This window comes from Haliotis rubra, unplaced genomic scaffold, assembly GCF_003918875.1.
Source record: "Haliotis rubra isolate DU_JTF1 unplaced genomic scaffold, ASM391887v1 Scf1060, whole genome shotgun sequence".
NCBI classification, from domain to species: domain Eukaryota; kingdom Metazoa; phylum Mollusca; class Gastropoda; order Lepetellida; family Haliotidae; genus Haliotis; species Haliotis rubra.
Genome location: NW_025764960.1, coordinates 59,178 through 131,266, shown reverse-complemented (window position 1 = coordinate 131,266; position 72,089 = coordinate 59,178). Strand labels below are relative to the sequence as shown.

General features: G+C 40.0%; 2 protein-coding genes across 3 annotated transcripts in view; both read left to right on the top strand.

Moving 5' to 3' along the window:
- Window positions 1–22,660, top strand: part of LOC124278237 (cell death abnormality protein 1-like) — a 23,876-nt gene extending 1,216 nt beyond the window's left edge. The window contains exons 2-4 of one of the 2 annotated variants that reach the window (XM_046713965.1): window positions 1–272; window positions 19,861–19,975; window positions 21,594–22,660. The exon at window positions 1–272 is cut by the window's left edge and continues 712 nt beyond it. In XM_046713965.1, the coding sequence (XP_046569921.1) occupies window positions 1–272; window positions 19,861–19,975; window positions 21,594–21,732 (526 nt within the window). In that variant the 3' untranslated portion in view covers window positions 21,733–22,660. Of the gene's footprint in view, window positions 273–2,340; window positions 2,450–2,936; window positions 4,223–19,860; window positions 19,976–21,593 lie in introns of those variants that run through there. The other variant, XM_046713963.1, reaches the window with a different exon arrangement.
- Window positions 22,661–33,921: 11,261 nt separating this feature from the next.
- LOC124278255 lies at window positions 33,922–63,080 on the top strand. Its single transcript, XM_046713974.1, has 8 exons — window positions 33,922–34,074; window positions 36,075–36,141; window positions 37,937–38,218; window positions 45,428–45,575; window positions 47,532–47,545; window positions 49,780–49,836; window positions 50,201–50,572; window positions 63,070–63,080. Exons 1-7 carry the CDS (start codon window positions 33,937–33,939, stop codon window positions 50,260–50,262), a joined length of 768 nt encoding a protein of 255 aa, XP_046569930.1. The 5' UTR covers window positions 33,922–33,936; the 3' UTR covers window positions 50,263–50,572; window positions 63,070–63,080.
- The last annotated feature ends 9,009 nt before the right edge of the window (window positions 63,081–72,089 follow it).

Sequence of the window (72,089 nt, the reverse complement as noted above, 5' to 3'; positions counted from 1 at the left end):
AGCGGGTCATTTTGGAAAGGACTGCAAACCATGTTCTTACATCTGCGCTAGTTACACTTGCAAATCAAACAACGGGTCTTGTTTACACAACTGCAGCAGTGAGGTGTATGGACAATTTTGTAATCTCACCAGTAAGACATGCATTGATGATGTGTGTGCTCAGATTACTGACAATTGTATCAAGGAATGCACCATCACTGAGGAAAGATGTAAGCGTAATTGTTCAGAAGACATTCCAACAACCGAGTGCAGCGACGAATCTTGTGTCACAGGTAAATCATTTTAAAAGAAATCATTTTTGGTTTGTAATGCTTCCTGGGATAAACGACAATCCAAAATAGGTGGACGTTTGATTTCAAATATATAGGGGTTAAAATCAAAGCATTTCATTTTGAAAAATCACGTTTAAATCCTTAAAAGTGTATATACTGACAACATTGAGGATATCTATGGAACACTAACATTACCTGAATATAAAATCGCGGTACTTTGTCTAAAAAAAACTGCATGGTACATTATGAGCCATTTCAGTAAATTATTATCCAACAATCAGACAGAATAAAAAAATACTTAATTTGACATTAGGTACAAATGTTTTGGTTGGAACACAAAAGATTGCAAATCCCGAGTAGCAGACATCAGCATCAATGAGTGAGATGTTAACGACGACAAAAACGTAAATAATTTAATTTAATTTTGATTAGTGCTATAGAACGTTGTAATATTCTTAAGAGATACGTGTACAATACAATCACAAAAACATATGACCGAAAGGCTCTTGAAACATTCAAGGTTTAAGATCAAAGCAATTCAACGTATATTTTAGTAAAGAACATTGCAATACTCCTGACGGTTATGCGCACACGACAATGACAAGATGAAACTACAAAATATAGTTTTCCTTGTATGTAAACTAGGTTTACCGAGAGTTATAACATGGTGTTTTTTACATAGATTGAGTTATATACGTTCTATGACGATTAACAGTATATATTGTACATACAGTACAACCAGAAACTATTGAGAATTTAAAGATTGTAAATTTTTATATTTTTTTCACTCATTATTCATGTATTAAATGTGAATATTATCAGAACATAACTCCAGATTCAAAGACAGGTGAACAGTTAGCATTTTGTCAAGTCACCATGGGCAGCAATGCAGGCTTCAATGAGGCTTCAATACTACTGATCCAAGAAGTTAGAAAGTCGTCGTCCATGCTGTCCCAATATCGGACCACCTCTTCTTTCATTTCAGCAATATTTGTCAGAAATTTCTTATTGACACTTTCCCCAAGTCCCCAAACATTTTCTATTGCATTTAGGTCAGGGCTATAGCTTGGCCAATCTAATAATGTCATATTTTGGGTCCGAAACCAAAGGTTTTTCAGTTTGTTTGGTCCAGAATTTCAGTGTATTAGGAAACAGCCACACAGAACTTTCATCTGAGAAAATCACATTGACCCAGTTAAAATTTCTAGGCTGTAAGCACCAGTTCAACCTTCGATCCTTTTGTTCAGGTTTCATGATCGGTGATGGAATTCCTCGACTTTTCTGCAACCCATTGCATGCAGCTCAGTTCGAATTGTCTCCTTACAAACAGCCACAGTTCCTCTATCAATCATACCCAACCTTAAGTTTTCTACACTCCTTTGGTTGTTTTTAGAAACAAGAATACCAAGTCGCCTCCTGTCACTGACACTCAATTTTCCGGGCCTACCTGCGCCTCCCTGGTGCTCAATGCCATATCAATTTGCAATATTTTTCAACACACGATAAACAGTGGACAAAGGGATTCCTGTTCTACTTGAAATCACTTTAGCTGATCTGATGACCTTGTTATAATACTCTAAAATCAACTTACTCTTCTCTTAATCATCCATACTGATGATCACTGAAAATGTCGTCTACTAGCAAGTAAACAAAGGGGGATAACTCTTCACAAACTATTAAAGGATTAACGGAGTTGTCTCTCTTGAATGAAACCAAGCACTTGATGGCTGGTCAAGGTTGTATACTAGAAATCCAATTAAACATTTTCCAAAAATTCTCAATAATGTCTGGTTATACAATACATGCTAAATCATTGAAAATTCATTATGCTATTTAACAGAACTCCACGGTAAAATTGTGAAGATTATATTTCTTATACTATCTTTTCAATTGCCTCTCAAGACTACATGTATGCAGTCCTTAATCACACTTCCTCGTTATTCACTCCTAACATTATACAGGGATGACATTATAAAACACGACCAGATTGTTTGATACTTAGGAATGTTTTCTAGATATAATTTGCATTGACATTTTTTTTTCAGCTGACATTATCCATCTCTTTCAGGTAAATCGGCGAGTGGCATAAACCTGTATGCAGTATCACTGATAGCAGCACTGTTTGTGGCAGTGGCAGGATGTTGCATCTGTTACCGCAGGGGTCTCACTACGACGAGGTCAGTGTGTACATGTGGCATGTGTACTAAGTAAATATACCAGTTGCTTAAAACAGATTATTCAGCACTGAACGTATATGACTGACGCTTTTTACTATACTTCAAGATTAAATAGAAACTCGTCTACAAATGTAACATTGTATCCAAGCATACTCACAGTTTGCCATTGTAAATGAGTGTTGTTGAATGAGTGAGTGAGTTAAGATTTTAAGTCACATTGGCAATATTTCAGCCATATCGTGACTAAAACAAGGTATAGATTTATAATGATTAAAAATTCAATTATAAACACCTGTCAACGAAGGGCAGTAAAACAACTAGATTATCACAGATATATATTTAAAACTAGCAAGTAAATCTAAAACAGTTTAACTATAGAGGACGATACAACTGAGTGTTACTGGAACCTATCAACTGGGGAATCTGAAATCCAAAAATTGCGTTGGTGCATTTCTTTACCTGATGACTATATCGTTCTACTATTCAGGAATAATCAGCAGGGTGAGAGTGAACATGGAGCAGAAACACCACAAGAAGAAAGAGGAGAGTACGAGGCCTTACATCGGTATTGGAAAATTAGAGAAACAGACATGGACATGGAGTCTGAGACATCAAACAGCCAAGAAATCGGGCAAGATATGGCCGCCGCCTTTCCTGTTTTAGCGGGTTGTTCTTTCCAAACAAGAGGCACTGGTGTTGCTGACGGAGATGCAAACACAACAGGAACTTCTTCTGGAGCAACAGAAACGCACACAGCTATAGATGCACGATATATATCGCCAGTTGCTGATGATTAGATTTTAACCTGATTGTAGTGAATCGGTGAGTTAGTATAGTCGTACGCTGATCTTAGCAATATCTAAGAAATATCAGGCGGGGACACTAGTAATGGGTTTCAAAATTTTACACAAGTGGGGAATCGACCCACCGTGACGAGTGGGCGCTTTAACCATTAGTTTACACCGACCGCCCCTAACCTTATTGTAAGCAGTAATAAGATCAATAGAATGTATGATATTGGACCCTTATTCGTCCCTGAATTTACATGTCAATTGTTAAAGGTGTTTGTATCATTTTGATCAGGACCATATAGCTTCGTTCGTGAGGATTGCCAGACTTGAAATCTAACTACATTTAGGACGTTGTTATTCCTTTGTAATCGTTTTAATGTTTATACATTTGTCCATATAGCATCATGCTGTCAAAGTTATATCATCATCAATAAATATTTGTAAATGAGCACATTTGGAACATCACACGGTGCTTTGGGGGAACTGCAGGGGTCACGTTTGGAGAATATCACCGGGTAACAAAAAAGGCCCTTCATCATCTTGTGGTCGTAGGACCATCCATGTTCATCGCTGACCGCCAGTTAGCACAGCTCGGCATCGTGACAATCAGTTGGGCATAGAGATATTGCTGTCCATAGATTTTATTCTCGAACTGTTTCATCGCATGATATTATGCATTGTCATCAATTGGGTTATCTGGCATGGGCAGGCAACGTTATTCATGCATTGAAGATGATTTACAAAGTCTGGTTTCTACGCAGTTGAGAGGGTATGTAGTACAATGCAGATATTGTCTTGCATTTGTGGTCATTTTTGCCTCCATAAGAATTGTACATATCTTATTTGTACATTGATTATTGGTAAACTCTGTCAAAAAAGAAACGCAACCCCTGCCATCAGATATTAAAAATTCGTTTGAATAAAGTTATTGCTTCCAAACTAAATCTTATTCAAATGTATTGAAATTATACACGTATTTTATGAAGATTACCATCCAAACAACTGCATTTTAACGCATAAGTGTATTTTATTGCTTATTCCGTCACAACGCATGAAATGACCCTGGTGACTTCGCACAAAAAAACAAATGCACATGCAAATCATGAAAATAGCAGTTAATGTAGGGGTGTATAAAAGCCCATGTGCTTTCGTATTTTATTCATTCATTTGTCGCCGAAAAGCAGTGTTAAAATGCCACGATTGTGTTCTGCCGACCGAAATATCGCCATTAGTCGTGTTCAAGCCGGAGAAAGTTTTGGAACTGTTGCACGGCACCTAAATATTCACAAAACAACGATATCCCGACTTTGGAGCCGCTACAACAACTTCAATTCGACCGACGATCGCCCGAGAAGTGGAAGGCCAAGAATCACGACCCCCTTCAAGATCGGTACATCCGGGTCCATCACCTGAGTAATCGGCATGCCCTACCAACCGTAACTGCCACACAAATACCAGGTTTGAGGAGAGTGTCAGCTCAAACGATTAGGAACCGTCTGAAAGAACGTGCCTGTAGACCAGTTGTTGGACCTGTACTACGCCCCCTACATCGACGCCGACGACTCAGGTGGTGCAACAACGGAAGGATATGGACTTTACAAAACTGGAAGCGCATCTGGTTTTCTGATGAATCACGTTTTCTTTTGCAACGTCACGACGGAAGACAGCGTCTGTATAGGAGACGTCATGAACGTTTTGCGCCTATCTGCGTCCGACAGGTGGACAGATTTGGCGGTGAAAGCGTTATGGTTTGGGGAGCCATCTCATACAACCAGAAATCAGACTTGGTGACCGTTCCAGGGAACCTGACAGCCCAACGTTACATCAACCACGGGTTACAGCCTCACCTTCTCCCGATTATTGACCAACAGACACAGATTTTTCAACAGGACAACTGCACGTGCAACAATGAACTTTCTGCAGAATTCCAACGTCAATGCCTTGGCATGGCCCTCTAAATCACCAGACATCAACCCTATTGAACACCTGTGAGATACTCTGGATCGACGGGTGCGTCAACGTCAGCCGCCGCCACAGACGCTGCAACAGCTCGCCGTTGCACTGCAGGAGGAGTGGAGAGCCATTCCCCAGGAGAGCATCCGGCGTCTTATTCGTTCTTGTCCAAGGAGATGCCGTGCAGTGATTCCAGCTCGTGGTGTTCATACGAGATACTGAGAAAGACGCCCCCCTGGTGACAAACCGGTGTCTGTGAGATGACTTTTGAAATGACAATTTTAAACATGACCATCTTGGTTATTATTCTGCCAAATTCCAGACTTCTGTCTTAAATAATAAAAATGCCGTGTCGTCCTAAAACTTAAGATTAAAATCTCTAAAGTACAGGGGTTGCGTTTCTTTTTTGACAGAGTGTATCATTGTGAAGTTCATGCCCAAACCTTTATTTTGTAAATCTTACTTATTGCTGTTATCGTTAGTTGGCAACTCATGTTTTTTTCTGATTTTAAAGAATTTAATTCTTCGCTCATCAACTTGTACATTTGCTTTAGTTATATATCGCTGCTAATAATAAAACCGTGAACATTTACCGCGTTTTAAGTTATTACCATATTTCTATTTAATGACAGCCAAATCTTAGGAGCATGTTTAAATGTGAATATTTCTACATTTCAATGTTCTTTTCGAAAGTTATGTTACAAAAATCGGATCACCTATCACTGCCTTTACAAACGGTAATGGTCCAATGACGATGGATGTTGCACATTAGTTTAGGCATCACCTTGAACTGCAATGTTCATTGTGGAGTTTGCGATACAGAAATTGAATGAGATAAGTGAAGCACATAAAAATGTATGTGTTCTAACTCATACTTATCTATATCGTATATCAATTGATGTTCCTTAAAAATCCCAGGTAAAATATAACCCTGGGTCTGGTTAAAGAGGAAAGGAAGCTGTTTGAACCATGAAGGTAAGCCATATGCCTAACGAACGTTTCAGAATCTTGTGCTGCACAATATCCATTTTGAATCAGCGTTTACCCGTAGGATTCGAAAAGCAACAGGTAACAAAACACATATAAACACAGAACGTCCAACCCGTCATTTACAGACAGTAGGTAAGGTCCAGTGGAGCTAGCAACATTTCAGCTAATGGTCACGTGGCATGAAATTATGGTTTTACATGTGATTTACGGGTGGACATTAAGTGTTTTATGAAAATTCTAAACAGATTTGATAATATCAGCATAGAATTAAATATATTGTACATCGTTTGTGGGGCATCATCAGAGCAATTTTTTTTAATACTTCGCTCTGCAGGCAGAGAAGGCCTCACAAACTGATAATAAGTGGTGTTCGTCTTCAGTTCTACCAGAAGAACAATAAGAACATGATAAATCTTCCAATGTATTATTATCTTTTCTAAAATGTATTTTAAGGCATGTGCAGAGATTTTACATTTACAACTTCTTTTTCTCCCGATATGGCTGAGATATTGCCGATGTGATGTTAAATATTAACTCACTCACTCACTCTAATTCTCGACTTGCCTTGAAAACTTTGGTCATTATGCAATTACACTTATAGAAAAAAGCTTTGTGAGGTGCAAGCCTCTTTGAAAGTTCAAACCAAAACAATGAATTATGGTCTGCACGTGCCACAAGCAAACGACGATGACTACATACTCGTAACGCGATTCCTTGAAATCGAACTCAAAATCGAAATGCTGGTCACGTGCCAGTTTTGCAGAGTCACGGTTCATTTTGCACATTAATTTTATGAAAGGGACGTGGTGTCTGAGGACGTTGAAGTGAATATCAAGCTAATGACAAACCAAGACCCCATGACAGATTTAGCGGTGGGTCGGTCATAGGTAGGGTGTCATCACTTGAACTCTGAAAGGCCCAATCCATATCGTTGCAACAGAGGTTAACTGGCCCCTCGCTGTTGAGTGTGGATCGACGTGTTGTCCTTCATGACGTGCTCACCATGGACAAATCGACAATGTTGACTACGACCATATCATCCACAGCGCAATGAACCCAGAGCGTATTAAATTCGATTTCCACTAACGGCAACAATATATTGATAAAATTCATTCGAAATCTTGTCATTGAAGTAATTTGTAATAGTAATTCATACCAAATTTTCTAGGAAAGCAATGGCCGATTCTGCTGCTATCGCGCAGCACTCACCAAATATGCGATACAACTCATATATTACATTCATTGCTGTAATATCAGATATCTAATCGAGAGAAACGGGACTTACAGGTACATACTGGACAGAAATATGTAAATTTTGAAATTATGAATAGTGATCTATTTATTCATTTACACTCTGATAAAATATCAATCATTAAAATACCAATATCCCTTACGTATTTTGTCAAGTATATTAAAAGGTCACACGTAATTATACACGTAATTAAACCAACTATTGGTTACAACTTCGTGTGTTTCAGTCCTTATTTCTAATTTTCACCTATGATGGATCGTGTTAATACTATCCTCATAACACTATTCTCATATAACGTTGTTGTTTCTTTAAAGGGGATTGAAATAATTGATACATTTTGAAGTACAAAGTATTTTATTTTGTATAATGGAGGAATACGATGATGAAGTAAGATTGATAATGGTTGTTGTCCTCGTTGGGGGTGAGGATATGTGAGCCTACGCCATTACACAAAATGTTTACTGAACCGCAAAAGAAACGCGAAACGATAGAGGTTTCTTAAACCACACACTATAATTTGCTCTAATTATCAATCAAAACGGAGATTGCGTTTAAACTTGACAATTATGGGTAACACATGTTCGGGAATCACATGTAGAGTTCACACTAACAAATTCACCGAAAATGGTACCACTAAGATACCTCAAATCAGTATCGGGTTGGCCTCCATGGGTATAGATGACGGCGGTGCGTGGTCTGTACATGGAATGAATAAGCCGGTTGTTGAAGGCCATAGGCACTTGAGTCCGTACTCTGGTAAATGCCTGATCGAGTCTAGCCGGAGTTGTCGGCCTCGGTTGAAGGTCATTGAGTCTTCTTTAAATTTTTGTCCCAAAGGTGTTGTATTGGACTGAGTGCAGGCCATTGAAGGGATCGGATGCCATGTTGTTTTAGGAAGTCCAGTGTTGCTCTGGCAGTGTTGGCACGAGCGTTGCCTTTCTGGAAGATGTGATTTCTGCGCCGTTCAAAATGTGGTACAACGTGGGGTCTTATGACTTAATCAGCATAGCGAGCAGCTGTCACGCTATTTCTTCGTCCTGGACAGTGATTCTGGAACACCAAGGAGCCAACTCTCAGATCGATTGCACCCCACACCATGATGCTTGGACCACCCCACGAGTCTCTTTCAACAATGCACGCATTGGAAAACCGTTCCCAATGCCTTCGCCATACTCTCACTCTGCCATCAGCTGTCGAAACACAATATCGGCTTTCATCAGAAAACAGGGCAGTTCTTCATTCTCGATAACGTCAATTTCAAAGTTGCCCATTGGAATCGGTTTTGGTGGTAACGAGCGGTGAGGACAGGCCCACGACATGGTCTGTGACAGCAGAGGTTTCTTTCGCGCAAACGTCGACCCACTGTATCGGCACTAATGGGTCTCTTTTGAGTTCCGGTGGTCTGGCGAGCTGTCTCCATGGCTCTGGGCACAATATGTCGGGTTTGACGTTGTGATGTTACTGCAAGTCGTCCACTGCGTGGAGGGTCTGGGATGGTGTTAGTGGCCTAATACCTGCAGTCGGTAGATTGTCCTAACATGAACATTAAAATGATTGGCTACCCTCCGTGCAGCCATGCAAGTTTGCAATCGTCCCAAGGCTTGGTTCCTCTCTTCTCTCGTACGTCGTGGTATGGCGATTGTGCCAACACAAGAATGATTTCAGGCGAGTTTGGGACTCGCTTTCATTGGTAGGGTTGTCACGCTCTGAAAGTGAATGTTCATTTTCACGAATGTCATGCAGAACCTTTTACCACGTCTATCTTTTTAGGTACGTTTGGTCTATATGCTTTTTCAGCAGAAAACACACTGATGTTGGTAATAACTGTCAAGTTAGATTGAAAAACATGTTAACAAAACGGTACAATGACAACAAAAAACACCACCTTGTAAGAACAAAATTCTGCATTTGGTTTTGAAAAGTCTTTTGCAGTTCAGTATATATTTAACACCGTTGTCAATCGTAGCATATTTGTATAGTGGCTATATGTCCGTACAGTCGGTGGCAGCTGAAGGAATGGTATAAGTCCTACTGGGGAACCGTGCAGGACGAGAACTGTCCCTGTCCCTGGTATGGTGGCCCAACTATGGTCGCTAACGAACCCTGACGCCTTTTTTATTTTGGGCTGTTAGTTGACTGGGTGTATTCATTTATATACTCTCACATATTTTAGTCTAAGTCTAATATGGGATGATCTAGTGAGTACGCCCGTAAATGGTTAATCAACACATTTATGCTAAAAACAATATAAACAATGCCTGTTTCAGTCCACTTGTTGTTTATTTTTGGTGCAAAAGTACTAGAATTTGTACTTTGCTAAGAAAGTGTAATTCCAAATATAGCATATGTTACATTTGACCACTTTCTAAATGGCATTGTACAATCATATCATAAGTTGTTTCACATCTACATCCTACTATATACTTCTATGTGATTACATCAGTTACATACGTGAATTTGACAAGCACGCTATCGCCACTGTGAACGAGTGTATTAACCTAGTCAGGCATGATCGCCACGCTGAATCTGCAACAAACTGACACGTTGTCACCTCTCATGATTGTGGTTACTTATCTGAAAAGGCACACATTGAAGTGTATAAAGAAAGATTAAACCTAAAAAAACTAACATCTTACAGGGAATATTTTGATTCAGTAGATCAAGTCCGACAGACGTCTAGAATACGCTTTCACTCACTCACTTATTCACTCACTCACGCAATGTGCTACTGATATTTTCCTGTTTTACCACTGACTTCTGTGATGACAAATTTCGAAACCTTCAGGTATCAATATTGATGATTTGTTTCTGCACAGTGTACTGGCTTACTCCATATATGATTGATATGTGCTATTTGATGTTCTCCTTTAAGGACAATATTTGAAATCTTCAGTTTTCAATGTAAATGATATATTTTATATCCTACATGAGAATTTTCCATGTATGAATAAATATGCTAAAGGGCAACTGATTCTCTTCTGTATTTCAGCTGACCACTGTCATAAAAGCCAATATCTTCTCGATTACCAAGCTCTATTTTCACAGCAGAAGCTAACATCATATTAACAGCTCTTAAATTCATCAATAAACACCATAAATATACACAATACATAATCTTTTCCGATTCTCTTTCCTGCCTTCAGGCTATTAACAATCTTTCTTGTAAACATTCACTTTTAATATAAATTATTGAATTGTATAATTATCTTGCTACTGGCCAATGCGACATCATCATTTATTGGTTGCCCAGCCATGTTGGCATTTCTGGGAACACAATGGCCGATCTTGCTGTCAAGGCAGCACTAAACAAATCTGTGACACCACTTCTTACCCCATACTCTGATTACAAAGCTAGCATTAGAACCTACATCCGTGATCTGATGCAGAAGAAGTGGGACACCCAAGTAGATATCAATAAATTATATGAAATAAAACCTTATATTGGTTACACCTACTTGGGTTGTCAGTCCAGATTTGAAGAGGTCATTATGCGACGATGTACTAGATATAACCACGCATATTTATTGAAAGGCGAAAATCTTCCGTTTTGCATCCCTTGTGATGAAAGAATCACGGTCAAGCATGTCTTGCTTGACTGTGTTGAATATTCCATCACAAGGGATAACTATTTCAAATCACGAACTATGAAATATCTTTTTAATAATATAAGTTCTCATTTAATTATTGCTTTTTTAAAAGAATTAGATTTGTTAAATGATTTGTAAATAGATAAATATTTTATTATTGGTCGTTTAGATTAGTAACTGAAATTGTTAGTGGCTGTACCCTCAAAGGGGGGTTGAAGTATTGTAAAATTATTGTTCATCTGAGAGGGTACGTAAGTCCCGAAACATTCAAAGGAAATGTAAATTTGCCAGCAGCTTTAAACGTAGTATTTTTGTAATTTTAATTTTGGCTAAATTTGACCACAACAGCCAGCGGCTGAAGAGTTGATATAAATCCAGCTAGTGTCCATGCAGGCAGCAAAAGTACTGTAAGTCCCCATGGTCCCTAGTATGGTGATCTACCTTTAGTTGTTGGCGATTTATAGCCAGTTTTCATATTGTATTGTCCAAATAGTGCTATTAGTTTTAACTTTCCACACTAGTTTTAGTTGTAATTGTGATACTCTAGTTGTTTTACTGTCCTTTGACGACAGATTTTTATAATATACAGATATTCCATTTCAATGTCAAATACGTCATCGTCACGATATGGCTGAAATATTGCCGATATGAAGTTAAATTTTAACTCACTCACTCACTCTGAGATGACCCCTCCTACCTGTTTGTTTACTACCAAATACACCTTCCCACTAGTTCTATGATATACCCTGTCTGAGGAGCGGCTCCCCCTGTATCCCCCCACCCCCTAAACAAATGATTGTAGACATTAGCAATCTGCTGATGATTGCACACAACACAGTGTGAAATACAGTGATAGTGAGACTCCGTGGTAGCTACATCCTTAATAGTTACAGTAATTTTCACGTCAGCCATCGTTTATAATGCAGTTAAGGCTAATTTCAAAATGGAAATTTTAGAAAATGTCCTTTGTAATACAATATCCTTGCTCACTAATTTGCATAAAACCATGGTCTGTTCCATTGGAAAAAAAAACACCCGCATTGCTCATTTCTGCACTAATCTCTCCTCAGTAAAATCCCTTTTTATGTTACCTGTCACTTTTCCACAGAGACTGTGGTTAGGCCGAACTTTGTTTAATTAACAGATATTTCTCCCTTTCACATATTAACTACATAAATTATAGACATAAATGAGAAAAATCATTTTTTCTTCTATTTCCAACAGTACTTTTAGTATTACTAATGACAATTTCAAATATCCAAAGGAAATATGAAACGCATCAGTTACAGTATGATTTGGCTAACACGTGTTCTTTGAGAGCCGAGATCATAGTTTCGATTTCCATGTATCTCAGGAAATATATTCCACTCCCAATCATGTACGCTGTCATTTGTGCATAACATGTAAAACACACTGGCGAGGCTTCACATGTGTGGTATGCTTACATATTTTGTTATTAGTTTCGAAGGATCTGATCAATTACGTCAAAAATACATTTTAGTTGAAGGCATTTCCTTTGCCCTCTTTGAAGCTGATAATTCTTTGCATTATATTAATGCGTAACCAGCAACGTGTTTACGGCCATTGTAAGTTATTACTTCTATCATGGCAAATGGAACGCATTTTGTTGAGTGACTCTTGTAACGTCTTGCTATTACTCTGTTGACAATTCTTTCGTATTATGTTTCAGAAAGAATCCATTTTGGTGAGTAACGTTTGCCAATTGTGAGGCTTCTTCCTAACCCAATGTTCTATTCTGAAGAGCAGTGTATGGTATAGGATGGAAACATTACAAACGAGTGTACACCAGAGTGCCAACGTAAGAGTGGTCAGTGCATTCATGGATGTGTGGCTGGATAGTATGGCCCAACGTGTGAATTTCTGTGTAACTTCAACTGTATTAAAAAACGATGTGACAACACCGGTGCATGCGACGAAAGGTGTACAGGTGGCCATTTTGAAAGGACTGCAAACCATGTTCTGACATATCTGCGCTAATTACACTTGCAAACCAAACAACGGGCCCTGTTTACGCAAATGCAGTAGCGAGGTGTTTGGACAATTCTGTAATCTCACCAGTAAGACATGCATTGATGATGTGTGTGCTCAGATTACTAACAAATGTATCAAGGAATGCACCATCACTGAGGAAGGATGTATGCGTAATTGTTCAGCAGACATTCCAACAACCGAGTGCAGCGACGAATCTTGTGTCAGAGGTAAATAATTTTAAAGGCAACCATTTTTGGTGTCGTTTCACAACATTGTCAGACTTCCTCGAGTAAACGACTATCCCATGATGAAAATCAAAGGTTAAAATAAAAGTGTTTTTTTCGAGAATGGATGATTGCAGTGTTGATATTTACGGAATATTAATACTACATGAATATATTCATGGTTATTTACCTGAAACAGTCCGCAACGGGAAATTGAAAGCCATTTCAGTATTTGTAATGGAACCTTTAGACAATGAAAAGCAAACTTAATTTGAGAGATAAATTGCGTCATTAGAATATTGGGGAGAATCTATCGTGTCGTGGTATCTAATTTGCATGATACAATGATCTTCTTGAAATTAGGATTGATATAGTGTGTTGGTTGGTTTGGATACACAAGATTGCAAGTCATATGTCAAAATGCTTGCAGACCTCAGGGGCAGTGAGGTAGCCTAGTGGTTAATGCGTTCGATCGTCACGCTGAAGGCCTGGTGGACACAATGTGTGAAGCCCCATTTCTGGTGTCCCCCGCCGTGATATTGCTGGAATATTGCTAAAAGCGGCGTAAAACCATGCTTACTCACTCTCTTCAGCAGACCTCAGCATTAATTACTGAGATTTTAACGTCACTAAAGTACACATTGCCTCCATATGGATGGCGAAAGTGTACTTTTGTGTTTCACTTGTCATTCTAAGTCTTACAATGACATCTAAAAATATAGATCATGAAATTACACCATATTTCACCAAGTTACACCATTTGCAGTGCCCAGGCTACTGCAAATGGTGCTTGCCGATAACAATACATTGTAAATTAATACCTGTAAATTTACAAATATCACATATTGTCCGTAATCACCAAAAAATAACGAGAGAGGCGTTTTGTATAATCCGTTTGAACTTACATGCTCTTTTGACGCAGAAACATGTATCGGTATGCCACAGGGAAATTCATCGATGTTGTGTATTACAAGTATGGTTGAATGTAAAGTGTTATCATCTATGTAGCTCTGGTATGCATGCTGATTAGTTTGTTATCACTGTGAAAAAAAGTGCCGCATGAGTGCAAATGAGGTTGCGAAATATATCATATCTTTTCCTGAATATGATAATATTTACCCAACTGCGTGACGCATAATATTTAATACATATAACTAAAAGGAAGTCACATATCTTTCATAAATCATTCCAAATGAAACTACCTCTACGCTTGCGTAAAGGTGATACATTTGTCAGTGCTTAATTATTTCATCTGTTTACAGCTTTCAATAATATTATTTTAAGTTATAATTTTGTATTGAGTAGTTTTGCACAAAGGTTATTGTGGCCCAAGCATCTTACAAATGTCAGCATGCAGCAGATAATCCACTCCCAATTCACTAAAACGATTTTTCAACACATGCCAAGACAAGATGTTTGTCGACCTCCATGTAAGTGCAGTATGGCTCTATCATGAGGTTACTAAGAACCAAGAGCATCCTAGCAGACTGTTCTTTCCGTGCTCCGGATACCACCGATATATCAATGATGGCTCTAAAGGTGTATCTGCTGTGTAAAGCTGAGGTAGATACAAGCACTACTTTTTCATAAGGCTTGCGTAAGTGTGCAGGAGTCATGCATCAAAAAGACGATAGGTGTTTCAGTAAACGAGACATGGCCTTCGACTAAACTAATGTCCAAAAGAAACTTGGCAAACAGATTTAAATTTAATTGTTGAAAGACAGATACTTTCACCTAAACTTAACCAAGCCAAACCAAATCCTCAAACCCCGCAGAATACGAATCCATGTAATGACTTCAATTTTTTCATGGGTGCCCTTTTTACAAAAGGCACATGCACAAACGGTATAAAATGTGTTCAGTTCCACTTTTAGAGATGCAGTATTAAGAAACACCAAATAAAATGCCCAGGTCAACATAACCTGAGAGACAAAGGAATGCTGCAAATGGGGGCACCGCAAACCTTTGTTGCAAGAACACTGAACTGCTCCCGTAATACTGTAGGCATCATGGTCCAGCGATTCGGAATTGCAGATTGGCCAACAGACAGGCTAGGAACAGGCAGACCAAGGTTGGCCACGCACCAACGCACCTTGCACCTGCATAATACATTCTGGCCTGCGACGTCATCGGCGTCTAAAGCGTTGGGTATTGTGGTCAGCAGACATACAGACCTTACGGACGCCCGCTGTTGACCAAACATCCCAGCAGCAGAACAGTGACGTTGCCTGACACAATTGTTGTGTTCAAGAGGTCGTACCCATTGGGGGTAGAAGTGCCATTGGGATGGAGAAGAGAGGACTCCATTGGTCATCACTGATGGTAACTTGAATGCCGTAAGCTACAGAGATGAGGTCCTACTCCGTTTCGCGTTTCCATTCCTTCGTGAACAGCCACAGGGTATGTTCTAACATGAAAATGCCTAATACTGCTGACGTCGTTCAAAACGTCGTTAACGCCAGCAACATTGTATGTGATACCCTTAATCCCATAGAGCACCTTTGAGATATCATGGACAGAATATTCTACGGTGACAACAACCTCACAACACCCGGGATGAATTCATTGCGGCCGCCAATGAAGAACGGCGACTCATACCCGCGTAACGTCATCAGGCGACTGACGAATTTAGTGCGTAGGAGGCAATGGGTGTCACACCCGCTGCATGGAAGACACACAACATGACCTATCACATATGGTCATGTTGTGCCGAGCTGACCATATGGACATGTATTGAAAAGCTGTTTTGTGTACCCCACATAGCCATACAAGCCATATTTAATTCATTGTTCATTGTTTTGTTATGCATGTTTGCAGAAGGGTTTAGCACATATTGATATTTACAATATCGTTTATGTTGACCATTTTTTTGTGTGGGTATTTTCGCTAATTGGCTGCTCAGTTTCTTTCGGAATTAAGTCTATTTGGCGGATGTAACCGTCATTATACCATCGGAATAAGGCTGTAGGCTGCTGGTCTAAATACGCTTTGTTTATTCAAACATCCCTAACGTCTGGACCGGTGCAGTCTTCGAAAGAAAATGCAACTTAGATGACAAGGCGACGGCTACGGTGGTCTGATGTAACTCGTTATCTTAAACACGTTACTTACAACGTTGTTGCGTATGGAATCGTTCGAGGCACATCACTAGGAGATGATCCAAGCAGCTCAACCCTTTTATGGGATCTCCATAATGGTTGTGTTTCCCGTCATTGCACGTTAGATCTCATTTCAGTACCTGGGAAACTCAATAGTCAATGTTATCATAAAGAAGCACTGGATGCAGACGTCTTGTCACATTTGGATAGCCACACTTGCCAGTCGTCCAATATTCATGGATGACACATTTTTGTTCGCCATTTTAAGGCTATCATCGGTATTTGCAGAGTAACGTGATTGAAACATTACCATCAACCGCAAGGAGATAAGATAGCACAACAACGTCTTTGGGACTTTTTTGGATGCCACGAAATATTCTTTTCCAATAGTGGGGCAGGCACTCCATGAGGAATTACATATCATTACGAACGCAGTTGGTATACTGGAGACTGGAATGGCCCAAAAGGAAGTGGCCAGACATTTTGGTGTCCATCGAAACACGAAGTCATCTCAATGGAGACGTTTTGAACATAATGGGAACACGAAAGATTTGCCTCGGACCGGCCCTCCACGTGTGGAGTCATGTTAGCAAAACCTGATTCGGCTGACCCATTTAAGGAATCGATTCAAGACGGCAACATTTTTACCTTACGTCCAATCAGTTCCAGAACTGTACGGAACCAACTGAGGGAGCACGACATCCGGCCTCGATGACCTGCAATACGTCTTGCCGTTTTGCTCCAAGGTCACTGTACTGTTTTTGATGACCGGTGGGTTATTAGGGCACTTGATTTCAATAAATCAAAATGTGCATTGTAATTCACATGCTTTTATTAGCTACTCGAGTTGTAACACTACATCCCTCTTCTCCTTGGATGAAAGATTAGCTTTAAAAGCCAAATAAGCATCAACATCAAAAATCCTTAATTTAACTTTAGATTCCATGTGCTTTGCAATATTGAACTTTCTGCACTCCTAAAGATAATGGTTTAAAGTCTCTTGTAAAACACTATATATAGGAAAAAATAGTCTGAACACATTATTATGCAAAAGTCCTCTTTGCTTCCTTTTTTCACATAACAGTCATTGAATCGAGATGTAAGTCTCCTTTCTCGGGTTGGATATCTTTGTTCTTGGATTTGTTCGTCCAAGTCCATTTCTGGAACCTATTCTACAGGAACAGTGTCTGGCATGTCAATGTCAAGTGTGTCCTTTGTCTCCTGAAGTTGAGTATCTGTAGGTTGGCAAAGAGCAGGTTTGAAGAAACTACTGTTTCTAGTGACTCGTCGGTCTCCACATTTAGCACTTATCATGGAACCCTTAGTTGGGGTTACAGTGTAAGGAATGGGTTCATGGGGCGTTTTTGTTTTATGAATTTACTTGTCTTTCAGCAGCGCTGCATCTCCTTTCTGATAATTTGATGGTTTTACGTACACTTTTCAGTCTGCATATGTTTTTATCATTTGCTTTGCTCGGGCATCTGTCGCTCTCATGTGAGCATCAGTCTCACTGATCTGATTGTCTACCCTCCGCAATCGGTTTCTGAGGTTGCGTTGAAATAATGCAGTTGTAGGAGGAACACCAGTGAATGAGTGTGGTGTAGTTTTGTAAGATAACAAGAACTTGTACATCTTCTGTTTCCAACTGGAATGACAGTGTACCAAACAACCTTTAATGTTTTTTTTATGGTACGCATGAAACGTTCAGTATCCGCGTTTGCGCGAGGTCACAAAGGAGTTATTTTCCGATGTTTGAATCCAGTGTTTTTTGCATAAACTTTGAACTCGTGGTTATTAAATGAAGGGCCATTGTCAGTCTTGAGCACATGTGGTATTCCAAATTCAGATAACACCTTATCCAATCTTGGAATCACACTTCTAGCAGAGCCACTTGACATGATTTCCACAACCACGTATCTCGAATATTTGTCTTGGATAACTAGCAAATAATCTCCAGTTTCGATTTGTCCAAAATCTGCACGCCACGGTCCATCAGGTAGTTTTGACATTCGTAACAGTTCTCTCGATGGTGTTTCTGTTACACTATGTGCCTCTTCTCCTTGGATGATTTGACAAGGTAGACCGTTTTTCACAGTGCTTTCAACCATGTGATGCGTTTTGGATAGGCATTTAGCAGTATGTCTCCCCCTGACTGACTGAGTTTAGTTTTACGCCGCTTTTAGCAATATTCCAGCAATATCACGGCGGGGGACACCAGAAATGGGCTTAACACATTGTGCCCATGTGGGGAATCGAACCCGGGTCTTCGGCGTGACGAGCCAACGCTTTAACCACTAGGCTACCCCACCGCCCTAGCAGTATGTAGGGTAATACAACACACTTGATATGGATGTGCATCTTCGTCAGTACCGATGGATAACTGAAGACAAACCATCAACCCTCACCAGAAGGGTCGTTCGTGGTATCATATCTGCATAAGTTGGTCTGATTTTGAAAAATTCTTGAAGCTATGGCAAGAGTCGTCCAGCCAAGGGGTAATCAAGGATGAATGTTGTAGCAGATTTTGTAAGACAGAACCAGATGCTGGTAAAGGGAATTCGGAAAATATAGTAAAAAGAGAGGGAAAGCGTCGTCTTGAACATACACTTGATAAAATGTGATGGTCAATGACAAAAACTTAAAGAAGACAGTTGAAGACTTAAAGAAATACAAATGACTTAGTGGATGATACAGACTTGTCTTCGGTCTCTCATAATGAGCCGTGATGGACGTTTGTACTTGTTCAGTGACCAGTGTAAACTAATGGGCAAAAGAAAGTTGTTCAAGTTAGTCAAATCCTTTTAGGCCGAAACTGCCGGGTGAGACGACGATCACGGCCCCCAGCTCTCGGGAACGAGTGGAATAGGATTCCGAATGACGTCATTCGGCAGCTGACGACCTCAAAGAGACGGCGATTCTGGGCGTGTATTGCTGCTAGAGGTGGTCACACTCGTTACTAAGGATGTGTATGCGTGACCAGAGACTTGACATGACAGAGACATGTCATTATTGACTCTTGTTGTATCTGTGAACTGTGCTATTCCTACCCTTCTGTCCATTACATGACAAGTGCTCTTTATCTGTGAGGAGTTTATCATAAACACTGCGGGTGCATTGTCCCAAATGCTGGCTTCATTAAATGTTCTACAACTTAAAAACATCGTATGTTTTGCTTTGATTTTATCGATCATTAATAATTGTGTTCACTTTCTTTTGCCCACTATTTTAATTCCCGTTAGCCCCCACACCATTATGTGTTTACCACTAATAATTTGATGACTTGTTTTCTACAAACTGTGCTACTTAAACATTACTGTGTTCTGTAAAACAAATATTATTGTGTACGTTTACATATAGCTAAAATAATCTGATATTAATGTGTCAAATGAATTGTTTACGTGTTCTCCACCTACGTTCCTTGCATACCTGAAAGGTCTATGCATTATCGATGACGCGTCACTTGCATGATCCCTACAATGTGTGAAATGATTTTTTTTGCAACTGACATTTTCCGTTTCTTTTAGATGATGACTCGAAGAACAGTGTAGTCATTCTGTACGCTGTATCACTGGCAACATTATTGGTTGTAGCAGTAGCTGGGTGTTACATTTGTTACAACAAGGGTCTGTCCACCTCAAGGTCAGTGTAAAAAGTTGGTTTTCACTTTTGGTTTCTTGCAGAAACAATCATGATCGCTGAGTAACAAATGAGCCTAGACAATTGGGTGTGGTTATCTTTTATTGGATATTTTCAGTAAATGTTCTGAATTTTGTTACTTAAGAGTCAATATGTGCTCAAATCTGAGCTGACGCAATTGGCTTTTGACCCAGTTCTAAATGAAGACAAACGTGACCTGTACATGATAATACCTGATATGACCGCTTCAAATGATAAAGCGCCTGGCCGTGTAGTAGAAAGGCCGATTGTAAAATCTCCGTCGTACCACACCAAGTTAAAAGTTCAAACATGATTTCACGCTCTGTCTATGGCTCTTGAATAATAGGATAAGAGAGGTCGGCTCGGGTCAGTGTAACGTGTCTGAGTAGTGTATCCGTGTAAAACTCTGGCGTAGTATCTGAAAAGATTAGCACTATAAAACTGGCATCAGACAGGAATTGTACATGTTGACTGACGGTACGTTTTAAAACCAAAATTCTACGCCTCAAGGTACTTCTATTTCGTAGCCCTCTACCACAGTCGTGATCCGGTATAGAATCTTTCTGCTATTATTTGGTCGTCAGGCATGTTTAAAGACATTTGGTTTTCAGTCTCACTGGCATGGTTGATAGAGATCATTGCAGTCCAGTTCCGTTCACCAATTATCATGATAACAGTCACTTGACTGCCTCATCCAATGTGCAGTATAAGCCGATTACTGCCATGCAGATGGGTCATGTTGGAGTGCATGATTCAGCAATGAATTAATAAATCCCCATTCGACAGTAGTGGCCACAAATTTACAAATTCGATTGAGAGATAGCACTTGTGGTCAGCACCACAGGAGCGGTTTTACGTATAAATTTCTATTAAAAATAATGAAGAAAGTTGACATTCCAAAACACACAAGATATGAAGCCTTTGGAGCCCTAAAGTTAGGACTGAAACAGCACAATTAATACCATGTGGATTCTCAAAACCTCGAAGGATTTGCTTACATTTTTACAATCTCAGAAACGAACCGAGTTCCGTTTTGTCAAAATGTTTTATTTTTCAACATTGTATACCTATGCTGCATGACAAGCGATGATTTGTTATCGTTCAATAACCATTAAATAGCCAATTGCCAATAACCGTTGAATTAAGGAAACAAGCGAGACCGCCTAAACCGCATTAGACCTATGTAGTTCCCCGTTTTGACGTATGCCATACGTTCCGAATTATTTCAGGTGAACAATTGACTAAACTTGATATGCTTATGCTGGGTGCCACCGATGGGGCAGAATACGCTCACCTTTTGAGAACACCTGGTATCACCACTATTTCATAGAGAGTCAAAAACACATGCTCTGTCATCGTATCACCACGTGACAATCACTGGATTGTCCAGATTCGATCTGTATACAAATACTGTTGAAACAAATATATGCACATGATATAGTCACCATTTTACAGTCGATTTATATTTCTTATGAATGTGGAAAGGGTTTTGTTGCTTCTGTTTGCTATCAATCCAATACTAGCACATAACTAATAGATTGCAGTTGTGTTAAAGCAACGTTTTGGGACTACTCAAAACAAATTGGATGTTTCATTATAGATCCTTCAACCACCAAGAAGCAATTTGTTCTCTGGATAAGGCTGAAGAAGAAAATCAGGAGAAGGAACACTTGCGAAAGCAACGAAACTCAGAATATATATCTACCATGATATCGATACAAATGAAACGGGACCAGTGATTGTGTTTCTCTAGACTTTGGCCAGCTGGTGTGGATTTGTAGTGAATGGGTGTAATTTGACACAACACTATCAAATAAGAGCGCAGAACTGTTTCTCTAAGTTATAATCGATTGATCGATTTTGCGAAAACTCTTTTGAATTTTTGAAATTTCCCCCAATCGGCGAAGATTTTTGAAAGGCGAGAATCTTGGAATCCACAATCTGTAAAAGAAATTGAAACGTAGAACGCTGCTCTGCCATAGTGTTTATTAGATCAAATTAGACCTACTGTACTGTGTTCAGCATACATTTATGTCTCTATGTCAATTGCTAGACATTTAAGTCAGGGAAAGTTGCAAAATGTTTCTGTAATGGTACCTGACTGCATTTAATGTAGAAGATATATGAGTTTTAATCTCTCAAGGTTTATTTGTTCTCGTATGTTTATGCCTCGGTATGCCGTAGACGTGTGTGTGGGTGTACTGCAGAATTACTCAGAATCTGGGCTAAAACCACATCATCCGATCTTTTGAAATTCCTGCATTGTGCCTTTTCTGCCAGGTGTTGTAAAAGTTTTTCTGGGGCAGTTTTCACTTTTTCGCTGTTTGTTTAGATCAGCTTTGAACCTTTCGCTCCGAAGTGGTCATTGCTTCTATGTCAGCTGCAACAGCGGTTCATTTGTTTACTTCAAATAAACACATTGTTGTGTGAACCTATATTCTATTAATCGATAACATTAAGATCTTGATACTGATTCATTGTATGAAATCACATGTAAAGCTGTTCCTGAATGGAAACATTTTCCCACACATGCTGCTAGATTCACATCCCCTTATGTATACATTGTACATATCTTCAAATGTCTTTGTAGTGTATATCTTTCATACAGTTGTACCTTGTAGAATGTAATATCTGCTAAATCATGCATATGTATCTTCAATTTTGGAAGAAATAGCAGTGGAAGACAACAAAGTGTCTACATACTGTCTTTTCAAACCTTTAATCCATTTATATATATATATATATATATATATATATGTGTGTGTATGCGTGTATGTATATATATATATATATATTGATAGAGAGACAGACAGAGAGAGATACTAACACTCACATACATACATACATGGTACATACTTCGTACATGCATACATACATACATACATACATACATACATACATACATACATACATACATACATACATACATACATACATACATACATACATACATGGTACATACTTCGTACATGCATACATACATGCATGCATACATACATACATACATACATACATACATACATACATACATACATACATACATACATACATACATACATACATACATACATACATACACTCACGTTTAGTTCCTACTTATAAGTATATTTTTCGTGTCTCTTTAGAAGAAAGAGAAAGTTTTCCGATTCATACCTCAAAGAACCAAAAACTACACAGTCAACCCTTGTGTAAAATTTTGGTATGTTTGGGATGACACTTCCTCAGTAAATTCTACATAGTTTACTAGGTCGGGTCCCATCCGGGATTCCAACCCACAAACTCAGAGTCAGACACGTGACCGCCAAAAAGTCAGCCATTCAAACCACTCCCCAATCGCGGCTTCCACAACAAAAGTCCGACGAATGGTAGTCTAGATCTACATTGTGCACGCCTCTTACATGTAAACACGACGGTACTTTGTATTTGTCGCATAACAACTAGGAACGTGATACTGACAGGTGTGGTGATAAAGAGCTGTCATTGAAAATGGACTATGCTCATGTAGGATACTTCAGCGCAGTTGTGACATTGAAGGTATTTTAAACGCCAACGCCGACTTGAGTTCTCATACCATATGATAGTACGTTGTAAGTATGTATATCAAGTGCTAACGTGCTATGTTTGTACTTTACCATGACATGTGCAATTATGTCTATTCTTCGCAAGAAGAATGTATTCACCGGGTATCCGTGTGTTATCAGAAGCCGGTCAAGGACGCACGATCCGTGCTGTGTTTATTATGAATTTATAACTTTTGATGTCACGATATGGCCGAAATATTGCCAGTGTCACCATAAATTCTAACTCACACACTCACTCATAGAAAGTTCTATGTTAAAGACCGTGTGAGATTTTAGAACCTGGCATATGTTATATATGTCATGTGCTTACAATTACGAAAACGGTGTCCCATCCAATTCACCGGTTTGGGACTTAATTATAGGATATTTATATATCGCACATATCCAGGCAACTAGTGCATGCTCAAGGCGCTGGTATTTTTTTCCCTCGATCATTGGATGTCAATCTCAAAGGCACATCGTATTATCAATCTCAACTCCCTGGGGAGAACACAACTCTTGCAGCCACTATGCGCACCGATTTATTGTGGCTTTCTCACCCTAACGAGGTACCCAATCACAGCTGGGTGGACAGGGACACATACTCACAGTACTTTGTCCAAGCTCACTGCACGTTGCTGTACCCGCAACTAGATGTTTGCACGTATTCATGTGACCACCATCTGGTCATATACCAACGGATTCGTTGGTTCTTTGAAGTGCACATGGTTGTGTACTGTGCACTAGGGGTTGTGACAACGCTGAAAGAGTCTGCACACAAAGTTGACTCCAAGGTTTTTACACCCGGTCACAGGTGGGCTCGATCCCGACACCTCAACCTCGCTGGATCACTAGCCTGGCGCCTTAGTCAGCTCGCCCACCGCGCCCCGTAAGATGAGCTAAGTGACATCGTGGATATGTTTTCGGGTACACAATGAGTTGTTTTGTATCACGCCAGTGGGGCAGGATGACCTGGACTTTTCTCGAGCAGCTGTGTGATCATTGTATGTTTGTGACTCATTCTTGAGTGCTTGATTGTGATTTTGGAACACATATTGTCGCTTGTGTTAACTGCTGAACATTTGAGATACAGTCATTTAAATAATAGTCATGTGAGACCAAATTCAGGTCAGTTTTTCATTGCCTTATCATGACTTAACCATGTCAAGCCTTTGATATTGCCGAACAGTTGAGTCACGCTGTATGGTTATTTTTAGGTTTGCACTACATCTGGTACAGAAACCTTTGATTACGAGAGTGACGGAAGGCACAAACTAGTGAGGTTAAGATCATTTTAGATAAAACGATTACAGCTTTTACCCAGACTATTGTCGCGATCCTTATCATTACGTTTTAGCCTCATGACTAGAAAAAATATTCTTTATTTTATGCAGCTGGCTTTCAGTCAGGCACTCTGTGAAATTGAAATTAATGAAAGCTGCGTCTGTTTCCTCGTTTCGACAGTTCATATTCAGCGTCCATAGCGTTTCCCCCTCAGCGTTTACTATAATCCTAGACAGTGGTTGCGTCAATAAGGTCACATTGACCTTTTTCAAGCAGACGTCATTAGACGCACGGGATTATAATCACATGAACTTCAGAACCAGACCGTTAAAAGAGAGCCGTTTGGTTTTTGGTGATAATACTTTCATTACGTAACAATGGAACGCCATGTACACCATAAAAGGGGGTTAACAGTCAGCTCATTTAACATCACATAGGCAATATTTCAGCCATATCGTGACGAAAACAATTTCTCTGAGATGAATTGATATTTTGTGAAAAGTATCAAAATATTTCAAACTGAAGAAATCTAGACATTACAGAGTAGACGTGCTTGAGACTTATTTCTTTAATCAAAAGAAAAATCATTGACGATACTTGATACTCTTTATAAGCGAACTGTATTATGATATTTCCAATGCAGGTAAACATGGTGTGCAAATGTTTCCAGATATGATTGAAATTTTTATCCTCCTTTTTGCCGATGATGTAATTTTAGTGTCAGACACTATCGTCGGTCTACAAAACCAACTGAATATTTTGGAACGTTATACAAATGAATGGAAATTATTTGTTAATTTTGAAAAAACAAACATAGTTATCTTTAGAAGAGGTGGGCCTGTCGCCTCTAAAGAAAAATGGTTCTTGAGTGGCAAAAATGTATCTATTGTTAATCAGTACACCTACCTCGGGCTATTGTTTTCCCATACCATGAACTTTAAAAAGAGTGTTATAGACCTGAAATCACGTGCTAAGAAGGCTCTTATTAATGTTATGTCCGTTTCCCAGAATTTTGGAATTTTAACCCCGAAAATATATTTTAAATTGTTTGATGCACAAATCCAACCGATTATGCTTTATGGGTCTGAAATTTGGGGATTTCAACGTCATGAATGTCTAGAGAAACTACACCTTTTAGCATGTAAAAGGTTTTTAAATGTAGCGCAAGCAGCACCAACTTGTATGGTTTATGGAGAATGTGGTAGATATCCGATATATATAAATTCACAAATCAGATGTTTAAAATATTGGTTAAAGATCCTTGGAATGCACGAACAAAGAATCCCCAAACTAGCTTATAACATGCTTGTACATTTAGATGATAGGGGGTAAGACAACATGGGCGTCTCATATTAGAACTCTTTTATTTTCTCATGGCTTTGGATTTGTGTGGCTAAATCAAACAGTTGGTAATATCAATCTATTTCTTAAGCAATTTCGAGAACAATCTGTTAGCATGTATTATCAAGAATGGCATTCCTGTCTAGACAATAGTTCAAGATACCAGTTGTACAGATCACATAAGAGCTTAATTCAACCGGAACTATATCTATCTGTATTGACATCTAGAAATATCAGACGCACACTTGTCAATTTTCGATTGGGCTTGTTAGACTTATCAGTAAATAAGGGCAGACGATTTTCAATAGAGAGACGTTTAAGGATATGTCCATTATGTAACTCGGCTATAGAAGATGAAATTCACTTCGCTTTTGTATGCCCACATTATGCTGATTAACGAAAAAAATATATCCCAAATAATTACCTGTTAAAATATCCTAAATCTGCCTTTGCTTCCATTCTATCTTCCAAAAATGAAAATGTAATACGTAATCTTGCGCTTTATGTAAAACATGCTGTTTTCCTTAGAAGCAATATCTTATCTGAACTGTAATTTCTTTGTAAAATGTGTGTTACATGTGCTGTATATGTACTTGTATTACTTGTATATGGGCCGGAGGCCTTAAGTACAATAAATATCTTTGACTTTGACTTGATAAGGTTTGTGTCAAATACCAATATGTCACTCTGTTACCTGCAGCTGCCTGATTGCATGCCACTGTAGCACCGTAGTCGCTCATAACATAACCCACTGGAATCACCACAGATCGATTATCAGCGTTGCTAGGGAGGAGACTCTGAGTATGGGTTTTTGCAGGGAGAAGATTTAGTGACAAGATTATTATTATCGTGAGTCCACAATGTGCTTGGTAGATTGTATGTTGTCAAGCCAAATAGTGTTCGTGTTCACTGACTATGGCATCACAATCATACATTTATTTGTATTAATATGTACGCTTGAATTGAACGTATGAACGTATAATGTATTTTGAACACTGTAAACAATCACACGGAGGTGAAGTGTAGCTTTGTAGGAAATAATTACACACACATACACACATACATATTTGAATAATTATATACAGTGTGTGTGTGCACTAAATTGATTCAGGGTGTACAGCAAAAGCCATAAAGCAACAATTCAACTGTTGATCTTCATATCATATAGTTATACTTTAGAGACAGACGATAAATCCTTAATGAACTTTCTCTTGTTTCTTTTGAGATTGTTAGGTACTTTGAAAGTGCGAACGTTCATTGTGTCATGTTAGCCTAATACTAATAGTATGATTGCGTCATATTGGTCAGCCAGATGTGCATATGCTCTTAATCCTAACATGATAAAGATAATCTCTTTTAAGTGTAATTGAAGCTAGGAGTTTGTAACTGAAGGCATCAATACTTGCTCAACTATTTTACCCATCGCAGATATTCTTTTCGTCGTTATTTTTCTGGATCCCTATATCAATGAAGTCAGGTCGGACTATCGCATATAACTGCTTCATAAATACAAGAAAACAAGATTTTACGGGAAGAGTTTCTAATGCATCTAACACGTTTGCAAACGTCCATAGTAACATATATGCGTGTATTGAATAGCTGGTGGTGATTAGCAATTGTGTTGTTTACAGTTACCACTCTAGTTAGAAATTTGCTATTGACGACATACGTTCTATCATGAAGTTTAAGCATCGGGACTTACCTCCAATCAAACACGGACTTCAATCTCAATGGCTACAAGCATGGACGCATACCTATATCAGAGACGGAATCGGTCTCCATGGTTGTCGTTCGCTCGGTTCCTGTACGGCATTGTATCTCATTTGCAAAAGCGATGCGCGTGGTGTCAATTACCAGATTGTCTGTTCCAGACTCGATTATTTACAGACCGCCGTCACTACAAAAATAAGTTTGTTTCCGGAACACTGAAACTGAGAAGAAACGACATGGAAACCACCATTTCCTGTTGGTTTCCATGTAGTTTCCTATAGTTTCATTGTGGTTTCCATGAAAACTGAAACTGAATTTTGCACCATTTCCGGATGGTTTCCAGTGCGGTTCATTACCCACTCCTCCAAGCCAGATCCAGCTGGTTTCAGTGTTTTCGTTTACTGTAGGTTTCAACCTGGTTTAATTTTTTCGTTTACTGTAGGTTTCAAACTGGTTTCCATTTTTTCGTTTATTGTTGGTTTCAACCTGGTTTCCATGTTTTCGTTTATTGTAGGTTTCAACCTGGTTTCCATGTTTCCGTTTATTGTAGGTTTCAACCTGGTTTCCATGTTTTAGTTTGTTGTAGGTTTCAACCTGGTTTACATGTTTTAGTTTGTTGTATGTTTCAACCTGGTTTCCATGTTTTAGTTTGTTGTAGGTTTCAACCTGGTTTACATGTTTTAGTTTGTTGTAAGTTTCAACCTTGTTTCCAAGTTCTAACCTAGTTTCCATTAAAACTGAAACTACATTTTGCACCAGTATCTGGATGGTATCCATGTCAGGACTTTACCCACTCGTCCATGGAGACTCCTGCTGGTGCTTAGTTTATTGCTGTTTCCAACCAAGTTCCCAGCTAATAACCTGGTTTCCATGAAACTGAATCTGTTATCCGCTCCTCCAGAAAAAGAGGTTGCGTTTCATGCAACACACATACCAAATGAGGTATTTTATACAATTGCACAATGGTAACACCGTCAGGATGACAAATAACAGAATAAAACACAAAGTCATGATAGGTTTATTTACATTCAGCAATTTGCTGTTAAACAAATGATATTTGGAATGTTCACATTAATAAAAACTGAATTTTCAAAATGCATAAATAATTGAAAGCAATAAGGGAATAAATAGCAGTGAGAATGGAATGTTTTTCCTAAACACATCAATGTAGATGATTCCATATTATTTGGTTTTCCAAATTGAGAAATGTTAACTCTTTCCCGAAGAGAGGAAGAACTTTCTGCTTATTCTCCGGCCAGTCAATCGTTGTCGGGACCTTCTTCCTGCTTTCCAGCTTCTGAAAGTTAGAAAACAATAAACAATCAGTACAAACAAGCATTCGACAACAATATCGCTAGCTGGAGAAAGGAAATCTGTCCAATGTTCCTTAAGCTTGAGGAAATATAAACTGTAACCACTGTCCAATAAGCACGAAGTTCAATAAATCAAAACTGATCATTTGACCTGAAAAGTGATAAAAATTTCAATCGCAGAAGAACTTAATGAAATTTGTAAGAGTAGAGAGACAAGCGAGAGAAGGACATATTTCCTTAGCTTGGGTTGGTTTGATGACTGACAAAGATTTTCTTTCACTAAATAGCAGTTGTGACTTATAGAAAACATTGACATTGAATTAATAACATCTCTTAGGAATGCACACTAAATTCAACTTTGATGGGTGTGCCATTTAGAGATAGTTCAGGGTCTTAATGCGGTTTGTATTTACGGCAGAAATGTATACAATTAGTTTTGGATTTAGAAAATGTAAAGCCGTTTTCCAGACACCATTTATATGTTATGTTTAAACACAACTGCGGTTGTCGTTCAATAGTATGCATATTCTTACGGCGACAAGAAATGTTAAAATCATCCACAAAAAGTCATCCATCAATTGAATCATTCAAAACCTTGGATGAACTGTTGATCTTGATACTAAACAATGTGACAGACAAAATACTGCCTTGTGGGACACCCTGATCCTTATTGTAATGACTAGACAGGGTAGATCCCACGCGGACTTGAAATTGTCTGTCTTTTAAAAAGTTAGCTATAAATTGAGGCAAACGGCCTCGCAATCCGAAGCCATGTAAATCTTTTAAAATGCCATATTTCCACGTAGTGTCATATGCTTTTTCAAGATCAAAAAAGATAGACACAGTGTGTTGCTTATTAATTAGAGCATTTTTAACAAATAATTCCAAACGCACTGGGTGATCGACAGTACTTCTGCTTTTACGGAAACCACACTGTATATCTGTTATAAGGTTATTTGTTTCCAAGTACCAAACAAGTCGATTATTTATCATCCGTTCCATGGTCTTGCAAACGCAGCTAGTTAGTGAAATTGGCCTATAATTGGAAGGATCAATATGATCACGTCCAGGTTTAGGGACGGGCACAATTATAGCATCGCACCACGACAAAGAAAATTGTCCAGATGTCCAAATATCATCAAAAATAGATAAGAGCGTCTCTAAACATGATTCTGATGGGTGCTTTAGGAGTTGATAATGTACGTTATCAGCTCCGGAAGAAGTACCATGAGCCTGGTCAAGAGCAGTATGAAGCTCGTGGATTGAAAAGGTTTCGTTGAAATCTTCCCCATTATCTGAATTGAAATTAATAGCATTCTTTTCTTGCTGTTTTTGATATTTTTGGAATTCAGGTACATAATTAGACGAGGAAGAATGTTTGGCCAATGCCTCACCAAGTTTATTTGCAGTATCTGATTTATTAGTCAATAATTGGTTCCCATATTTGAGATGGTGAATGCTAGATTTAGAGCCCTTACCTTTGATTTTCTGGATCATATTCCACACCTTTGATATTGGTGTGCGCGAATTTATTTTTTGATACATAGTTTCGCCAAGATTGGCGTTTACTTTGCTTGAAAGTACGCCGTGCTTTAGCATTTAAAATCTTAAACGTGTTCAAATTTTGAACCATAGGATGGCGACGGAAGTAATGTTCTGCATTTTTCCTTGCCTTCCTAGCTTGTTTGCAGTCATTTTTGAACCATGGTTTTCTAATGTGTGGAATTGCAGAGGACTTAGGGACGCACACATCCGCTATGTTATTCAGTTTATCAGAGAAACTCTTTATAGCATCATTGACATCAATGAAAACTTTAGGTTTAAGTTCGTCAGCACACAGAGTTTCATATAAAGGCCAGTTAGCCTTTTTGAAATTCCATCTTGATGATGGAGGAACATCAGATGAGGCTACTTGTTCGAGAACTGTAGGAAAGTAGTTGCTTCCACAAAGGTCGTCGTGGACGGACCAATCAAATTCATTCAGGAGATTTGAGTCAGTGATGGACAAGTCAAGATTATAATAGGTACCAGTACCAGGATGGAGATAAGTGTGTGAGCCATCGTTATAAATGCATAAATCATTGTTCGAAATGAAATCTTCAAGTAACTTTCCTTTATTGCTCGCATGCATACTGCCCCAGAGTGGGTTATGACCATTTAGATCGCCCATAATGATGCAGGGCTTGGGAAGCTGGTCGTAAAGTGCTTGAAGATCAGTTAGTTGAAGCGATGTTGGAGGAATGTAAAGAGAGCACAAAGTAAAAACAATGTGCATAGTTATTCGAACTGCAACAGCCTGAAGATTTGTATGAATTAAAACAGGACTGTGGAGAACACCCTGCCTTACGAAAACAGAAGATCCACCCGTAGCTTTAGTCCCTGGAGGGGAGAATGAATGGTAGGTACTGTACTGACGTAAATCAAAGTTATCAGTTTCTTTAAGGTATGTCTCCTGGAGACATATTGCTGACGGCTTATAATCTTGTATTATTAAGTGTAAATCATTTAAATTGGACCTGAGACCTCTGCAATTCCACTGAAGGAGTGACCTAGAACCATTTATGTTATAGGTGGCTGTACAGGGGATCTATTTGTCCCTTTTCTCGGCGACTTACTTCTGTTGCGCCCATGGTAGAGAGGAGAGACATCAATGTCCTCCAAGGTTTGATAACGATTTTGTAGCCGTCACGCTGACCCTTTGGTATACGATCTGAATGAATAGAAAGATCAATTTGTTTTTTAGTCGATTTCTGAACAGGGGATGGTTTTGGTATTGATTTTGGTTCCAATGCTGGAACCACTGGCGACGGTGAGATAACTGTAGATAGATCTTCCGTTTGTGATAAAGAACTGGATGATTGTCGACGAGGTTTAGCCAAGATTGGATTAGATGACCCAATCCATGTGTATTCGGTTAGGCAACCTATTGACTGACATGAAACCGGTCGGGAAATTGGAGTTGAGGCAGAAGCAGCAGCCGTATAAGATGGGCCTGGTTTTTCGAGAGCCGGAACAAGTTTCTTCGCTTAAAACAAAGTGACATTACCGTCATGTTTCATTTTCGAAATTTTTGACTGGAACTCCCATGTAGGGCATGCTCTGGACGACGAGGGATGACTCCCAGAGCAGTTTACACACGCAGGAGGTTTATCACAGAGTCTGCTATCTTCACAGTTGCCACCACATCGATGACAAGCAGCTGGGCCGCGGCATGAATTAGAACCATGGCCATATTTCTGACATCGGTAGCACCTCAGGGGATTTGGGATCTGAGAATCAACCCTTGAGTGACAATGTCCAGCTTTCAGTGATTCTGGGCGTGACGGAAGACCGAATGTAAATAGGTAAGTGTTGGTCTTTATGGTTTCATTATCTCTTTTGGAAGTAAACCGTTTAACAGCAGTCACTCCCTGTGGACGTAATTCTGAAATGATGTCAGCCTCATCCATATCTGAAAGGCAATGTCCGACATCACGGACAATGCCTTTACTACTGTGGAGTGTCCTGTGAGGTGAAACCTCCACAGGAACATTAGCTAATGATTTGGTCGAAAGGAGGATTTGTGATTGAATTTTCTTTTTGCACTCAATCAGTAGTGATCCCGAACGTAGCTTCTTGACTTCTTTTAAGTCGCCAGCTAATCCTTCTATGCCCTTTGCAATGGCAAAAGGATTCAATTTAAGTGGACCATCATCTGGTGCCGACATGACCAAAAATCGAGACCAATGATCAGGATTTGTGAGAACAGTAGGAGTTTCGTCCTCAGAAGATATTGAATCATCAGATTCATGCGAACGTTTTTTCAGTGGGGGTGCCATGGTTGTATTGTATATGATTCACCCTCCTAGCTCCTCACCCACCATTGAGTGTCAACAAGGACGATGCCTCATACCTGTGGTCCTCCAGCAGACGGCACCAAAGATACTAGGAGGGTATACTCAAGCAGGATAAGATTTAAAAAGATAGATCCTACCAGATTGGCCCATGAGCCATCGCCTTCTGGGCATTTAGACTCTAGGCAAATTGAAAAGACATTGTTCGAAATCAAGTGATGTTTTATAAACTAATAAAGCCGAGACCTAAAGTCCACCATATAGTTTAAGAATATAATTTGTGCAAATACAAGTAATGCACAGGGCTCGACATGACCAGCCGATTGGTTGAACCGGGCCCATTCAACCACCCGTCTAGGTGAAGTAAGGGGCGAAGTGGTGTGTTGGGCAAAGGAACACTGTTCCTGGAACCAGTGCCCTCAACCACCAGACTCCCGTCCTCCACCGACACAGGGGCGCAACCCACGGCAAACGGGTTGGTGGACCAAATATACCCCCGGGTCCACATAGGGGGGTCGAAGAGCGCTTAGCGTTACCCAGCACCCACCACGAGGAGTTGGCTCTTCACGAGTGCCGTTTTAATCTTGAAAATGTTGTCATCTTGGCTGGGATATTGCCGATGTGACGCTAATAATTAACTCACTCGCTCAATTACTAATTACAAGGGGTACAGAGTAGATGATCCTCACCTTTTAAAAGATATTCATGTGTATATCGTAAATGTCCAATTCGACATCGTCTTAATATGATCTCCTCAAATCGTGACTGACAGCCCAAGTAGGTGTAACCAATAGCTGGTTCTATTGCATCTAATGTATTTTTTACCTTCTAGGATGCCCCACTTCTTTTGCATAAGATCCAAGATATGTCCTCTAACAACTGGCTTATAATCAGAGTATGGGATGAGACGTGGTGTCACAGATTTGCTGAGAGGTGCTTTAGCCTCAGCAGCAGGCATCGTGTATCTGATTCCAACATGGCTGCGTAACCAAGTACAGAACATGTCATACTGTTCAGTTGTTAGAGCATCAAATAATTCAGTAAGTTCAATTAAAAGTAGATGTTTACAAGACAATTCGTATTAGCATTAAGACATCAAAGCGAGTCAGAAGAAATTATAATTTCATATTGTTTATATTTGGAGCATATATTGATATATTTGAGAGTTGTTATTATGGCGGATAATTCTGCGTGAAAATAGAGCTGGTAATAGAGATGATATTGTTCTGCATCTAATGACAGTGGCACAAGCAACTGCGTCATCATACTTGGATCCATCTGTAAATATAGGTTTTTATGTATGATATTTCCTTCTCTGTTGATTCAATTCTTGTCTATAATATAATTGATTGGTTTCTGACTCCTTAAATGTGCTCAATATAAGTTCGACTTCTGGCTTCACAAACTGCGAAGGAGGAGAAGAAAGCAGGCGGACAGGAGATATATGTTCTAGTTCAATATCAGCAGCAGAAAGGAAAGGCTTGATTCTTATTCAAAGAGGTGGAATAAGAGAAGTAAACGTTTTCAGTTGAGTCAATTTCAAACAAGTTTAGGATTCAAATTGTTATTATCATCAAACCGCATCAAATTATCTGGCAATGATGAAACACTTATTATATAGTAGTTACCAAGCACACATCTTCAAAGGAGAGGAAGTGCCGGTTCCAGTGGAAAGACAGAGATGATATTACTTTACCTATAAGAACCTGTGATAATGGTACAGATCAGGTCATTATATATTTTGAAAAATATGAATTATTTAATGACACAGTTCCTGCTACAATAGCGTCAACAAACATTCATTACTGATGAATGAGACAAGTAATTCTGTTATGTTTTTGACTTGTATTTTCGGAACATTACATCTTGAAATGCATGACGTAAAAGTTTCCTTCGGGTACTCAATGAATGAGGTTTCTGAATATCAGTGCTTACAACAAACATTTCACAGTCATCGTTTTTGGAACATTAGCAGTGCACGTAACGGACGATCGGAGAAAATCAGTTTCTATGATTAGCATAGCAGGAATAAACCAGAATACCAATCTACAAGCATGATGAACTTAAATCAATACAAAAAAAACATGATAAAGAAAACACTTGTGTGCCATAGTCAGCTAGGCTAAATACATTAGCATGATTGTTTTGAAGTGGATCGTAGCTCAGTTTAAAGGTAAATCAGGGACAAGCGCACGTCACTAATTTTGATCTAGCTACAGGGAAGGATTAAAACATCACTTATTTTATTCTTATGGTGAGGCATACAAATTCGCTTATGAGGAAATATCCTTCTTTTATGAATATATGCAGTTCCACTATAAATCACCCTGCATGTGTGGATTTCAGGTTTCTAAATCTTGAAAGCTGTTATTTAGAAACTGCTTTTCATTATATACTCAGAACAATAAGTTAGTGGTGCTTAACTTATATTATAAGTATACTAAATGATGATAAGGTTGGAACTGTTTTTGTTTTTGTGCATTAATAAAAGACAAAATCTCAAATAGATTGATGAGATTGTATGAACGTACATATGCTTTCTATGGACTGTGGAAAGTCTTTTTCGTATTAAAGACTGTTTTAAGACTGTACTTTTTAGAGAGGTGTAGTGTTATTCGAACAGACAAGATAGCATGTAAAAATTGAGATTTACAATTTCGTTCTCCTTGATGTCACTGTGTCATGTATGTTGTGGCGTCTAAAAATGTGAGGTGCAGTCAGTTAAACGAAATCTGACTCTTTGATACGAATAAACCTTGAGACGGACAGACGGGATCGTTGACAGAAGTAGTTTCACATTTCATTTTAACATTATAGTCGTGGTCGCTAATCGGCATTTGATATGATTAAAAAATTCCAACTGATAAAATTACGAAAAGGTCACACCCATGTACCAATATGAATAATTCAATGTGACATAACATCCATTTCCAAACAATTCTGAATATGGATATTCAAATCATTTCTGCACTGAAGTCCTTGATGAATTGTATGGTAGTCCAAATAACTTCCATCCTCAAATGTATTTTATCTTTTCTAGAGAAAAGAGCAAAGGTGGATCACCACTACAGAAATGACCACTGTCTACATGTATTTAGTGATATTTGGTGAGTATGTCGTTGGTTTTGTCTCTTGCCGTTGGAGGAAATAAACGACTATTTGTGTTGTGAACAAGCAATATGTATTACGAGATATGAAAGAATGGAAAAAGCAAAACGTTTGGAAACTGTTGTATATTTGATGATCCAAATCAGATAAAAAGAGTCATAATCTGTATCCCGCTGTAACTGTTTCTATCTCTGTTAACACGTCATAGGAATCTTCTTCACTGAGACCCGATGGCTGGAATGATAATTTTGTGTAGATAAAAATACCAACGGAAAACACGTTCACATTATTAGAGTCATTGTATATTGAAGTGTTCTGTATCTGCTGCTATTATTCAGACTACAATTTTTCATTCTAATATTTCGCTCGGCTGGTCATATCAAGTCGTAGTTTCGTGTGCTAGCAACGTACATAGAATAGAAATAAAGACAATTGAGGTAATTATGCACACATTAGACTGACACTTTTACAAGGCATCATTAAATGCTCAGTAATAAAGGATTCCAGATTCCTTTCAATACCCTATTTATGTTCAATACCCTATACCCACTCGGCCGATCAACTTTTCTTACATGTATCAAAATAGTACAATGAAAAGTAGTTATGCATACACTGACTCAGGCATGTGGACATGCAATATATTGATGTCTATGATACAATATATTCATATTTGTTATTTAACACGTTACTGTTGTGTGCGTGGCTGGTGCTACTGGTAACAAAGACTGACACTTTTGGGAAATTCCTGATGTTATCACTGATTATCACCAGCCTCACGATACCCACTTTGTTTGACTTTTTATCTTGGTATCCCCCCAAAACGCCAAATCTGCAATAATGCATCACAGACGTCAGGAAACAAAATATGCAAGAAACAGTTTGTGTCTTTGAGAGAGGCAGAAGTCCGCTAGAATCAAACTTGGATATTAAAGTGCATAAACAAGTTGAAACTACAGTTGCTTGTTAAAGTGATTCTCCCCTTCAGTTTTTGAAAGATTAAGACGGGGGTGTCCTTGAAAAACAGCCCCTGTCTAAAAATAATCAAACATAATAAAATGGAAGCTTTCCAAATATTGGACATAATACAGTTAGGCTGACTACTTTTTCATCGCCCCTCGTATATACCACCACAAATCATCTCAAATTATTTATCTAAGTGTACTATCTATAACACTATTACAACTGATATTATTACGATTTGCAAAATCTGTCTACTCACTATGTACATCAGGAAGCTAAAAAAACCTAGTTCAACATTTAATTCATCTCAATTATTTAAAATTAATTGTTAAAACACTAATAACAGCAACACAATCTAATTCCCTTCTCATCTGTATACTCTCACACTGTATACTCCACCGTGTAATCTCTGACTGACTGACTGAGTTTAGTTTAACGCTGCTTTTAGCAATATTCCAGCAATATCACGGCGGGGGACACCAGAAATGGGCTTAACACATTGTGCCCATGTGGGGAATCGAACCCGGGTCTTCGGCGTGACGAGCCAACGCTTTAACCACTAGGCTACCCCACCGCCCCTGTAATCTCTCCTTTGGGTCAGTTCATTATGTCAGACAGGTTAATGCCGTGTGTTGTTTGAACTAATTGTAGGGACACTGGGCTGTAGGGGTTATGAGCTGTAGGGGGTTTGGGAGACAACCATTTCCAGTGATGCATTCAGATTCCCAAATGAACACTGAACAGATAGGCAAGATTGGTTATTCTCGTATATGACCTTTATTAATGTATTGTGACCGTTGAATTGCTTTAAAGCGAATAATTCATGTGTTGCAGTACCAGGAATGTTTGGCGTAACCCCCTGTGGTCCGGGGTTGTATGGAGAGCATTGTGACAAGCATTGCAATGTCAACTGTCGCGCCCATGTCGACAAACAAAGGTATTGCGATAAAGACACTGGAGACTGCTCACTCGGCTGTGTCCCTGAACGGTGGGGCAGCCAATGCGAATTACATTGTAGCAAGAATTGCGTGGAACGTGTATGTGTTCAACAAACTGGGCAGTGCTCGAAAGGTTGCACAGAAAACTACAGAGGACATCTTTGTGAAGAATATATAGGTATAACTACTAAATAATATATTCATGCGTACATTGACACCTTAGATATCTCAAACAAAGAAAGTTATCATGTTAGAAAAGAGTAAACCTTTTAACTATGATCTGTGGATGCATATGAGAAAATTGAGCCCTTGAGGAGTTCCTAATCCCATAGCCCCATTGTGTATATTACTACTGAGTTGCATGCAAAAATTGATGAAAATCGGTCAAACAGTTTCTGAAGCATGGTATTATACGTATGTGTGCGTAAGCATTCAATTATTCGATACGCGTTTGTGCCCGTAACGTAAGTGGTGACTCCGTCAATGGCGATCCATCGTTTCGTGTCCATGAGAGACAGCGAGGTCGTGTTGATTCTCAGTCCGTCTATCCTGTGTCCGTCGCTTCTCAGCGTGTTCATTTGGTGTTTGAACGTTTAATTCTTGGACAGGGCTTCCTTGAATCTGGCGTGCTTGATGTGTTTTTTCACCACGTATGTTTTCATGCTTTCGCCTTTCAGATTTCATCGTCGTCGGCTTTCTTGATGGAATACATCTTTGGTCTCAAGCCAACGTCCTCAGTGATTCGTCCTTCATTCGTCCTTCATCTTGCGGAGCACTTTTTTGCTGACTTGGCTGTGCATAGGGTGATCTTTGGGGTAGTCACTGGTGTCGTACAGGTGCATGTGTTTCTTCATGTCCTCGTACACGTCCTCGGTGTGAATTTCCATGAGCAGGGAATCCCTGTCCATGTACAGCACTTCGCACCTGTCACCAACTGCTTTTTCAGCTCGTTGTAGTAGAAAGCATACATTAAGTGTTTGGATAAGTCGATGATGCTCATCCCCACGTAAACGGGCCGGTTGAATTTGATGTGGCTTTTGTTCATGTGCAGCGCTGCCAAGTCGTCATCGAATATCTTGCTTCGGTTGAACGCCGGGCTGGCTATAAGTTTCCTGAAGTTTTCTTCCTCGCTGGATCTGACTAATTTCATGTTAACACGTTTTCTCAAATTCTCAATCGTCTTGCCAAACACCGAGTTGTTTATGAGTTTTTCTCGAAATCGCTGGTGGCTAGCTTTAACAAGTCCATGTTCATTCGGATGTAAGGCTCCATCCATGGACTTTGATCGAACTCAAGCACCCTGTGTATTTTTGTGAGTTTCATTCCCAGCGACTAGTACAGCTGCAGATTGCGATAGTGAACGATGTATTTTGACTTGTTCAGAAAATTGAGCCCTTGAGGAGTTCATATCCTTATCCTATAGCCCCATTGTGTATATTACTACTGAGTTGCATGCAAAATTTGATGAAAATCGGTCAAACAGTTTCTGAAGCATGGGGTCGGTCGGAATAAAGGCTCGGTGTATGGGTGGCTGGCTGGCTAGCTACATTAAGCAGAAAAATAGGCATGCCAGACTGATAAAAAATCATGACGAGAAACTATCATCACACGGTGGGAGATGTGTAAGGGACTATGTCGTGAGGTACGATCATCAACTCCTCTCGGACAAATGCTCTCTGCGGTCCGTATTTCAAGTAGTACAAGTTCGGTTCACTGTCTTTGATGTCAACAAGGTCTACGTTGTACGTTTTCATGGACCACATTGGATCGTTTGCTTGTTTTCTGCTGTCTCCCTCGTATTCTCCCGGCTGGTACAAGTACCTAACGCTGAACAGGTCTGGTAACGTTTTAGCTGTTTTATCGCGACGTGCTGCTGCCGACGACGATTCAACAGATTTTTCATTTTGATTGCTTCGACGAGTCTGGTAACTTCGTTGTTAATGGCATCGACCACTCGCGGTAAGTGTACGACCCATTCCGTGTTTCTGTTTCCGGGATCCATTAAATCCTGTGAGTATTGGTGCGAGAACAGGCATTCGGCTAGGGTGCGATTGAATCTCTCAGCGATGGCTTGGCTACAGTGAACTCCCTCTATACCTCGTCTCACTTGGACTTTGTGCTTGGCCAGCAGCTGTGACACGGCTCCCATGAACTCAGTTCCGGGATCGAATTACATACGGTAGGCCATGTCAAGCGACTGTGTTTGTATATGCGTTCAAAGGCTTTGGCGACTTCGTTCGAATCATGAACTTGGTTCCGGGATCGAATTGCATACGGTAGGCCATGTCAAGCGACTGTGTTTGTATATGCGTTCAAATGCTTTGGCGACTTCGTTCGAATCTTTTGTTGTCAACGGTTCGGCTTCCTTGTAGCGACTGGCGACGTCGACAAAAGTCAGGGCGTGCTTGTAGGTTTTACGTCTCACCCTGTCGTGAGGGAGAAACAGGAGGTCAGCTTGGTGGACGCGATTCGGTGTTGAAATGTCAAATTTTCTTCTCGGGATGTATCGAGGCGCTGGCAGGTAGAATTGCCGGATGGCTTATTTTTTAAGCCAAGCTTTGCTGACGTCTCCCGAGACTCGAGCTGCTTTTGGCGAGTTTCGTGATGGCGTCCGCGCCTTTCCAGTACCCACGCGGGCTGAAATAAATTTTCTCCATGATATTATACGTATATGTGTGCGTAAGCATTCAATTATTCGATACGCGTTTGTGCCCATACGCGTAACAGGTGACTCCGTCAATGGCGATCCATCGTTTCGTGTCCATGGGAGACAGCGAGGTCGTGTTGATTCTCAGTCCGTCTATCCTGTGTCCGTCGCTTCTCAGCATGTTCATTTGGTGTTTGGACGTTTAATTCTTGGACAGGGCTTCCTTGAATCTGGCGTGCTTGATGTGTTTTTTCATCACATATTTTTTCATGCTTTCGCCTTTCAGATTTCATCGTCGTCGGCTTTCTTGATGGAATACATCTTGGGTCTCAAGCCAATGTACTCAGTGATGTGCGTGCCTGCGCATTCGTCCTTCATCTTGCGGAGCACTTTTTTGCTGACTTGGCTGTGCATAGGGTGATCTTTGGGGTAGTCACTGGTGTCGTACAGGTGCATGTGTTTCTTCATGTCCTCGTACACGTCCTCGGTGTGAATTTCCATGAGCCGGGAATCCCTGTCCATGTACAGCACTTCGCACCTGTCACCAACTGCTTTTTCAGCTCGTTGTAGTAGAAAGCATACATTAAGTGTTTGGATAAGTCGATGATGCTCATCTCCAGGTAAACGGGCCGGTCGAATTTGATGTGGCTTTTGTTCATGTGCAGCGCTGCCAAGTCGTCATCGAATATCTTGCTTCGGTTGAACGCCGGGCTGGCTATAAGTTTCCTGAAGTTTTCTTCCTCGCTGGATCTGACTAATTTCACGTTAATGCATTTTCTCAAATTCTCCATCGTCTTGCCGAACACCGAGTTGTTTATGGTTTTTTTCTCGAAATCGCTGGTGGCTAGCTTTCACAAGTCCATATTCATTCGGATGTAAGGCTCCATCCATGGACTTTGATCGAACTCGGGCACCCTGAGTATTTGTGTGAGTTTCATTCCCAGCGACTAGTACAGCTGCAGATTGCGATAGTGAACGACGTATTTTGACTTGTTCATCAAGTTTTGGCACAAGTTTTTCGACGTTAGCGGCTTATTGTTTCCCAGCAAGTTTTGTTCACCATCAATCGTTCGGGAGCTAGCGGAAATTTCGCCACGCAAGCCTTTCTCCATGTGTCGTAATCCGTCAGTAGTTTCAGCTCCACGCTGGTCTGTTTTTTAACAAGGCGTCCCAAGAGAGACCGGGTGGGGAGAAATACCACGCAGGATCCAGGCCGTACTGTTTCGAGCACGTTTTTCAGAATATCTCGAACACGTCGGCCAACAGGAGCACATCCGTTTTCAAGTACAGGTCGTGGTTTCGCCCAGATTCTTGCAGCCCAGTTTGTCCCACACATTGCGGGCATGCTCGTAATCGTCCTGTAAGATAGTCGAGTCCGTCATATTGTTGTAAAAGTGGTATATGGGAGGCAATCCCGTCTCGTCGAACTTGGTCCAGTCGTCCATGTACTCGTAGGGGTAGACGACCTTCCTCAGCAGCAGAGGTCGAGTCTCGGCATCGGTGTATCGATTGGTGATGTCGAAGTCGCACACGTGGCAGTTCTTAGCCTTATTGTGAGTTCGCAAGTCATCCTTCATCATGTGAATGGAGACGACGGTGTACAACTCTTTCCTGATTTTTCTCTCTTCGTTGTAAGAACGTGAGAAATGTTTCGGCCGCGTCGGGACTTTGTGCTCTTGCGTTTTGTCCGGGGAGGACGGAGGGACGGTGTCGACGTTTTTGATGAAACTGTTGTATATTTGATGCTCCAAATCAGAGAAAGAGTCATAATCAGTATCCCGCAGTAACTGTTTCTAACCCTCTTAACACATCATAGGATTCTTCTTCTCTCAGACTCGATGGCTGGAATGATAATTTTGTGTAGTAAAAACTACCAACGGAAAAAACGTTTACAATATTAGAGTCTTTGTATGTTGAAGTGTTATGTATCTGCTGCTATTGTTCAGACTACAATTTTTCATTCTAATGTTTTCGCTCGGCTGATCATATCAAGTCGTAGTTTCGTGTGCTAACAACGTATTCGTACATAGAATAGAAATAAATACAATTTGAGGATATTATGCACACATTAGACTGACACTTTTACAAGGCATCATTAAATGCTCAGTAATAAAGGATTCCAGATTCCTTTCAATACCCTTTTTATGTTCAATACCCTATACCCACTCGGCCGATCAACTTGCCTTACATGTATCAAAATAGGACAATGAAAAGTAGTTATGCACACACTGACTCAGGCATGTGGACATGAAATATATTGATGTCTATGATACTATATATTCATATTTGTTATTTAACACGTTACTGTTGTGTGCGTGGCGGGTACTACTGGTAACAAAGACTGACACTTTTGGGAAATTCCTGATGTTATCACTGATTATCACCAGCCTCACGATACCCACTTTGTTTGACTTTCTATTTTGGTACCCCCAAAAAACGCCAAATCTGCAATAATGCATCACGAACTTCAGGAAACAAAATATGCAAGAAACATTTTGTGTGTTTGAGATAGGCAGAAGTCCGCTAGAATCAAACTTGGATACTAAAGTGCATAAAAATGTTGAAAGTACAGTTGCTTGTTTCCCCTTAGGTTTTTGAAAGACCCTCGTATATACCACCCCAAATCATCTCAAATTATTTATCTCAGTGTACTGTCTATAACACTATTACAACTGATATTATTACGATTTGCAAAATCTGTCTACTCACTATGTACATCAGGAAGCTAAAAAAACCTAGTTCAACATTTAATTCATCTCAATTATTTAAAATTAATTATTAAAACACTAATAACAACTACACAATCTTATTCCCTTCTCATCTGTATACTCTCACACTGTATACTCCACCCTGTAAATCTCTCCTTTGGGTCAGTTCATTATGTCAGACAGGTTAATGCCGTGTGTTGTTTGAACTAATTGTAGGGACACTGGGCTGTAGGGGATATGGGCTGTAGGGGGTTTGGGAGACAACCATTTCCAGTGATGCATTCAGATTCCCAAATGAACACTGAACAGATAGGCAAGATTGGTTATTCTCGTATATGACCTTTATTAATTTAATTGTGACCGTTGAATTGCTTAAAAGCGAATAATTCATGTGTTGCAGTACCAGGAATGTTTGGCGTAACCCCCCTGTGGGCCGGGGTTGTATGGAGAGCATTGTGACAAGCATTGCAATGTCAACTGTCGCGCCCATGTCGACAAACAAAGGTATTGCGATAAAGACACTGGAGACTGCTCACTCGGCTGTGTCCCTGAACGGTGGGGCAGCCAATGCGAATTACATTGTAGCAAGAATTGCGTGGAACGTGTATGTGTTCAACAAACTGGGCAGTGCTCGAAAGGTTGCACAGAAAACTACAGAGGACATCTTTGCGAAGAATATATAGGTACAATTACTAAATTATATGTTCATGCGTTCATTGACATCTTAGATATCTCAAACAAAGAAAGTTATCATGTTAGAAAAGAGTAAACCTTCTAACTATGATCTGTGGATGCATATTAGAAACTTGTTGCTATTGCTGCATTGCATTATCCTGAATAATGTTTGTTGGTATGATTGCATCTGTTTCCTACAGGTTATTTTGGTCTATAGATCGTTGAATTTTGTATTACAAATATGTCAAAGCAATGGGTACATATATCGAGCTGTTATATCAAGTAAAAACCAGGATTTTAGAATAGTTTATGCGTGTTAAATATATACAATCCCAATGAAATGTCTTTATGTGATAGAAATCAATCAAGCAGCAATGTCATAATGTATGTATTGAGTAGGGAATCGTTGTTGGACCGTGATGACTTCGGTTAGAATCGTCTTTAACAACCCATGCTTGTCGTAAGAGGGATCCGGTGGTCAAGCTCGCTGACTTGCTTGACACATGTCATCGTATTCCAAACTGTGTAAAGCGATGATCATGCGTGGATTCTCTGTCCGGACTAGATTATTTACAGACCGACGTCAAATAGCTGGAATATTGCTGAGTGTGGCGTTTAACAACAAACAAACAAACAAACAAAAGGAATCCTTTTTGAGGAGGCATACGTACATAGCCTGGTTGGATGGGTGTCGATGCATGAGGAACTGGCGACCGAGATTGGTTTCTTTTAAAAATAATGAAAGGTAGCTTAAGAATAACAGTAATAAGTAAGCCAGGCACTTTGTTTGATTTGAATCAGACATCAGGTTATCAACCACGTGCGTGTATTTTTTATGAAACCATTTTAGAATAAATCGTCATCATTTTGAAATATACCAAAAGGATATCATCTTCAGCGACACACAGTTGAAGTTATTGCTGTATTTATTTTTGAGAGTCACATGATAGATACATCTAAGCGTTTCACCATACTTGCAATGTGATTGTCACATACTGTACCCATACATTTATTCCACACGTAATTCTGTTAAATAAATAATGTAATCATGTCTATATCTCACTAAACCATTCTGCTTTTACGAAGACACGGAACACGTAAGACTCCTAATGCGATGCTGGTTATGTGTTTGTCAGCATCACCAACGTGTAAACGTCCGTGAATTGCATTACTTGAGACTTTCCTAACAATTTTATGCTAGGGAAAAAATGAAAACTGTTCAAAGCATCACTCTCATCTTACTCTAATTGTATTTCCATGAAAAGAATTTAACATAAACAACCATTTGAACAAACTTTAGGGAATTCAGTACAACATTATAATGTTTTCCCTTTTCATGTGATTGTTTTCCACTTAGAGACAAGACCCCAACCACTAACAACAGTCCCACCGAGAAATGATCCACCAGAAGAGACTCATTCGTACCAGGTTCTAATCGCCGTCGCCGTCGCCGTCTCCGTCGTCAGCGCTGCCGCAGCCTTTGTTGTGTACGTTTACAAATTTCGGTAAGTTCGTATTCATTTCGAATTATAATTCTTCGTTTACAGTATACATGATAATTCTTTATACCACTATGGACTGCGAAAAATATTTCATGGGAAGTATATTTGGACATATTTTAAGCTAATGTACACGGCGTAATCAGATTTCAAAATTTATTAGAAATCTTTACTTTAGTCACTCAATTTTACAATTCCCCACGATATGCTAATGGGTCGTATGAATTACAGACCCGATCTTTATGGGAAAGTAGGCATGCACACACGTTTTGTATGATGCATTGTACTGAAAATAATGAAAGGACACCCGATCCTTTCGTAATGCTATGTGTCCTGTCAAGAAATGTGTTCAATAACTCTTTGTAATCAGTTTATTCATCTGGGTCGTTGCATATTGAATTATCCCTTGCAGATCGCTGAATGAAGAAAACAAAACAGTAACATTCGCTTACATTTGCTGCTTTGTCATCAGTGCTAGACACAAAAGCTACAGAACATATTCACTGAATACAAGCAGTTGCCAATACGAGTCTATTGTACGGTTTTAACTATGTAATATATATAGGTTTGTATTAATGTGCTCTCAGACTGTGGACCCGTGAAAGTCCGGGTTAGAATATTGGCCTTCAGTAACACATGCTTGTCGTAAGAGGCGACTAACGGGATCGGGTGGTCAGGCTCGCTGACTTGGTTGACAGATGTCATTGGTTCCCAATTGCGCAGATCTATGCTCATGCTGTTGATCACTGGATTGTCTGGTCCAGACTCGATTATTTACAGACCGCCGCCATATAGCTGGAATGTTGCTGAGTGCGGCGTAAATATATCACGTGTTAGATAGACGAGCGTATCCTGCCGCTCTGGTGGTTGAACACGTCCCTGTGAACCAATGTTGTTCTTCAGATATCGCCAAATGGATCGTTTGGTCAACTCTGGTGGCTTAAAGTGTGTCATTGTACCCTGACAGCGCCACTGTTCATGATGGCAATTGCGGGACTGTATTGTCCAAACGGGACTTTTACAGGCCGTTGTCTTAAGCTGGAATAGTTCCTAGTTAGTCATCATTTTAACAGAGGTGTATGGTCATATGGACAATAGCAATGACACACACGATGCGGGTGATGCGGGTTATCAAATGAATCAACTTTTAAACGAAACAATACTCAAAGTATAGATGTGTTTTATAGTGTACATATATAAACATTTTTTATAAATCTGTCAAGTAATTTATTTCTAAGGACTTACAGATTGTCGGAGCTAGCATGGTTCTGTTGATTAGACTCGGTGACTTTGTGATTACGTGTGTTCGTATCGCTTATTAACGTTGGATCAGTGTACATATTAATTATAAAATGGACATATGAACCTTGTCATACTCAAAGCAACATGGCGTTGGTCTTTTATTGTTTCCAATTTTGGCAATATAAGTTATGGGTTTTTTTTGTTTTGAAAAGGCACTTAGAAGTTGGATGAACATGAATACATGACACGTTTTATGGATAACAACTTATTTGTTATTCTTTACACGACGTTTCAGAGATAATTCTTGCTCCTGACGCATTCACCTGGTAAAGGAGCCAGAATTAGCTCTGAAACGTCGTGTAAAGAATAAAAAAGAAGCTGTTATCCATAAAACGTGTAATTTATTTAAGTTATGTTTGTTCTTTAACGCCGAACTCAGCAATTGTCCAGCATTTTGACTGTAGTATGCATGTAATCGAGTCTGGACAAGACAGTTCATCCGACCCTTCAATCGCCTCGAGCTCTAACTGCAAGCAAGGGGTGCAGAAGATCAATTCTATGCCTTATCTTTGTCTAATAGACACCTACTTGGTAACATGCAATTCTATCAAGTAGGACAACCATCATTCATTTTATATTATAAGTCGTCATATATTTTGAACATGCGTTTATCTATCAATTTCACATCCCATATTACTTTGTATTTTGCATTTTTTTCAGGCATCGAGAAAGTGGTAAGTAGTGAGGTTAACATTTTACCGGAGTGGGTGGGTTACAATTTAAAGTCACATCGGCAATATTTAAACCAGGTCGTGATTATGCGTGTTGTATTTTAGTTTAAAATTGCTTAGACGACATATATATCTGTCGGTAAATGACAGTAAAATAACTAGGCTGAGCTTTTTTCTTATTTTCCCGAAAATGAAAACACTTAATTTAAGCGGCAAGGGGATGAGCTCAAGGAACAAAATTTTCGCTCGAACTGATGTCCGCGTTGGCTTGCATCGGTAAATACGAAAAGAAATTTCAACATGCATAACCAACGACTCAAATGTTGACTAAGCTGTATGTCCACTTCACATTATATATTGATGATTATGTTCTCCGCACTTTTTACCAACCTTCATTCCCGTATGAATGTAACCTGCTGACTTGAAGACGCAATTGAAGGAATAAAAATATCCCGAATATCACTCACTTTGGGATTTTGGGTTAGAATATGTTCTGGAATAAATGTGTACAATGTTTGACGATGTGCCACGAATTCTGGATTATTGTAACCAACTGCAAATCGTTTAATAAACGCACGTTCATCCTACGCAATGCATATATAACAATGATAGATATCTAAGACAATATTGAAAAATAGACAAAGAATGTTGGGATATTACTCAAACATGTACGACGCTTATTTACAAGTACACTCATCGTGTCACCAGGGCGTTTTGTCAATATAAAGAAAGATTGAAACTAGTACTGGACGGTGTACTCGTGTAAATATTTTTCACTATCCGGGGTCTGACTAAAGTACCCTTACCAGTTTCGTTACGTGACTGCTCACGTGTAACTGGTCGTCTGATACATTGCGTAAATTCATAGAACCGAAATAATGGACTAAACCTAAAGACTGAGTATGCATTCGTTCTACAATTATAAAAACGACCTCGACAAAATCGCCCATTCTATATTCTACTGGTGTTCTGGTTTATGACCAAACAACACATTTGGGTCTGAATCACACTTTTTCAGCCGTCAAGGCTCTCACGTAAGGAAATTATGTCTCAATACTGCTGTACGGGGTACGAGTGGTGGGTAATGGTACCTGCGTCCAAAACGTCTCTACGTCCCAGGCCAAACTGGAACAGACCGTGCGTTTTACACATCACACAATTTGATTTGATTAAGTTTTTAACAGCATTTCAGTTATATCATGACATAACTTTATTATGGGGAAAATGTGGATATGATCGTAGGCCTAATAAGTTGTTGTGAGTTGGGTTTTACTCCGCTTTTAGCAATATTCCAGCAATATCACGGCGGGGGACACGAGAAATGGGCTTCACACATTGTACCCATGTGGGGGAATCGAACCCGGGTCTTCAGCGTGACGAGCGAACGCTTTTACCACTAGGCTACCCAACCGCCCCAGGCCTAATAAGCATAATCAGAGTAAACCTGGAGTCTAAGTCACGGCTGTGGGTTTCTGTTTCGCCTAATTGACGTAACTCCGCACAGCGAATGGCGGTTACTTAAAAGCCTGTGCCATCAATGTCTCTTAAGTCTATTTTTAGTCTGAAGGGATATTGTACATTTTCTAATGTGTTTATAACAATATCAACCTTACCAGACGAGATAACCACGTCACAGGTCATGATATTTCCACACGTTAATGCAGAAATGTATATCGGGATTGTCTACCCGTGGCTTCCTCAATAGCATTAAGCCATTTGTTTAAAGTTTCGCTCGTTTCGCCGACTCCTCATTTCTAATGTAATATTTTGAGCATGTTGCTTACAGCAACGTACATTTTGTGATATATTCGCTCACCACCTAGTCGCAGTGGTCACTAACGTGTCCCTCTGTATAGATAGGAATATTCGTGCACGCAAACAACAGTAAAACAGGCATTTTGAACACTTGATAATAGTCTGACTGTTTTCATTATCTTCGCCGGAACAACTTGCAGAACATGGCAGAAAATGTATCGCTAAACAGGTCTGACTACTGTCAACTGAAAATTGTTACTGAAGGTGATCTATGGTGTGTTAGTACTGTTACTATAGAAATGTCCTTTTCAGTGCCTGGTAGCTTAACATCATCGCCATTTTGGTGGATGTCAAATCCCCCGGTAATGAGTAGGTTGTCCAGGAGTTAATGTTACTTATACTCTTATTTTGACACCGCTGATATAGCATTATCGATGCATAACATAAACATAATGAATATACACAGTGACTTATGTTTTCAGGAACATCTACCACTGAACTCCATGGTGCTGATGTCGTGGAGACCCTGAGACTTAAACGTAAGTTCTCGTAAACTGTTTTCTTAGCACTATTATTTGCGTGTTAATTTGGGATTGATATGTTCTTGGTGTTGCTTATTACGTAAGTGAACAAACTGTGATTAAGGTTCCTGCTATATGAGAGCGGACAGTAACAATCAAGTTGACTTGCATAAGTAAATACGAGTTCAAAACAAATACAACATACCCAGCGACGCCAATGTTGCCTAATAGCTATACATCATCACCATTTTGGTGGATGGCAAGTGCTGTCGTAATGAACACGTTCTCCGGAAGTGAATTTTAAAGAACCTGATACTATTATTATGACACCACTGATATCATACAAAACATAATTATGATGCATATATACTTCTGTCCTTAGTCATATGTGCCGCTGATTCACATGACGAGAAGACCAAGAGTTTTGAGCCTAAGTTCACGTGAACTGTTTTCTCAGCACTACTATTTGCTTGTTAATTTGGATTGATATTTTCTAGGTGTTGCTTATTACGTTAATCAACAAATTGTGATGAAGGTTCCCTTTTGCGTTTTGTTCCTGTTATATGAGAGCAGACAGTAACAATCAAGTTGACTTGCATAGGTAAATACGAAAAAACTACAACATACATACCCAACGACTCATTTATCGAACAGTGTGTCGCAAATTGTACCAACCTTCATTCCAATATGAGTGTAAGCTGCTGAATTGAAGACGCAACTGACGAAATAAAAATACCCCAAATAACACTTATATGTTCCTTACGGCTGTCTACACAGCCATCTCAGTCACAGGCCCTCGTTTCTTTGCCTAGATTAAAGAATAAAAAAAGTATTTTTGAGATGACCCCCGACTCGAAATGCTTCACAGTACAATACATGATGACAATGCCAGACACTTCAGTGTACCCTACCCACCTGCTTTGCCGATCGCTACGCTACCATCGCATACAATCGATTAAAACTTAATGTAAACATAATCATGGATGATTGGCCTATGGATCACCAATCATGACACCTACCAATTCTTTATTGTTATTTCTGCAAATCGATTGAAACCCGATTTTGACCCTCAACTAAACGATCTTGACACAAATGGATGACAATGGGTCCGCACCAAAACGGTGTGTGGTCGAAGCAAGCCCTCTGATTTGTCAACGCTTGCAAATCTGCACATTCTTTGTAAATTCGCGGGAATATCTCCTTTCATCGACTGCTTAATGCAAGAATATTTTTCGAGCAATGGCTTCTCCAAAGAAAGCATCAGTTGTAAATGTCACCTTATCAAGCATCAACCAACCAGAGGGCTTGATTCGACCACACCTACGTTTTGTGCGGACCCATCATCACCCATTTGTGTGACCCCCGACTCGCCCACTACCGAGGCGTACTTAGTACAGACATGAGTGTTCCTGCAAGCCCGCAATAGATAAAAACGCATGGTGAACACATGTAATAGTATACAGTATAGTATGTCCGTATACCATTAGTCAGACTGTCTACCATTGTTTTCCCTAAAACATCTTGCAGAACTTGGCAGAAAATGTATCGTTAGAACCAAACAGATCTGACTACTGTCAACTGAAAAGAGTCCCTGAAGGTCGAAGTGATCTAAAGGATTATGTTTGCACACATAAAATATACTCTGTAAAAATATGTGGCAGCAGAAATTTAAAGGTCACATGCAACTTTGCAGATTCTGATACCTTTCGGTATGGACTTACCGAAACAAATCATGAAAAATGCAAATTCAACTTATAAAGTTGAAAAATAACGCGATGAAAAAAACTGCGCGAAATCGGAGTTCAAACGATTCACTAATTTCCCCCCGACTTTTCGGGGGAAAACTGGTTTCAACAGCTGGGCTAAGCTGCGCTCCTGACGCATGCGCACTGAATAGGTTCGCGGAGCTTGAAACAGGATGTATGCCCGGATTGTAAGGTCGTGAGCAGGAGTAGTCTAATCCTGGTTGTGTACACAAATAAATAGTTAATAATCTATTCTTTACATAAAAGAACCTTGTAGGGATCTAGATCTACTCAGCTATGTGTAAACCAGTGAGGCTTCGACATTTCAAGACGGACAGCCTTTCTTGGCGGTAGTCGGGAGGCTTTGGTGTGAGCTATTTTTCTAATGTTTTGTTGATATTTCTCAGGCGCGAGCTTTTTATATGTTATGACAGTAAATAAACTGTTTATATAATTTCATTTGTCTATTTCACCACACGTTCTTCTTACCGAGTCACTGTCTCAGTTCGATACTTAAAAGCAGTGTCCTTATTTAGCGTTGACAGAATTTCTAACTGTGATACAGATATCTCGTTGTCACAGACAAAACTCAATGTCTTGTTTTATTGACACCTGTGTGTCTGCCTGCCTGTCTGCTAATGACAATATTCAATACACAGCTGCAATCACTGACCACATGCAATTTGAACTTAAAACCAATCAGGCTATACACCATAAATACAATGCATTGATTTATGGCCCGAGTTCGGTCTCTGTCACATTATGTAATTACACAGACAGGCAGGTGTGATACTTGAACACATGACATGCAGTTATGATGTCTGTTGATTGCAAAATGTTATACACAAAAATTGAGCATGTATTTACAAAACCCAACATCTCTATATATACACACACAATGAGCCGCGAGGGCATCTGCAAATGAACCAGCCGTTACACTTGAGTGCACACCCACCCGCCCGCTCTGACTGGGTTCGGTATCCCGGCTGCTTCGTTTCTTGGGAAGTAAACCCAAGTACACAATATTGCACTTTTGATTTGCGATTGTACGCTTATAATTTTGTATATATGTTTTTTCATAACCAGCAATGTATATCATATGTCATGAATAAGTGATAATTGTGTTTTAATTATGTTTGATTTTTTGGTTGCATGTGACCTTTAAGCAATACGCGTGAGGGGCCCGATCCACAAAACGATCGAAGCACTATGCCATTCGTGAAGCTATCATAAAGTATGGAGTTACGATGTGTCGTAACGTTACGAACCCTTTGTGGATTGGGACTCAGGTCTGTGTACTTGCGAATGCCTGTGTTAGTTACAGCTGAATGTCGTGGATGAGGCACGTGTCTATCTAATAGGCTTGTCTTCCGCACTGGGCAAGTAGATGAACCACAATTCAAATTTACTGGTTTAGTTTAGTTAGCTCCGGAAAGGACAACAACTTACACCGGACCTTAACCCCTTACATCCGAGATCTTACTGCCCAGAGGGTAAGGACGTTGTTAAGTTAAAGGACATTTGGAATACTTACAGTCACAACTTCAAAATTATCAACAGGGGGTTAAAGTATCGTAAAATTATTGTCCTCCTGAGAGGGTACGTAAGTCCCAAAACTTTCAAAGTTAAATTTAAGCTTACCGGATTTTTAAACGTAGTGTTTTTGTTCTTCGGCTAATTCGGCTAAACCTACAAACGCCAGCGGCTGAAGGGATGGTGTTAATCCAACTAGGGTCCATGCAGGTATCAAAGGTACTGTAAGTTCCCATGGTCCCTGGTATGGTGATCTACCTTCAGTTGTTGGCGATCTATAGCCTGTTTCTATATTGTATTGTCAAAATAGTGCTATCAGTTTTAACTTTCCACACTCGTTTTAGTTGTTATTGTGATATTCTAGTTGTTTTACTGTCCCCAGGTTTTTATAATATACATATATTCCATTTCAATGTCACATATGAAATATTGCTACCTTCAGTTGTTGGTGATCTATACCCTGTTATTATATTGTGTCGTCCTCTATAGTTAAACTATTTTAGATTTAATTACTAGTTTTAAATATATTTACCTGAGATAGTCTAGTTGGTTTTACTGTCCTTTGTCGACAGATATTTTAAAATGATTACCTTGTTTTCATCGCTATATGGCTGTAATATTGCCGATGCGATGTAAAATTTTAACTCACTCACTCACTCAAAATCATCACCCAAGCTGAATGACTGCGTGAGCGTTCAATCTATTTGTTGCGACTTATAAGCAGAACTGAAAACCTACATTCCACATTACAGTCTCTTGTTCATCTGTGCATACGCGTCCGAGTTTTTTCTCGAAAAGTAAAATTCAAAACAAAACGGAATTCGGGCAATACATTAAACTTCACATATAGCTGTTCCAATATTTTGATCTTCATTTCCAACTTTTGAGGTAAAATCGAAAATGCTTATTTTAAGACGATTTACATAAGTGCCTTGCAACTCTTGCGCGAAGCAATTTGACAAAATGCGTTACTGACAGCATTCAAGGTCGTATATTTTGGGAAATAGAGGACATTTTGAAATGTCACACAACTGTGACAAAAGTAATAGTTCTATACAATTCCTATTTTCACTATATATTCCGGTAAACAACTGACTTGCTTTGCAGATCTTGTTGTATTCTATCAAAAGGAGTATGAATATTCATGTAGATACAATTTGATTGCAATATTATCAGCAACTTCACTTAGTGTTTGTTGTGTACAATTTAAACAGTTGCCTTCATATGCACGTGAGCTACAGTGCCATGATGCACTTATTTGTATGCAATTCAAAATGATCATGTCGTTTCGAATTCATGATAGGAAGAAGGAAGGAAAATACATATGTTTTCATTGCCTGCCGTATACTACAAACAGGCTTATTTACCTGGGGTAGGGGTGTTCATATAAGCAAAACGTTAATCAGCTGTACTTATCTCTTTATTGGTATAATGATGCATATGTATTTCAGTTGTTTGGTTAATGATTTGAGTTTTACAACTTGCGATCATTAACCGTGTTAAAATAGAATAATACTTTATAACAGCATGTTTTGTGGTGATTTAATATGTATGGACACATTCTGTTACAGCCACCCCAAATACAAGAACCGAAATTCCTCTATTATCCCTAAGTCCTCAAATTGCAATATAGTGGGAATACGTATGTCACGTGAAACGCATCAAAGGGAGAGATGTGTATAAACTTTGTGGTTTCATATTGGAGAATGCCGATAACATGGTCAGCACGACAGAAACAGAAAAACGTGTTTGACTACCTTGTGAAAAGTGGAGTGGACCTTTCATTGAGGGCCAGTAGAGAGATCTGGTCACTGTTTTAAAATCGGAACATTGGATGAGAAGTGGTGTCGCAGAACCGACCTTTGTGTTACCAGAAATTCCAACATGGCTGGGCAACCAAGAGGGGACGATGTCGTTTAGGACAGTAGCAAGATCATTATATATACTCAGCAGCAAAACAAACGTCAGTACGAATTCAAAATTAGATAGGCACTGTAATCAAATCATTACAGAAATGGACATAACCAGCGGATCAAAAACATTTTTGTGTACAATATCTTGACACATCAATGAATAACTCAGCACAATTTCAAGACATTACGTGAACGTTTGCAGTCCATTCAGACCGTTGACTTCAATATCTAGTGTGACCACCACGAGCGGCAATAACTGCAGCACAGCGTCTATGCATGGACTGCACCAATCGATTGATGAAGGCCATTGGCACCTGGAACCACACTCTGAGAAAGGCATGGCGCAATGAATCGGCTGTGTTCGGCCTTGGTGTGACATTATTCAGTCTCCTCTGAATTTCATCCCAAATATGTTCAGTTAGGTTTAAATCAGGGCTAAGGGCTGGCCACTGCATAATGTTGACACCGTTCTGCTGTAGGAAGTACCGTGTAGCTCTGGCAGTATGGGCCCGGGCGTTATCATGCTGGAAAATGTTGTTCCGGTGACGTGCGAAATGTGGTATGACGTGGGGTCTGAGAGCTTGGTCGATGTAGCGCACCGCTGTGATGCCGCCTCCTCTCCCTGGACCAAGGTTCTGGAACACCACAGGACCCACTCTCTGGTTCAGGCCTATTACACCTTATACCATGATGCTTGCACCTCCCCATGAGTCTCTTTCCATAACACATTGGTCTGAGTAACGCTGGCCACGACGTCGCCATATTCTTGTTCTTCCATCTGCAGTTGATACGCAGTACCGACTCTTATCTGTGACCAGAACAGTTCTCCATTGCCTGTATCGTCAGTTTTGGTGTTGTAGGGCAAACTGTAGACGTACACGGCGATGACGAGGGGTGAGGATAGGTCCACGGTGAGGTCTACGGCAATTGAGGTTCCCGCTGTTAATACGTCGGCGTACTGTATCAGTACTGATTGGTCTTTCGTGTGTTCCCACTGTCTGGCGTGCTGTTTCGGATGCCTGCATGAAGGGATTTTATACATGCTGTCGCACAACATGGCGGTCTTGTCGTCATGTGGTCACCCTTAGTCTGCCAGTACGGGGGCGATCACTTTCGGTGTTGGTGTCCCGAAAACGTTGCTGCAGCTTGTAGATGGTCCGAACGTTTATCTGGAAGTGATTGGCAACGTCTTGTGCAGTGAGGCCAGCTTCATGTCTTCCTAGCGCCTGGTTCCTTTGAGCTGTCGTGAGTCGCGGCATCCTGCTGACGTTGTAATGTGAATGTTTCAACCAGGTTTGGGGGTGCATTTTATAGGGCTGGTCCTTACACAGCACGTGCAGCATAAGTTGCATGAAAACATGGAGAACACCGTACCATCTCCGAGATCAGGTTGCGTTTTTGAGACCATTTCCTGGGTTCCATTCTGAGTTTGGGAAGGAATGTCTTTGCTCAGATCAAGTTGGAGATGATGTCAAAAATATACAATCAAAAGAGTAAATGAGTTTACATATAGTTATCCGTTTCTGCAAAGGAAAATTCCAAAATGACGTTTCTTTTGCTGTTTAGTATAGTTCAAGTATTTCGATTAAAAGTGGACTTTATAATTTTAGTGAAGGATTGTTTTACGTTTTTCCTGAATTTATCGATGGATAACAGTTTTAAAGTATATAAAATCGCGTAGCGGAGCTTCGATAAATGCACGGAGAACGTAAAACAATCCTTAAAATTACTACGTAACGAGTTATTATTCGGTTATTTTTGTAAGGGCTACCGTTACCATGCGAGTATATTTACACATGTGCATAAATATATCTGTTTCAGCCAAATCAAAACGGTGTAACACCACCGGATGTTTACAAATGACACATCGTTTGATGTTATTTAGCAATTCAATATATCTGATTAACTAACAGACACAAACGAAACTGTGTGCAACAAATACGTTCACATGTACTCTTATTACATACTGTGAATTTGACGGAATGTTTGGAAGTATTTGGTATCACGTCATATAACCTTCATCTTATAGGTATCGTATTCAGTTTTAAAAGAGTAACTGAACCAGCGCAGCACACAAAGTATATTCGCGGGCAATCTTGAAAGTAAACAGTTGTGGAAGTTTGAATTTTACCAACAGTCTATGGGAAGCGGAGAGGGGAGTGCTTAATTTCATATTCAATTCAGGATTTAGGATGTTATCACCAGGAACCGGAAAGTGCTACCGGCATGACAACAACAGGCGCGCAGGCAGAAATCTTGCCCGACAGTGTTAGTGTTTTGATGTGCAGCTACATGTACCTTGTCGCTTATGTAGTGTTTCTGATTTGGGGAGCAATCTCTGGCGTAACTCATAGCAGTAGCGTAATTTCTATATGACCTGTCACGTACACGGTATGGCGATTAGCTTAACCCTTGCATTACATAAAGCACTTGCATGGATGTTGCTCGTAAACAATATGGGATCTTTACTGTTCCTGACAACACCATGTTTTCAGAGATCAGTACACATTGTCTCAAATAATGACTTGTCAGCCTTGGCGAAGTTAATTCTTCATCAATGTGGACCATCACCAGCGTTGCGACATGAATGAGACCCATAACTGAAATGTTGAACATCGGAGTGGATTAGGGACACTCACCAATTGATGCCCTTTTTCTTGACGATGAAACGTCTACCGCCCTAGCACCTTGATCTGCAAGCTCTGCAGCAATATCCTCCTCAGACATGCCATGGAGACAACGACTTCTTACACGTGTGCCGCCACCACAAGAAGTCTCATCTGTTTGTTTCGAGAAGAACGAACATGTAGTAGTGCCACGATGAAAGGAATTCAGCACCCCTGGCCCATAAGCCACCGTGTTCTGGCATAGGACTATAGGTAATTTAACGTATCAATAATTAGAATTTGAAATGGTCAAAACCAAATACATGTAATAAGTCAAATACTTGAAACAATACTTGTCATGCACAGGGCTTGGCGTGTCCTGCCTATTTATAGAACCGGGCCCATTCTACCACTCGTGTAGGTGAAGTTAAGGTTGTAGTTAGTCTGTCATACAGTCCCTGAAGCAAACATATCCAAGAAAGCCCACGCAAGTCTCGAAAACGTGGTCTCATTTCTCATAGTTGTTAGTCTATACTCACACCAAAAGCAAATCAAGATAAACGGAGACAAACTGCTGAAATTCTAGTTCGTAAAACACATACAGGCATACACCACTAATCACTAGTTAAACTTTTAATATAATACATGACTTTTTACACATGCTCAGTTTCTATTATTGGCATGTGTTTTCTGTGAGTTTATTTAAAAATGTTTACTGTACTTAGTAATTTGCTTGGATGTAATGTATTGCTGCTAACATCAGAAGATTGTGTATGTTCCAGTGTATGTAGTGTGTCAGGAGCACATCACATAGTTTTGTTTGAGCTAGTTTTCACCTCACCAAACGGTAGTATCGTCTTCCAAAAGGCATTTCAGTTACTCAAATTTATTGTTATTACGTCCATTCTTGTTTGAGAGTAGCATATTAAGCATATTTCACAGATTACTTTTGAATATAGATTTGATGTTCCGATATATGTTAAATCCCATAATTTGCCTCCGCCCATGGGTTGCCGAAACAAGGCTGATGCGACGTCTAATGCAAATCATTATTAAGTTTCATGTAGTTATATTTTATTGTCCCACGTGTTCAAATTGTCCTTTACGTTTTAGTGAATTATTATATATAATGGACATTAGCAATTTGTCCATCTACTATAACATTAATTCAATGAGCTTTCCATTTCCAGTACAGTAAATCTTGTTTATATCGAACACTCTTATAACGAACTAACGGATATAACGCCTTTTGTACCAGCCCCTTGCTGTGTGTTGTAGTTGATATGTATATATAACTTCATGTAAAACGAATTGAAATTCGTAGTCGCTGTGAGTTCGTAATAACCGCTGTTTTCGAGCAAATGTTAAGTTAGACGGCGTTGTCAAGCGCTGAAGCCATAGACTTGTCACGCCGAAATGAATTCAACAAACGCACGAGGACAGAAGACTTCCTTTCCATGCTGATAAACTGTACATGGTAATTCATGAAGGAGTATTTATTCGCATTAGGTGATTACTAGGAAATAATGAACACAAAGGGAGAGCTAGGTTTCGTTTTCACCTGAAGTATTCAGCCAGTGAGTAGAACAATCAGTTCGTTATATTCGTCAGTTCGTTATAGCATGTTCGTTATGAACGTACTGTATTTATTACTGTTTAAAGTTGTAGAAAGGTTGTTTCATAATATATGATGCATAATATACTATTGTAATATTTTTAACATCTGCTGAATAAAACTATACTACAAATAATCAAAACAATATAACTTACGTTTTTATTATACTCGTTTGCATTTATTACATAATTGTAGTTATTGGGTTCTTCAATAACTTCAGTTCTTTAATATTGCCAGCTGAAGTAATGTACAACACAATCCTTCATGAATAATCATGCATGACAACTGACATTGGGAAATCATGAGGACCATGTTTCCTTATATCACATCTTACTGAACAATTGAACAAGCATCAATCGGTCTTTCATATTCATTTATACCTCACCAAGGGAAAATAGCACTGTGTGATACCGAGTTTGGATTTCTTTATTTAAAAAGGGAACTTGGTCGTTAGTAACGACTCAGTGGTTTGGGTTGCAAAGTTAATTGGATGACACAATACCTCTATGTTGACCGTTCCGTACAAAATCACTTGATAGTGAGGTCGAGGCTGTATCATTTACAAGACGTCGTCAGATAAGTCGAATAGTGTCAGGTACCAACAAACACAAACGTTCATTATGTCTCAGGTGGATATACATGTATGCATTTACTCGTTCCAGGTCAGTTCCGGGTCTGATATTGCAATCTGCAAAGTGTTATATTAACGCACTTCTAATTGTTCAAGTTTGGCTCACATTATGAATTACGTTTACGCCCAGTGCAAAAACTCCACATGTATTCAACATAGTTAGTCTAGCTCTCGTGTAATGTAGGACAATCGACCCGTATATCGAGGCTCCACTTGTCACGTAAACACAGATAATACATGGAGTGAATGAGTATGGAAATAACAACTGCGCAATGCACAAAACGAGGGCACAACACCTGCGAGCATGGTTTTCCTAAACACCATGCACAATATGATAGAGGGAAAAAAAGGGGCCGTCAGCTGGTTGCAGTTGCCACAACACAACGTGTAAACAGTGAGTGTTCCAAACTAACTAACAAGAGGTTGCAATGAAAAGGTCATTTTGAACTGTTTTTCTGCTCTTATCTTGTATTGGAAACACCATATACAAAACTGTTTACGTGTTACATATCACAGTGTGAAAAGTCCAAAAGAATCCATTTGTTAAAACACATAATGCTGGAGTCATCACAAGGCGTGGGACACGACAAGACTAAATCAGCCCTGAATAACTTCTGCGTTTCTATTGAACTACGATTGAGAGACATTCAAAAACTTTTCAATTACACTTGACGTGGTTTGTCCCGTTTCACATGGCAATGTTCGTCCAATATAAACACTCTCCAATTACGTTGTATGCTTATGATACAGATGACTGAAAAAGCATATTGAAATACATGAGTACTGCGGCCATACAGATAGGTAATGACTCATTTCACACCGGCAGCTGAAGACAAACTCCCAGTCAGTTACAATAATCTGAGTTATAGTTGACAATCTCCAGCGGGCTATAGCTAGAGATGGTTAGTAAAGATCACTGAGTTTATACTAAACATGTTTTCCGAAACGAATAATCACATCCTTTGTGTCTGCATGAGTGCGCCTCTCCGCCCCCTCTCTCTCTTTCACACACACACACACACACACACACTCTCTCTCTTTCTCTCTCCCTCTTTCTCTCACTCCCTCTCTTTTCTCTCCCACTATCTCGTTCTCTCTCTTTCTCCCTCTTTCTCTTTCTCCCTCTTTCTCTTGCCCCCTCTCTCCCTCTCCATCTTAATTGTTGTACACGTAGAGCAGCAGCTGTTCGACTGTGTTTGATATGCCCTGGCTGCCCATGTTATGCATTATTTATGTTATATCACTGGGATACATTACACCACGATTCTAAATAAGGAACATGATTAATGGACTTAGCTATTGTTACATGTTGATATTCAATCGTACTGACGTAAAACCAGGAAGCACATTCTGACGTGTACATTTCACATATGTATTGACACATCACTAAATGACATGAGACAATAGACATGTTGGAATTTTTTTATCTGCTATGCATTAAGAGTATAGGCCATGTATGGGCCATGTTGTCGGGCTGAAATATAAGTACTTATAAAACTTAATAATGTATCAAACTGCAGTGATTCATACATAGTGAGTGAATGAGTGAGTGAGTGAGAGAGTAAATGTTGCTTAAGCCGCACCATCAATACCTCAGTTGTCCGCGGCTAAAAAGACCCGTGAAGGTCCGGGTTACAACTGATCTTCAGTAACCCATACTTGTCGTAGGAGGCGACTAACGGGATCGGGTGACCAGGCTCGCTGACTTGGTTGACACATGTCATCGGTTCCCAGTTGCGCAGATCGATGCTCATGCTGTTGATCACTGGATTGTCTGGTCCAGACTCGATTATTTACAAACCGCCGCCATAAAGCTGGAATATTGCTGAGTGTGGCGAAAAACTAAACTCACTCACTCGCGGCTAAAGATCCAATATTTTCCTTAGAAAGGAAACTATAATGAAAGCGATGACGAGGATCCATTACATTTCAGTCTATTATCAGAGTAAACAGTGAAACACTTACATTCAAAATTTTAAAATCTATATCTTATCATATACATCTAATTCAATTTCCTTCAGATATGCAACAATTAAAATAGAAACGGTATGAAGCAATTGTTTGAGCAGTATAAAAACGTTGTCGAATGACTGAAAAATCAAAAAGAAGGTGCTTGACAGTCATAGCATTGTGGCATACATTGATTTGGGATACTCTCCCTTCTCTTGCCATACTCTACTTCCTACCTGTTTAATATCAGAATATCAACATGAACATCTTCGAATGATTTCACAGACAAATATTGTAGTTACATTAGAAATAGATTCCATCAATGGTACGCTTTGTATTCAAAAGCTGCACTATGATTACAAACATTAATACTATTAAAACGAACTATCAAATTAGAGAAGGAACCACTGTCATCAATACTCCAAATAAAACGTTAAAACGTTCTAACAGAAGTGACAGTACATGTATTCGGCTTTATTTGTATACGAGTTGCCTCCCTTGCACCATTCACCTGAACGATATTGACACAATGTGACACGATACATGCCGCGAAGGTTCACATGCTGTACAAATCAGTTCGGCGCATACAAAATGACACATGTGATCAACCACACGACATGCCGATAGGCACTTACCTCATTCTATACCACATACACTATTGGATATACTCAAAGCATACGGTAACGAGAGACACAGAGCCATATATCAGTGTCGAGGCATCACTAAAGTACATGTGATAGTAGGCATGTTGGAAACATTGTCACGAGTTTACTTATAGCCTTAGTCAGCTAACTTTTGCAAACGGTTTCATAGTTTCGATATCTGCATCTAATAATATAATAGAGATAGAGCTGTAAATGTCTTTGAATATTCCATAACTATGTTATATTCCTCTACAGTTAGTGTTGTTTAATATTTTAGCTATATATACACTATTCACACAAGTACCAAGAGATTGTTTTAGTTTAGGTGGTCGAATTTTTATCGCATGGTGACAATCACTGGATTGTTTGATCCAGATTTGGTTACAAACAACACCGTTGTATTATTGTTGAAACAATAATATACTCATGATATAGTCATAATTGTACAATCGACTCTGCTTTCAGCAGATATTTCTTATGAATGTGGAAAGGGTTTTGTCGCTTCTATTAACATTTAATATTTATATGTTCGTTCTTATATTTACTGTGCTATTTCTGGAAGGTAATAGCATTTCACAAAATGCAACATCCATGTCTTGGGCAATTCATCTCAGTGGAATTTAAATGATGATTAATAATGTTTTAGTAAATAATGTGGTAATGTGTTCTGAACATATCCAAATGTTAGGTAACCACCATTGAGCGATGAATGTGTAAATTAGTGTCCAATGGAAGGTTGATAGGAAAGATCTCACATTTGACAATGGAAAGGCCTGAAATCAGTCAGTCTGGTGACAGTGATTCCTGCCTGTTCAACATCTGAATGTGTTAATGAACATGTCACAACAATTTGACTTTGTTTTTGAGTGACAACTGTAATTAAGGAATGAAAAAGTACATTAATTCCATCATTGAATGCTTTCGTGTAACCTGTTGCATTTAATTTGGTTAACCTTGAATAACTTACTATTGCTATGGAGAAAAAGCTTTCCTTAATCCGGATCAAGCTGGACTTTTCGAAAACCTTGGAGGACGTGCCAGAAGAGGATTGGAGAAAAAAACAGTTGTTCCCGTCCATCGTTTGTGGCATCTTTACACCGACAGTTTTCAAGCACGTTCAGGGCTGCAAAGAATGTAAAAGATTAAAAAATAACTTATCACCCCCACCAACGCAAATCTCCCCGACAACAACTCGTCACGTCGAGGACCCAGGTTCGATTGCCTACATGGGTACAATGTGAGAAGCCCATTTCAGGTGTCACCCGCCGTGATATTGCTGGAATATTGCTAAAAGCGGCTTAAACCAAACTCACTCACTCACTCACACCAACTCACTCACTCTTTCATTCACCCTCACAACAATACTCCAAACATCTAATATAATCATTAACAAATCCGCACAGAGGTGATACATGCGTACATGCATCGGTTGTATTCCTGTACGAGTTGCCTCCCTTGCATCATTCATCCAACCCGTGTTGACAAAAGGTGATATGTAACATACCACGCGCGTTGACACTTTAAACTAGATAAGTTCTAAATATCTAAATATGTTTCTCGTAGTTTGACACAGCCCACAATGAGGAAGGCAAAATAGATCCCTTAAGTCAATGTGCATAATTCACCGACCATCAAGAACTAACTAGAACGGTGCTATCTTAAAAATTACCAGAAAAATGTTGAAGATCGATTTTGTTGAAGGCAGCGCTATGTGTAAATCGACACACACAATTTAACAGTCAAACACACACGCCACTTGAGTCACACACACACCACACCGTGCACTCCGCATGCCACGCTGGATATGCCTTGACACAACCCACCCAGCATACAATATGACAAACCATGCACTCTTCATGCCATGGGTCATAATGCACCACATTACTTGCACCATATGACAATCGCACACACATCCCAAACCAAACACACCACATGGCATTCAGCGCTACACATTAGACACAGCACACCACGCCACGCCAAAAGCCACGCCACGCTACACACCACACCACAACACACCACACACCAGATCACACCACAAAACACCACACCACCACAGACACACCAAACCACATCACCACAGGCACACCACACACTCTATACTACATTACACTACACACCACACGACACACCCTACACCATACCACCACTGAAACACCACACCACCACAGACCACACCATACCATCGTCACTATATGGCTGGAATAATGCCGATGTGACGTAAAGCTCAACTCAACTCAACTCAACTTCAAACCACACCATACCACAACACAAAACAGCCCACATACAAGGCACCACACCACACCACCACGCACCCCAACACAATACAACACACCACACCATGTCACTCCACCACATCACACCACACACCACAACACAACACACCACACCACACACAACGCCACAACGCTTAAACCAAACTCACTCACTCACTCACCCACCCACTCACTCACCCTCACAACAATACACCAAACATCTAATATAATCATTAACAAATCCGCACAGAGGTGATACATGCGTACATGCATCCGGCTGTATTCCTGTACGAGTTGTCTCCCTTACATCATTCATCAAGCCCACGTTGACACAACGTGAGATGTAACATACCACGAGCGTAGACACTTTAAAGTAAATAAGTTATGAATATCTAAATATGTTTCTCGTATGTATGTATGTATGTATGTATGTATGTATGTATGTATGTATGTATGTATGTATGTATGTATGTATGTATGTGTGTGTGTGTGTGTGTGTGTGAGTGTGTGTGTGTGTGTGTGTGTGTGTGTGTGTGTGTGTATGTATGTATGTATGTATGTATGTATGTAACTAGAACGGTGCTATTTTGACAATTACCAGAAAAATGTTGTTGAAGGCAGCGCTATGTGTAAATCGACACACACAATTCAGCAGTCAAACACACACGCCACATGTGTCACGGAAACACCACACCACGCACGTCGCATGCCACGCTGGATATGCCATGACACAACCCACTCGGCCTCTAGCACATACAGCATGACCAACCACGCACTCTTCATGCCATGAGTCATAATGCACCACACTACTTGCACAACATGACAATCTCACACACATCACAAACCAAACACACCACATGGCACTCAGCGCTACACATTAGACACACCACACAACCTACACCACACACCACACCATACCACAACACTACACACACCACGCCACACAATACACCACACCACGTCACCACACCACGCACCACGTCGCCACATCACACATACCACACCACACCACACACACCACACCACACCACACCACACACCACACCACACCACACCACACCACAACCACACCACACCACATCACACATACCACACTACACGTCCCCACTACACGTAGGATCTGTTCTGGGTCCACTGCTATTTAGTGAATATATCGTGCCTCTTGGTCAGATCATCATGACCCATTCACTGCACTTCCATCTTTATGCTGACGACAATCAACTGTACCTCTCACTTGCCCCAGCTGCTGTAGGAAACACTTGCTGCCATCCAAACAGTTGAAGCCTGCCTTGTAGATATCCGGTCATGGATGAGTTCTAACTACCTGAAACTCAAAGATGAGAAAACAGAGTTCCTGACACTGGGCACTCGCCATCAGCTTGCAAAACTGAACCCTAAGCCTTCTTTTAATGTTGGAGCATGTTCTGTCAGTGACACCCCCAAGGCCAGAAATCTGGAGTTATTTTCCCGTCAACCATGACCATGGAAGAGTATGTCAGCTCTGTGTGCAGAAGCTGCTATTTCCATAAGCACAATATTGGAAATATCCGATATCTCATGATCTTGGACGTCATCAAACTTCTTGTGCAAACTCTTATCATCAGCCGCCTCGACTGCTGCAACTCTCTTCTTGTCATCCTCCTTAAAAAGATACTATCACGTCTGCAAAGAGTACAAAACTCTGCTGCAAGATTGATTACACGCAAGCGACGCACTGACCACATCACTCCAGCTCTGGAATCTCTCCATTGGTTGCCAGTTCAACAGCGTATCTCCTATAAAATCCTGTTACTGACTCATCGATCCCTCTACATGGAAAACAGGCCTCTCTATCTTAAAGAACTCATCAATATCTACAAGCCATCGAGACCTCTACGCTCCACTGATCAGTTCCTATTTTCTCAACCAGTATCCACAAGCAAAATGGATAGCAGAGCCTTCTCCACTGTTGCACCTCAATTATGGAATACTTTACCATCAGAACTCAAAGCCACCATCTGTGAATCCTCTTTTAAAAGCCTAATCAAAACTTTTCTGTTCAGAACTGCTTACAATATTTAACAATATTCCCCTTTCACTCTACTGACTCCTACATATGCGCCAGTGAGCAACTAGACAGATGGATACCAGGCGCCATACAAGTGAATTATTATTATTACTACTACACCACACACACACCATATCACACACCACACATACCACACCACGACACCACACCATGCACCGCACCACACACCACACACCACACCGCACCACACACCACTCCACATGTACAACACAACCCACCACCACCACACCGCATATGACACTCTACACCATATACCATTCACACCACGACACACAACGTGCATCAAACACGCCACATCACACACCACATGACAAGCATATGCCTTACCACATATGCAATACAGATGCATTACACATCACATTACGTGAATCGAGCATCCCACATGACAAAACATGATACGGGCGGGGATGCAGCCTAGTGGTTAAAGCGTTCGCTCGTCATGCCGAAGACCCGAGTTCGCGTCCCAACATGGGTACAATGTGTGAAGCCCATTTATGATGTTCCCCGCAATGATATTGCTGGAATATTGCTAAAAGAGGCGTAAAACCATACCCACTAGCTCACTCACTCCAATGTCATGCCATGTCATGTCATGTGTGAAGTGATGTGTCAGATGGCGTCATGTGGTGTGTGCTGTACGGCAGGAGGGGCATGTATGGAAGTTTGCTAAAAGAGACGTAAACATGAGGCACTAACTCACTCACTCAATCATACGTGATTTAGCACATGACACTCACAGCGTCATCAGAGACACCATACAAAAACGGCAGACCATGATGCACTACACCACGTGACTCTTCACTTGCAACATTTCAAACCACACACATTACAAGCACAATAGCTCATGACATACAGACGCATACAAATTAACACTTGGCATCAATCACACGATGTCCATCTTGACCAATACCACATTCCATACCACACACAATTTACTGAACACAACAATAGGCCTCATGAGACACCACTAACATCATATGACACTCCACAAACCGCATAACATGGCAATACCAAGAACTATTTGACAAACCACGTATGCACAGCATATGCACAACATAACACTGTATAAGTGTTGACACATCACTACAATATATGTCATAATAGACATACTGGAAACACATGTCAGGCGTTAAGTTATAGTTTCAATCGACTGACAGTCTGGCTTAAATGCCAGTGACGCTAAGAACTTTAACATTGAGTAACCCGGGTCGCCAGCAACCCATGCCTGTCGTAAGATGCGACTAACGTGATCGGATGGTCAGGTTTGCTGGCTTGGTTGACACAAGACATCGTATCCAAGTTGAGTAGGGTGTGCGCAAACCCCCACCCCTCTGCCTGTGTGATGTGTATGTATATTGTAGTAGAGTATGGAAATAATGTGTAAGTTCGCGTAGGCTATGCCATTTAATGTGGGTAACCTTTAATTATTTACGTTTTGACTGACTGACAGAGTTTGGTTTTACGCTGCTTCCAGCAACATTCCAGCAACATCACGGCGGGGGACACCAGAAATGGGCTTTACACATTGTACCCATGTGGGGATTCGAACCCGGGTGTTTTGCGTGACGAGCTAACGCTTTAACCACTGGGCTACCCCACCGCCCCTTTTGGTATACAGAAAACCCTCTTCTGACTCGGGATCAAACAATGGTTAAGAGAAAAACTCGGAGGACGTCCCAGAAGAGCGTCGGAGAAAATGCAGTCACTGCCCTTGGTGCTCCATCTTCACAGCGCAGTGGCAGTATTCAAGCACTGCACGCATATTGAAGAGACTAAAATGATAAACAATAACTGTCACCCGCACGGAACCACTCTGACAACAATACTCCAAATATACATATTAAGATATTCTCACATACGTGGCATGCGTATATATGTATTTTGCTGCTGCTGCTGCTGGTGGTGGTATGATAAAAGGGCGACATCGACCAGAAGTGGGGTCCATTTGCGCCCAAGACATTAATGGAAGTTGAACTATAATTAATATAAGTAGAGAAACTGCGAACGATTGTAGTTATCATGTATAAAAATGAATTCAACTTCTTCAGATAATTGAATGAAGTGACAGTATCCTCTGCCGATTAAAACATCAAGCAACAAAGTTTTGTTTTCGTAAAACAACACAAAATCATCCAAAAATATTTAAGAAAAGGCAAAAATCAAACCAAAAAATACTGCAGGAGTGAGTGAGTGAGTTAATATTTAACGCCACATCGGCAACATCTCAGCCATATCGTGACGAGAACATACTTGACATTGAAATGGAATATATGTATATTATAAAAACCTGTCGACGAAGGACAGTAAAACAACTAGAATATCACAATTACAACTAAAACTAGTGTGCAAAGTTAAAACAGATAACACTATTTGGACAATACAAAATAAAAACAGGCTAGAGATCGCCAACAACTGAAGGTAGATCACCATACCAGGGACCAATATTGCAGGAAGGGAGAATGTATTACTTTTCTTGAGCACCGCACTTCTACGATTTTGTCTGTTAACGCAGCGGGAACACTCCGGCAGATAATGTGGAACTGTTTCAGACGTGTTATAACTGCATTGGTCACAAAGAGGTGATACGTCCTTATCAACAACACTTGTGTAGGCGGGTGAGGTTTAGGTGAAATTGGGTTTAACGTCGTGCTTAAGAATATTTCGCTCATATGACGACGTGCATGCGTGTGTATGTGCGGCTGCTTGTAATAGCCCAGACTTAAGCTGGTTTTATAGTGCTAGCTCACTGAGATACCATGCCGCAGTGAACATGAATACCCCACTTAGACACATTATACTGACTCCGAGCCGACCAGTCCTTGTTGTACCCATTAATGCCGAGCGCCAGGCAGGGACCAACAAGTACCCTATTTTAACGTCCTTTGGTATGACTTGGTCGGGGATCGAACCCGCGACCTTCCGCTCTCGACTTGTGTAGGCATTCAGTGAACAGGGTGTATTTAGCTGGTTGGTTGGTTGGTTTTATAGTTTTAGGGCGACGTTGGCCAATAAGAGGCCTATTTGCGCCCAACACATTGACTTGATTTAATAAACAATCATACATAATTTCATTGCCAAAAGGAATCGTTTAGCTAAGATAAAAGAATTCCTGTACGAGTTGCCTCCCTTATATAACTCACCCACACCATGTTGATACGATGTGATATGAAACATACCGTATCGCCCATTGTATCACCTATTTCAGCACGGCTCCCATGGGAGCTGCATAAATCGCCTTACACGCGCATGCTGCGTGTCGTTCGATAGCTGGATCCTGGAGCTACACGGAGAATGTTTCCGTTTGTTTTTATGCAAATTTATAGCCGAGCAATTAAGGTTTCTGTGATTTTAAGCTGTGTGTTTTTCTTCCACGTAGGTCCCGGTGGAAGAAATTTGTTCCACCCAGCCTCCGGTGGAAGTCGCCTTCTTCATTGCATTTTGGAAGCCTTCTACTTTGTCATATCTATGCATGTTATACATTGTTGGAAACCTGAGCAAACGCTCTCTCCAAATATGCAAACGTGAATATTGTGCTGCCCCTGGTAACCAGTCCAGATTGAAACTCCGACGTGATGTTTTGTGTAATTTTACCCGCGGTATGTTTCATATCACATCTGAAGTTCAATTCTTCTGTGATATAGCAATTTTTCGCCAACATCATGCAGTCATGATATAACGGCTACTACTCTTACACATCACCTCAGTGCGTTTGAAAGCCATTTAAGGCGTGTTTTAGACAATGTATAATACGCACATGTTGCACATTCAGTTGTGGAGCTATATAAGTATTAATGTGCGAACTGCAAAATATATGGGACGTGATATAGATTGGCGGAATTTAGATGAATCTGTACACCGGCTATACCGGCAGCGTTAATATTTACATCTATAGTGCATGTGCAAGATCATTCATGTGGGATCTGGAAATATGTAATATGTTGTTGTGCAACATAAGATAGTTGAGCTATACAGGAATGAATATGCTTGACAGAACTAAAAAGTACAATAGTTTGGAATCTAACCATAACAGCAATACAACAATACCCCTTTAAAATGCCCTTCGACGTCACGTACATGTGCAATATTTTGCAAAGCTAACACACATCTGAAAATGCCGCTTTAAAATGAAGTGTTCCCTATATCCGTCGTTCGATCCTTCACGACCCTTTAAAATGCTTCTCAACACGTACATGTGCAATATTTTGCAAAGGTGCTACACACATCTGAAGTTGCCGCCGCTTCTGTGTCCGTGTCACCTCCACCATCAGTGCATGTTCAGTTCCGCTATAATTTCTATACCCTTCGTTCGATCCTTCATTTCTATAACTCATATGGAAGCCCTTTAAAATGCTCTTCTAACGACGTATAACACGTACATGTGCAATATTGTGCAAAGGTGCTACACACATCTGAAGTTCCTGCCGCTTCTGGTGTCGTGTCACCTCAGACATGAGCGCATGTAGTGTTCGGCTATAATTTCTCTATCCTTCGTTCGATCTTCATTTCTATAATGCATTTGAAAACCCTTTAAAATGCCCTTCTAACGACGTATAACAAGTACATGTGCGACATTTTTCAAAGGTGCTACATACATCTGAATATGCCGCCGCTTCTGGTGTCCGTGTCACCTCCGCCATCAGCGGATGTTCACTTCGGCTATATTGTCAATGTCCATGGCCCGAGTTTCAATATGTCTAATGCAGTCGAAAGCCCTGGAAAGTACACTTCAAACGACGTATAACACGGACATGGGCGACGTTGTGCTGAGACGTTACACACGTCGGTTTATAGCGCCGCTTCTTGTGTCGGCGGCCTTTCATATCAGCCTTTGTTCAGGCTTTGCCTTATCACGTCTTTGTTTACTTCTAAATCCGTTATACCTATCTGCAAAATACCCGTATTGGTATCATTAGAAAGCTCTTTTGACGTCGGTGACGGTGGTGAACGGTGATTTGATCTATCCTGAACATTAAAATATATATTGCACAATTTGTTAGAAAAAATTTTTTGCTATACTTCTGCAGAAAATCCTATATCACTTTTGTTTCCAAAGTCAGAAGTCAAATTGGCTTATATTGCCAGAAAGCCCATTCAGTGGCGGAGATGCATGCAAAACGGCATTTTTCTAATTCTTAAAGTATTTATTAACTTTTTAAAATGCATAGTACTCTCAGGCGAATGTCTAACATTCCAACGTATTGACGGGGTATTCTTTACTCGGGGAAAGGAGCCAGGTTGGCCACTGGCTCGGAAATTTGCCTTTGTTCCCCGGCCACAACGATGCGACGGCCACGGCGATGTGAAAATTGCGACT

What these genes read in the sequence shown, in the direction of transcription:
- LOC124278255 (XM_046713974.1), top strand. Translation starts at nt 33,937, where the DNA reads ATGAGACGTGGTGTCACAGATTTGCTGAGAGGTGCTTTAGCCTCAGCA. An exon ending in TTAGAGCATCAAATAATTCA is followed by an intron (nt 34,075 to 36,074) that starts GTAAGTTCAATT and finishes TATCTTTTCTAG; the next exon opens with AGAAAAGAGCAAAGGTGGAT. An exon ending in CATGTATTTAGTGATATTTG is followed by an intron (nt 36,142 to 37,936) that starts GTGAGTATGTCG and finishes CATGTGTTGCAG; the next exon opens with TACCAGGAATGTTTGGCGTA.